This window comes from Quercus lobata, chromosome 11 (genome assembly GCF_001633185.2).
Source record: "Quercus lobata isolate SW786 chromosome 11, ValleyOak3.0 Primary Assembly, whole genome shotgun sequence".
Lineage (NCBI taxonomy): Eukaryota > Viridiplantae > Streptophyta > Magnoliopsida > Fagales > Fagaceae > Quercus > Quercus lobata.
In genome coordinates, this window is record NC_044914.1 from 10,364,591 (window position 1) to 10,436,679 (window position 72,089).

At 35.2% G+C, this 72,089-nt stretch overlaps 1 protein-coding gene across 10 annotated transcripts; it reads right to left on the reverse strand.

Annotated features, from left to right (window-relative positions):
• Positions 1–20,049: 20,049 nt before the first annotated feature.
• LOC115968172 lies at positions 20,050–30,101 on the reverse strand. Of its 10 annotated transcripts, none has more exons than XM_031087483.1 (9): positions 29,917–30,101; positions 29,587–29,684; positions 29,411–29,472; positions 26,553–26,651; positions 26,405–26,459; positions 24,078–24,140; positions 23,102–23,178; positions 21,868–22,656; positions 20,050–21,608 (listed from the first exon to the last, which is right to left on the reverse strand). In XM_031087483.1, the coding sequence occupies exons 8-9, from the start codon at positions 22,650–22,652 to the stop codon at positions 20,282–20,284; spliced, it is 2,112 nt and encodes a 703-aa protein (XP_030943343.1). In that variant the 5' UTR covers positions 22,653–22,656; positions 23,102–23,178; positions 24,078–24,140; positions 26,405–26,459; positions 26,553–26,651; positions 29,411–29,472; positions 29,587–29,684; positions 29,917–30,101; the 3' UTR covers positions 20,050–20,281. The 10 variants fall into 10 exon arrangements, 9 of the variants coding, with proteins under 9 accessions (XP_030943343.1, XP_030943342.1, XP_030943344.1 ...); XM_031087482.1 differs by lacking the exon at positions 24,078–24,140 and adding an exon at positions 24,527–24,655; XM_031087484.1 differs by lacking the exons at positions 23,102–23,178; positions 24,078–24,140 and adding an exon at positions 24,527–24,655.
• Positions 30,102–72,089: the final 41,988 nt, after the last annotated feature.

Here is a 72,089-nt window from a genome sequence, read left to right on the forward strand (position 1 = left end):
ACTAAACGGCTGTCGTTTTGTATATAGGTTAATGAGTTTGTTAGCTATTATTCCACGTGTACAGATTGGATTGGTTAGGCAGTTAGTTTTCTGTTATTCAGCTTTCCTTCTGTTATTCAGCTTTCCCCGCCTCTGTTCACACTATATAAAGAACAGAGCATTGTAAACTTATCATTAATTCAATATACAAGTTAAACATCATTCTTTTCTCTCTCTCTCTGAGTTTCCATTCCGCCATCAATGTATCTTCAAAGCTTGTATGGAATTCAACATGGTATCAGAGCTTGAGCTAGGTCAGATCAACTAGAAATTTACTTGAGCTACGTTCTTCTTTGATTTCTTAATGCTTCTTTCAGATCAACTAGAAATTTACTTGTTGTATTTCTGTTGGTTCTTGCATTAAGTTCATCATCTTTGAGGTTTCAATTTCTTTAGTGTGTTGAAATCTTGTTTTGTTCTTCTGTTGATAATTGAAATTGAAATCTTCAATCTTAGGGTTTTCAATTCAATTTTTTTCCCGATCCTAGGGTTCTTTCATTTCCAATTCACTGTTTTCTTGTGATCTCATCAAGATTGTGAATTACATCTTGATTGTCACACAGAATCCACATTCTTGGTTCTTGAAGAATTCTCAAAGAAAATCAATTCCTGATTTTTCTTTCATTTCTTGGTTTTAGTTGCTTGAGACCTTGAATTTTTCGTCTTTTATCCTTGATAAGCATGACTGAGAGTACTTCTAGTGCTACTGTTCCTACTGTCCAACCTTGGGAAAACACATCTAGCCCCTATTTTCTATCCAGTGGTGATAATCCAGGAGTTTCTTTAGTGGTTCAACACCTCACTGAAGAAAACTATAACATCTGGAGTAGGGCGATCCTTATCTCTTTGGATGCCAAAACTAAATTGGGCTTCATTGATGGTTCTATCCCTAAGCCTCAATCTGTTGATCATCCAAATTACATAGCATGGAATAAATGCAATAGTACAGTCCTAGCTTGGCTGTTTAATTCCGTTTCCAAGGAGTTGCAGTCAAGTATAGTTTATTTCAAGACTGCCAGAGATGTATGGATTGATCTGCAAAACAGATTTGGGCAAGGAAATGGACCTACAATTTTTGATCTAAGAAAGGAAATTAGTTCATTGACTCAAGAGGATTTAACAATCAATGCGTATTATGCCAAATTGATGAATTCTCCAATTATAGGACATGTACATGTGGTCATCAAGTTGAGGAATGTACCATGTCATTCTTGATGGGGTTGAATGAGACATATGCAGCTGTCAGAAGCCAAATTCTGCTTATGGAGCCTGTGCCTTCATTAAGCAAAGTGTTCTCTCTTCTAATGCAAGATGAGAAGCAGAGAAAAGTAGGTGCTGGGAAGAAGATTTTGGTTGATACATCAGCAGCTTTAGCAGCTTTTGGGTCTAAACTTGGTAACACCAAGACCTTTGTTAAGTTCAAGAATGGCAGGCCACAATGCACTCATTGTGGAGCTATGGGGCATGTTGTTGACAAGTGCTACAAGTTACATGGATATCCTCCTGGGTATAAGTTCAAAAACAAAGGTGGTCAATCTTTTGCAAACAATGTTGTTGCTGCTGAAGATCATACCAGTGAACCCGTTGCTCTAACCAAGGCTCAATATCAGCAATTGATTGGTCTGTTGAACTCTCAGTGTCACTTTGGCACTCAAGCACCACCAGAGGCATGTTTGGCAAATGCTCATCAAGTTGCCACCATCATTACTCAGCCTTCAATGGATGTTCAAGCCCAAACCTTCTCAGGTATTTGTTTTTCCCCTTCCCTTGAGCATTCAGTCTTTTCTTCAAGTGCAAATACCTCTCATATTAGTTCATATGATTGGATTCTTGATAGTGGTGCAACAGACCACATGGTACACTCCATTCATTTCTTCACTTCTGTCACTTCTTCTGTTCAGATTTCTGTTAGACTTCTTAATGGTGAAATGGTTAAGGTGACTCATGTTGGAACTGTTAAAATCTCAGCCACATTGATTCTAGAAAATGTTCTTTGCATTCCTACTTTTTCTTTCAATCTTATTTCCATAAGCAAACTAACTCAAAACCCTTCATGTTGTTGCATCTTCCTTTCTCATTACTGTTTTCTCCAGGACTTACTGCATTGGAAGATGATTGGGTTGGGTAAGAGACATGGAGGGCTGTATATCTTGCAGTGCAATGATTCCATCACCTTGCCGTCCTCTGTTTCAGAAGTCCTATCCAAATTACCTTCTTTCCTTTGTAATAAACAGGTCAATACTTGTAATCTTGATTCTTCCTCTTCTGTTGCTACTTCAAATGATGTTGTTAGAATGTGGCATTATAGATTGGGTCATCCCTCTTCACAAAGACTAGCTTTGTTGAAACCTATTGTACCTGATTTGGCTCCCTGTAATAATAACAACTCTTTTGATTGTCATATCTGCCCTTTAGCTAAACAGCACAAATTACCTTTTTCTAAATCCACAAGTGTTTCCTTAGCTTGTTTTGATTTAATCCATGCTGATATTTAGGGACCCTATTCTACTCCTTCCTTAAATGGCTCAAAATACTTTCTTACTTTGGTTGATGACCATAGTAGATGCACTTGGGTTTATTTAATGAAGTACAAATCTGATGCTTCTTCCCTACTTCAAACCTTTTTCCAAATGATTCTTAATCAATTCAAGGTGTCCATTAAGGTCATTAGGAGTGATAATGGTCCTGAATTTGCTCTTTCTTCATTTTATGCTTCCAAAGGTGTTTTACATCAACTGTCGTGTGTTGAAACTCCACAGCAAAATGCTGTTGTTGAAAGAAAACACCAGCATCTATTGAATGTTGCTAGAGCCTTGAGATTTCATGCCAACTTACCTTTAAAATTCTGGGGAGATTGTGTTCTCACAGCCACATATCTCATCAACAGGCTTCCTAGTCCTCTTTTAGGCAACCTTACACCATACCAGAAGCTTTTAGGTCATTCCCCTTCATATCAGCACCTTAAATCTTTTGGTTGTCTATGCTATGCCTCTACTTTAACTAGGAACAGATCCAAGTTTGATTCTAGAGCAAAGGCATGCATATTTCTTGGTTATCCTTTTGGGACTAAAGGGTATAAGTTGTATGATTTGTCTTCTAGAACTATGTTTCTGTCAAGAGATGTTATCTTCAAAGAGAATGTTTTTCCTTTTAAACACTGGCATTCTAAACCCATTCCTAGTTCTCCTTCAGTTTCTCCCAACATTTTTCCATCTCAATCACATTTTCCAGATTCTATTGCTTCAATTTCTGCTGAATTTTCCCTTCCTTTTAGTTCTGTTGATACAGCTGTACCTCCTGATGAATTTCCAGATCTTGTTCACCCTGATCTGGATTCTTCTCATCCTAATCCTGTTCTTCCTCGTCAACAAGAACCTCCCATTGTTCAACCTGACTTCCCTGTTGTTCAACCTGACTTACCTCTTGTTAGAAAGTCCACTAGGACTCATAAACCTCCTTCATATCTTCATGACTACCACTGTAGTTTAGCTTCCACTCTCATTCCTAATCATCACTGCAACTTGGCTTCCACTTCTCTACCTTCCCATGATTCAATCTCCAGTGGCAGTCCAGGTATTCTTTATCCACTTTCTTCAACTCTTTCTTATTCTAAACTGTCTACTGCACATAGAGTCTTCTCTGTTGCCTTGTCTATTGCCAAGGAACCCACTTCCTATGCTGAAGCTTTGCCTAATCCATTGTGGCAAGCTGCCATGAAGGCTGAGATTGATGCACTTCAGGCTAACAAGACTTGGGACATGGTCAAACTGCCTCCTGGTAAAGTGCCAATTGGGTGCAAGTGGGTTTACAAAGTCAAGCTTAAAGCTGAGGGTGTTGATTACTTTGAGACCTTCTCTCCTGTGGTGAAATTTGTGACTGTTAGGACCCTTTTGGTTATGGCTGCTGTGTATGGTTGGCATCTGTCCCAATTGGATGTAAACAATGCTTTCTTACATGGGGAATTGACTGAGGAAGTGTATATGGTCCCCCCTCCTGGATTTGGCAGCAAGGGGGAGGTGTGCAAACTCACTAAATCACTTTATGGATTGAAACAGGCCAGTAGACAATGGTTTGCTAAGCTCTCATCTGCTCTCCTTGATCATGGTTTTATCCAATCTAAATCAGATTACTCTGTCTTCACTAAAGTCAGCAAGGGTTCAATTCTCATCTTGCTAGTCTATGTGGATGACATTTTGATAGCTAGCAACAATGTGGAGGCAGTCAATACCTTCAAGGTTTTTCCTAGATGCCAAGTTCAAACTCAAGGATCTTGGTACTTTGAAGTATTTCTTAGGCCTTGAGGTTGCTAGGACTGAGAAAGGTATCAGTTTATGTCAAAGGAAGTTTGTTTTGGAGCTGCTATCTGATACAGGTCTGCTAGCAAGCAAGCCTGCTAATGTGCCTATGGATCAATCAACCAAATTTAGGAGTTCAATGGGAGAGGCTGCACCTGATCCATCTTTGTATAGAAGACTTATAGGCAAACTGCTCTATCTGACTCTTACCAGACCTGATATTTGCTACTCAGTGCACAAATTGAGTCAGTTCATGAGTTCACCTCAGATTCCTCATTTACAAGCAGTTTATAAGATACTTAAATATCTTAAGAAAACACCAGGGCAGGGTTTATTTCTATCTGCAAGCTCTGAGTTGAAGCTCAAAGCCTACTGTGATGCTGATTAGGCAGCTTGCCCAGACACTAGACGATCTGTTTCAGGATTTTGTGTCTTCCTTGGTGACTCCCTTATATCCTGGAAATGTAAAAAGCAACAGGTAGTGTCCAGATCATCAGCAGAATCTGAGTATCGTGCAATAGCTACTGTCACAAGTGAGCTTGTCTGGTTGTTGGCTCTACTTAGAACCTTTGGTTTAGATCACAATCATCCAACATCTTTGTACTGTGATAGCAAGGCAGCTCTCTACATTGCTGCAAATCCAGTATTTCACGAACGTACAAAGTACATAGAGGTTGACTGTCACTACATTCGAAGTAAGATTCAGGATGGGGTGATTAAAACTTTTCATGTGCCTACCAGACACCAGATTGCTGACTTCTTCACCAAAGCTCTTGGATACAAACAATTCTACTTCCTTCTATCCAAGATGAACCTGATCAATATCTATGGTTCATCTTGAGGGGGAGTATTAAATTTGTTATAGGATATAGATATCGGTGTTTGGTGTTTGTGTTACAAAGCATTTGTAAATATAGAGCTAAGCTACAGTAGTTTAGTTTAGTTTAGATATTCATAACTAAACAGCTGTCGTTTTGTATATAGGTTAATGAGTTTGTTAGCTATTATTCCACGTGTACAGATTGGATTGGTTAGGCAGTTAGTTTTCTGTTATTCAGCTTTCCTTCTGTTATTCAGCTTTCCCCGCCTCTGTTCACACTATATAAAGAACAGAGCATTGTAAACTTATCATTAATTCAATATACAAGTTAAACATCATTCTTTTCTCTCTCTCTCTGAGTTTCCATTCTGCCATCGATGTATCTTCAAAGCTTGTATGGAATTCAACAATCTTCAAAACCATTAGCCTTCCTAGACTCCTTAGGTCTTGCCACAACCTTATGAAATAGCTTGCATTTATCACATATGGGCGGAGTTGCCAGGATACTCAATGGTAGCTTCCATGTATTTTCCATTCCCCAAATCCACATCAAATAGTGGAGCATAAGTGCATAACCAATTCTTTGTTGGTTCTTAGTGATGGATCATAATAAATGGACCTACCAACTCCGATATGTTAGATTCCAATATTCAATTGAAAGAAGAGCAGTCTTAATCCAAAATGAAATTTTAGAAAGAGAAAGTTTCAAGCTTATTTAAAAGGGATGGGTGGAGTACGATGGATTCCAATATTCAATCGAAAGAAGAGTAATCATTTCTATACACTACTTTGTACAGATCAATATGCACAATTGATGTGAAAATGACTGCATTTTAAACCATGAAAATGGATGTGAAATAACATATGTGAGAGTATAAAATGCCCTAACTCTACCTTATTGTAAGTGGGATCTAATTTTAAGCCCATTCAAGCAACTAATATCTACAATAACTACATAACTGTTGTTTATATATATATATATATATATATATATAAAATACACAATTGCTTTTAGCATAAATTCATCTATACTCGAAGGCCAGGAGGTGTTCTTTGTTTGCATTAAGGATCGGAAGCTTTACCCTTGGTGCCATATTGGTACCATAAGACCTCTGGGCGTAGAACATAATGTACACTATTTAATTAAGGTCACTTTGAAGACTATATAGATGATGTCCAACGCCGTAGCCCCCGAGAAGTTGGTATGATCTCTCTGATCGATCCATTGTAAGACAAATATCATCAGTGCCTGTCAAAATCCAGGAAATATAATCAGTCATTTCCTTCATACCAATAAGATCGAAGTGTTTGATTTATTACTACAATATAACACAGATTGATTAGTTACATGTTGGGAGCGTACCAATTGTAATATGTCAACATGCAATTCCAACAATGTGTCCTAGTTAGCCCAACCACAACAATCCACATCATTGGTGTTCTTCTTTTGTTGTAGGGGTCAATCACTGAATAGCCATTTTATTTGGTCTATATACGATAATAGATACTTTTCTTATAGTACTTAAGCACTGATATATATATATATATATATATCCACTATTTCACAAACATATTCATAATTGATACGGGAATGTTTATATTTTAACACATAAAAGTGGATGTAAAAAAAATTATGTATATCCACTATTTCACAAACATATCCATAATTGATGTGGGAATGTCCATATTTTAACACATAAAAGTAAATATATATATAAAAAAATGTAAAATAGTGGATGTAAGATAATCAAAACCCTAATAAAAAAGAGCCGTCCAATTCATTATTGAGACTGTGAGGATGTGGAAAGGAGTTGAGGTTTGTATTGTTAGGCTATATAGAAGAAACCGAAAGACCAAAAATTAGACACAGATTGACAAAGAAAAAACCCAAATTGACTCATTACAATTAGAATTACCCATAATAACCCTAGCCCATCTTACCATATACACCCAACTTACTAAAGACTAAGATTTCTACTCGTTCTCATCCCTAACCCCCCCCCCCCCAAAAAAATGATGAAAGACTTAGGGCCTGTTTGGTGAGTGAGTTTGAGAATTATTGTTTGGAGTTTTTTGGAATTTTTTGAAATACGTGTGGATGAAAAAGTGTGTTGAAATGTGTATAAGTGTGTTTGAAATATGAAAATTGTTGTTTGAACTTGGTGATCAAACAGGCCCTTATTCTTCATTTATTTATTTATTTGAATCACCTTAATCTTTTTTTTTTTTTTTTGGTCCACCTTAACCTTTTTAATTGTTTGATAAATTCAATCTTCTGAAATTTTATTGTTAAAAATATTGGCAATCACTTTTTCACTCTAAGCGAAACTTTCTCATTATTGCTCTTTCTGTTCAATGGTTATCAAATTGATTTATTAACAAGGGCCTAGGTGAAATGCAAAATTTAATAAATGGGTTTTCCACTTTTATATGCTCTGTTACTGCTTAGATTAATAGAAATAGATAGAGGTCTTAAATTGAAATGATTTAATTCAAGTCTTTAATTGACAAATATAAATACTTAATACCTACTATGAAACATTGTATAAAGTTCAGGTCTTTTATGTGGTTTCTGATAAATTAAGACAAACACACAATAATGAATTCAAGGCCAAGGTTTTCAAGAAAGACAACTAATTTGTGTATATTTATGTCCACTGCATTCCTTATGATAAAGAAGGCACCTTAAAGCTACAATTCCAACTGTATAATGGACTTGGATTCAAAACTTCAAATCTCATCTACACTAAGAATTAATTGGTGTTTTAGTTTTATGACAAACAAAATTGATTATAAAGTCGACATCATTGGTTAAAATCCTATTGTTTCTGAAAAAGATAAATAAATAAAAGAGCTAGAATTCCAATTGAATTCTAATTTCTAACCAACTAGTCAGTAGTCACAAGACTCACAACCATAGGATTATTATTTATGTTGTTTAGCTAATGGGATGCCTACTACAATAATAACTTAAACTTAAAAGCAATGGAAATGGAATATATACTTATTAGCAAAAAAAAAAAAAATGGATATAGACTCACTCATAGTCAGCTAACTCAATCTAGGTTTGGTAAATAAAATCTAGAACTGCAGAAATCTCTTGCTTAAATTAATGAAATGGTCCACTCACAAAATTCATCTTTCTTAGCTTTCAGAGTCCTTCTCCTAGCTCCATCATGGCTCCTTTATGGTTCTAATTGTTAGAGATTTATATTAAACATGTTAGCCCAATGTAATAGGTCCAAACCCAGTCCTGCTTGTACTAGTAATCTAGGGTTTAGTTGCCTATATATACTCATGTTATGACTCATTGTAACACAGGTTATTGTACTACACTCTTATATATTAAAGATGTAGCCCTTAAGGGATTCCTCCGTGGATGTAAGCCGTCAAGGCTGAATCACGTAACCCTCGTGTTCTCGGTGTTCCTATTATATGCTTCCTCTTTCGCATCTATTCTAGCATATACAACATGGTATAACGCATTGCGTTGCTAATAATAATAATATTTAACATGGTATCAGAGCCAAACTTCATTCTTGGTATCAAACAAAACATCTCTAGCAAGCAAAGAAGAATATCACGTGCACACCACCATCAGAAGTCACACATGCTTCTCTGTTGGATCTAGACTCCACGGCATCTCACAGCCACCGTGGCTCAGTGTTGTGTCCAAGATCCACAAACTCAAGCAAAGTCGTGACTTAACTCTTCAGATCTGTGCAAATCCTTGCTTCGCCTAATGAAACCAACACTATAGACGTGCTCCACGACCTCCCACGGCAAAAACCCAGAAACTTGGCCCTCAACAGCAAGATCTCGTGTCGTTAACAGCTCTGGAACGTCCCCACGCGCCTTTAAAAAAAATCTCAAAACCCAGTTAGATCATAGCCACACACGTCGCCATGTCGGCCTCATTACTCGGCGATCTGCAAAACTCGAGAAGTCCAGCCGTCTATCGAGTTCACACGCGCCACCTGCGTTTCCGGATCCTTCCCACGTGCCGCCACGATTTCCTATTGTGTAACTCATCCATTGGCCACACGCGCCGTCCTACCGACCATGTCGACCATCGATCTGCCTACGGAAGAAACATGGCTTTTAACCACTATTACACGCGCCTCCATGCGCTACTTGGGTTTCTGGCTTCTCCTTCACGCGTCGGTGGAACACCCACGTGCCTGCCACGCGTCGAAATTTGTGATGCTGTAATTGATGACATCAGCAAAGAGCCACGTCAGCTAGCCACGTCAGTAGTGTCGTCTCGTCAGCACCATCTCACCTAGCTGACCGTTGACCCGGACCGACCCGACTCGGATCTGACCCGTTAGCACTGACCGTTGACTTTGACTTTTGACCAAAAGTTAAATTTTTTGAAAAGGCCTATCTTGCTCAGTTTTTCACATAGATTTTGATTTTGGACTCCTTTTCTTCATTTGAAACTCCGAAATGGGTCAATTGGCACATTCTTCATTGTGTTTTCTTCAAAGGCATTCTTCAAGGCATCTCCAAGTGATCTTCTCATGCTTATCCAACCTCAAGCATTCATCGAGCTTCCGCCTTGAGTTTGAGGGAAGGTGTTAGAGATTTATATTAAACATATTAGCCCAATGTAATAGGCCCAAGTCCAGTCCTGCTTGTACTAGTAGTCTAGGGTTCTCAGCATTGGGAATCCAGTTTATAGAGGAATCACAACCTTGGCCCCATAAGTCATTGAAAAGGGGGTCTCCCCCATCGACCTATGAAGGGTAGTCCAATATGTCTAGAGAACATGTGGAAGCTCATCCACCCATTTGCCCTTTGCATTATCCAACCTCTTCTTGAGTCCATTCACTAAGACCTTATTGACAGCCTTGGCTTGTCCATTCCCTTGGGGATAAGTGGGAGTGGAATACCTATTTATGATACCCAATTCACAACAGTACCTTCTAAAAACTTTACTATCGAACTGAAACCCATTATCTAAGATGAGGGTATGAGGAATCCCAAACTGGATGACAATGTTCTTCCACACAGACCTTTTAGCATCTACGTCCCTAATGTTCGCCAGTGGCTCAGCTTTAACCCACTTGGTAAAGTAATCAATGCTAACCAAAAGCCATCTCCTGTTTCCTGCTGCTTTAGGGAAGGGCCCCACTGAGTAAAAGGCTAGGGACTAGACAGAGGATTAAGAACGCCCCCTAAATGATGAATGTTGGGAGTAAATCTCTGACATTGGTCATACTTTTTCACATATTCTTGTGCTTCCCTTTGCATATTAGGCCACTAATATCCCTGAGTAAGGGCCCTATGAGACAAGGATCTACCTCCTGTATGCCTTCCACAAATCCCTTCGTGTAACTCTTCTAGGAGTGGCTCCACTGCTTCAAGATGGACACATAGCAAATACGGCCCAGAAAAAGAGCACTTATATAGCTTTTGGTCCTCAAACAGCCAAAATCGAGGAGTCTTTCTTCGCATTTTGTCATCTTTAAGGAATAGGACAATAGGATCCATCCAACTAAGTCCAACCCTATGTTGATAAATCTGGGCCTTCTCCCTTTTCATCTCGGTAGGCTTACATAGATCCTTAACCAGGTAAACCCAAGGTAGACTCTGCGCCGAAGAGGTTGCAAGAGTGGCAAGGGAATCAACATGTGTATTTCTACTTCTAGGGATTTGATGTAAGGAAAAATAGTCAAATCCTGATTGCCAGTGCCTAGCCTGGTTCAGGTACTCTTGCATTCTCACATTCCTAGCTTCCAGTTCTCCCTTTACTTGGCTGACAACCAACCTCGAATCAGAAAATATCTCCACTATTCTTTCTCCCATCTTCTGAACCATAGCCATTCCCACCAATAAAGCCTTGTACTCAGCCTCATTGTTTGTGGCTGAGATGCCCAATCTTAAGGTTTTCTCAATGATGATCCTTCAATAATGATCCTTTCAAGAGATACTATAACTAGCCCCACTCCTGATCCCCTTTGGTTTGCTACACCATCAACATACACCTTCCAAGATAGAGGTTCCTACAAGGAGATCATCCCCACTGATTTTCCATCCATGCTCGGCTTTTCACCATGTTCTTCAAATAAAGTCTCAGCAAACTCAGCCACCAAATGGGCAAGGACCTGGCCCTTTATAGAGGTGTGAGGCATGTACTTAATATCAAAAGCTCCTAGGACCATTGCTCATTTTGCAACCCTCCCTGTGTAATCAACCTTCCGAAGCAGTGATCAGAGAGGAAGTTAGGTCAGAACCACAACAATGTGAGCCTAGAAGTAATGTGGGAGCTTCTGTGTAGCATGCACTATTGCCAAGATGGTCCTCTCTAATGGTAAATAGTGAATCTCTACCTCTTGTAATGATTTGCTCACATAATAAACTGATCTTTACACCCTATCATCAACCCGTACTAGTACCATACTCACTGCATGTGAAGCTACAATAATGTAAGCGAATAAAACCTCTTCTTCCTCGGGCTCGGACATAATAGGTGGCCGAGAGAGATATTCCTTAAATTGTTGGAAGGCCGAGGTGTTGGGGAAATAAACACTTTAGGGAGCTTCCTTGAGTAAATAATATAATATATAAAGACACACTTTAACCCAAAAGGCCTAAGCCCAATGGGTATGTGCTCAATTATGTTATATTAACCATTCATTCTTCTCATCTTTATTTAATGTGAGACTTCACTCACATGTGTAACCCAACAATCTCCCCTTCACGTGTGAGTCTGCCTCTCTATGGGTTTCAAAACCTCTCTGTGGGCCATGAACAAGTCCTACTCACTCCCCCTTGCCTAATGGGCTTTTTCCTTCACTAGTGCATCATCCATGGGCCTTCATGTGTCAACCCCACACATCTTTTATCCTCTATGGGAACCTCGCACCTTATTGTTGTCTGGCACCATTGGCAATAATACTCCTTTGCTGGGCCTTTTCCAAGATCATTTGTGTGGACTTTATGGGCTTGCTTGGTGTAATATACCATCTCTGCTCTAATTGTGAAAGGGACTTGGCTTACTCCATTTACGAAAGGGCTTCAAGTACACACACCTTGTTCCCGCTCCAACTGCGAAAGGAATCTCGATAACCTTGCCACATTTGCCCCGGGCTTCAAGTACACACACCCCGTTCTTGCTCCAACTGCGAAAGGAATCTTGATAACCTTGCCACATTTGCCTTACACCACCATGGGCTCTGATACCACTTATCGGGGAAATAAACACCTTGGGGAGTTTCCTTGAGTAATTAATATAACATATAGAGATACGCTTTAACCCAAAAGGCCTAAGCCCAATGGGTATGTGCTCAATTATGTTATATTAACCACTCATTCTTCTCATCTTTATTCAATGTGGGACTTCACTCACATGTGTAACCTAACACGAAGAACACTCTTCTGTCCATTTAAATCCCTTCCACTTATGCAATAACTGGAAGAAGGGCCTACACCTATCCGCTAACTGAGAAATGAACCGATTCAAAGTAGTAGTTATTCCTGTCAACTTCTGGACCTCTTTGGGATTCCGAGGAGGCCACAGGTTGTTAATTGCTCTAATCTGATCAGGGTCAAGTTCAATTCTGCGGTGGGTAACCATATAACCCAGAAATTTGCCAGAGCCCACGCCAAAAGGCAATTAGCGGCATTAAGGCTCAATTTGTGTTTCCTTAGTATCTCAAAAATATTCCCAAGGTCATCTATATGCTCAGACTCTACTTTACTCTTTACCACCATATCATCTATATACACCTCAATATTTTTGTCCAACTAAGGTTCAAACATCCTGATCATTATTCTCTGGTAGGTAGACCCTGCATTTTTCAATCTGAATGGCATTACTTTGTAATGGTGATTCCTAGTGGGTGTAAGAAAAACAGTCTTTTCCTGATTGTCCAAAGCTAACGGTATCTAATGATAACCCTGAAAAGCATCAAAAAGCTCATCCAAGGATGGCCTACAGTTGCATCCACTAATTGATCTATCCGAGGCAAGGGGAAAATGTCTTTTAGGCAAGCTTTATTTAAATTTGTAAAGTCCACACATACTCGCCACTTCCCAGTTTTCTTTTTCACCACTACTGTGTTGGCCAGCCACTCGGAGTAGAATACATCCTTTATGGCCCCAACCCTCTTAAACTTGCATACTTCCCCCTTGATAGCATCAGAATGTTCCCTAGATAAGCACCGAGGTGGTTGCTTCTTGGGGATGGCAAAGGGACTGATGTTTAAACGATGGCAAATGAAATTTGGATTCACCCCAAAGGAGTCATAGGCACTCCACGCAAATACATCAATATTTTTTCTAAGAAAATCCACCAGCTCTTCCCTTTCCCGAGAAGACAATTGAACTCCAACCTGAAAGAACTTCTCCTCATCATCACCAATAACAACTTTCTCTAGTTACTCGCACTTACCCCCTTCTACCACTGCCCTTGTAGACAATACTAGCACCTTTGATTGCTATAAATCTTACTCGGTGGAAACCGAGGATTCACCTTCAGCCTGATGTCTAATTGCAGCCACCAAGCACTGCCTAGCCACAGATTGGCTTCGAACTAGCTTCTTGACCTGGTCCCCCGATAGATATTTCACTTTTAAGTGAAGGGTGGAAGACATGGCTCCCATGGCATGAAGCCAAGGTCTTGCCATAATAGCAATATAGGCGGAGTAGGCATCTACTACAATGAAGTTCACTTCCACAACTTTTGACCCTGCTTGAACAGGCAGTCTAATTTGGCCCCTCGAAAAGACAATCTTCCCATCAAACCCTATTAGAGGAGAGTCATAGCAAGTTAGGTCCTCAGGCTTTAGCTTTAGTCCCCTAAATAGGTCAGGATACATGATCTCTCCACCGCTGCCCTGATCTACCAGCCTCCTCTTCACATCATACCCTCCTATCCTGAGAGTAACTATTAAGGCATCATCGTGTGGCTGCAAGGTTCCAACTTTGTCCTCATCGGAAAAGCTCTAAACTGGTCGGACCTCCACTCTGCTCCTCTTCAAATCAAGGGGCAAGTCTTCGATAAATGGTTCAGATATAGACATCACCCTAGATGGTGGAGAACCAGTCCTCTCTAGAGCAACAAGAATGACATTAATTGTACCTAAATGTGGTCTTATAGAAGCGTCTCTCTGGGCCCCCAACCCTGCTTGACTACCCTGTCCATTGGGTTGATACAGGAATTGCTTTAACTTCCCAATTTTAACCAATTGCTCCAAGTGACTCCATAACGTCCTGCAATCTTCAATGGTATGCCCTCGTTCCTAGTGGTATTGGTAGTGAAGATTTTGGTTGCGCCTTGTGGGGTCTCCTCCCATCTTGTTTGGCCATTGAAAGTATGGCTTATTTTTAATTTTCTCCAGGATTTGGTACATTGGCTCTCGTAACACAGTACTGACTACTTAAGTAGTGGTAGATCCAGAATGCCCTGTAAAGTCTCTCTGAAGTCAGTTGTTATTGTACCTATCTGACCTGAAATCCCTTCTATCTTAAGGGACCACTTTAGTTTTCCCATTTCCCTATTGCTGGTCTTCCTCGACCCGCTTATACTTGTCAATACGGTCCATGAGCTGATGCACACTCCTAACCAGTATCCTGGTCAAAGACTTTCTCAGATCATGCTCGGCAGGCAAGCTGACCTTGAAAGTCCTTATAGCCACGTCATCAAAGTTCTCATCTATCTCGTTGAACATCTCCCAATACCTGTCAGAATATGTCTTCAGGGTTTCCCCCTTTCGCATGGTCATAGACTGTAGGGAATCCAAAGGCTGAGGAACCCTATTGCAAGTGACAAAACGAGCCCCAAAGGCTCTAGTAAGCTTCTTGAAGGAGCTAATAGAGCCTTCTTTCAGACCGTCAAACCATCTCATCGTCACGAGCCCCAAACTGGATGGGAACAGTTTGCACATCAAGACTTCATTTCGAATTCTCTAGTTGAAGTGGCTAACGTGCTCCATAAGGTCCGTTCTGCCATTATACATAGTGAATGTCGGTTGAGTAAACTGCCAAGGAAGCTTTCCCCCTTCAATTCTATGCGTAAATGGTGATTTAGAAATCTTGTTAAGAGCCCTGCTCATAGCATCATTGCTCAAACCTTTGCAAGATGGACTCTTACTCATTTACTTGTAACGACGGTCCTTATCATATGTAAAAGACTCATTGGGAGGAGTCCTGAGCCTGTAGCTACCATCTCCATCATCATCAGAAGAAGGGTCAGAACCTGAGGAGGTTCTTCTCCATCGCTCGCGACGTAGCCTCCTGTGAAGACAGTCAATCTCCAACTACATGCTTCTAGCATTCTCCTCACGAGAGATGTAACTCCCACCTCGAGACTGGCTCTCGCTAGTATGCGTGGTGTGCACACTAATCTCGCGGTCCCTTCTTCGCTCAAGGTTGAGAAACTGATCTTGACGTTGGAAACCAATAGACTCTTCCCGGTCTGGTCTTGATCCTAGCATGGTTGGACGTTGAAATCATTAAAGCTCGAGCTTCCCCACAGACAACACCAATTGTAACGGCAGGTTTTGGTTCCTGAGCCCTAAAGAGGGAAAGATTCAGGCTCAAAAAACCCAATACAATGAATTTGTAGAGAGTGGGCTTAAAAGCTAGGTTTCAATGGATCAAACAACACGTACAGTGAATCAAAGATAGTAAGAGAGTAAGGGGAGGTAAACTCTATGCAAAGAAAACCTTCCTCGATGAAATCCGAGGAGAGTGGTCCCTAGGTATATTTTCTTTGAACTTGGATACAATTACAGTTCTTGTTGCTACAACATTTTCTCTATAGATTTTTCGATCCTTTCTCCCTAGAGGGTCTCTTACATTATATAGCTCCCTTTAGATGATCTTGACCTTCCATTTGTTGATCTTCCAGGACACTACTTGAGTGCTCATCCCATCAAACACCTTCTCAAACCCCTTGTGAGTTGCGGCAACCAAGACAACACTATTCAAGGGTCTTTTCCACTTAAATGTAGCCAGGAGGTTTAGTGGGATCCATTAAATATGGTGGCAGCCACCATCCCTTCAGTCACGTCAGGACTAACCCATTCTCCGAAGTTATTTCTCTATAGTATGAACTCCTCGGGTAACGTGCCACTGACATGGCCTTACTGTCTGAGGGTTTGACCTCCTCAGCACGGTAATGGCCCCCTCGGCCATGAGTATAACACGTGACGCAATTACCTTATTTAAATTTCTGGTACCCCACAAGACTAATTTTGGATCTGTGTATATGAAGAGTTAACTGACAACATAGTAAGGTTTTAAAATGGTCTAACCAAGAGATGAATTTAACAACTTTTTATCATGGAATGAAATTTAACTTCTTCTCATGGATTGAATAATTTCATTGGATTAATATTGTAAAGACAATGCTTTAAACAATATTAGTTTAAAAAGTAAAATTTTTGAAATAAGCTTAACAATACTGGATAATGGGTATTATTATTATTATTTTTTTTTTAATTTTGTGGATGAATCAGTTATAAATTATAATTGTATTAAACCAACAGAAGATACAAAATAATAGATACCAGGCAAGAAGCCTATATCCAACAAACATCATATAACCTATGCAACAGTAGGCACACAACCAACAACTAAGACCATTCACATTAGTCCGACTAAATTTTTTCGTCTATTTTACACTAAGAACCAACTTTTTCTATTTTACACTACCACATTTCCAGAACACCCACATCAATTTATCTATTTTACAAATCTGTTCTACTTAAATATTATTATTATTTATTAATACCTATCTATTTCATTTATACATTTTTCTCTCTCATCTGAAGCCTGAACCATCTCTCTCTCTCTCAAATATCAACTCCAAGTCTCTCAGTCCTCCCTTAACTATCTCCTCTCTCATATCTCAAACTCAAACATTCACACACGACGGTAGATTTGGGAAGATCCGGTAACAATAATAGTGGAAAACCCGATGGCAGTAGATCGGGCAACAGCAATGGCAGCAGATCCTACTCCATTGGGCTTTTCACGTGAGTTTTCCGTTGAGTATGGTTTGTGATGGGTTTTCTAGTGGGTTTAGACTGTTTTTGGGTTGGATTTCCCAGTGAGTTTTGATTGATTTTAAGTAAGGTTTTCTAGTGGGTTTGTCTTGATTTTGAGTTGGGTTTTCTAATTGCTATTCTGTTGATTATAGTTAATTTTCTGTTGATTTTGGATAAATTTGTGGTGGATTATCAACTGTTCACATAATTTGTGTTGGTGTTGGTTGGGTGGTGCTAGGTTGCAGTGTTTGGTGGTGGAATTGGGTTTGGTGGTTAGGTGGTTTTTTCTTCTTCCTTCTTTTTATTCTACTGCTAGGTTGTTGTAGATGTCGGGGATGCTGCTGGGTTGTTGTAGACGTAGAAGAAGAGAAGTAGATTGATAGGGGAGAGAGAGAAAAATAACAAAGTATTATTATACGAAGCTACAATAATCATGTATATTTACGTTATTATTGTAGCAAATGTGGATATTTGCAAAAGTTTGCAAGCACTGATGTGGATGTTTTTTGGAGTAAAATGTGTAAATTAGCCTCTTTTTCTATTTCCCAAGGACTGATGCAGTTGCTCTAAAGCTATAAAACACAATAAAAACAAAGGAAAACACAGCAATCAACAACCTTATGCAGCAGAAGGCACATAGCCAAGAACTAAAGCTGCTACAACTCATCCTAGACATTTGACACACTGCAAGATTACCCCAAAGCCAGGTAATCCTTTAATACAACAAAGCAAATATAGAAAGGTCTCCCTTAAAGCCTGGCAGTAGATCTTTTCATTAGAAATGCCCAATACAGTGAATGTCATATCTATGATCTTCAAATTGACAAGCACATTTCAGACTTACAAACCTCAGAAGACTAGGCACTTGGGATGCACGGACGCGGCGCCAGAGGAGCCGCACCCGCATCCAACGCACCAAAATCAGCGAAACCGCCAAAATGGCTGAAACGGCCGATTTAGGCCGAAATTCAATTAAAAAAAAAAGTACGAAACACACCATTTGAACTTAATAACAAACCCTAAAACTTTCTCACGCATTCTTAGTTTCTCACTTCATCCAAACACCAAAATTTAAGCTCTCTCTCACTCGTCACTCGTCTCTCTATGCTCTCTGCGGTGTGCTCACTTTGCCTTCACTCTCTGCCTCTCCATCTCTGCTCTCCGTCTTCCCTGTGAGACACTCTCTCACACGCATTCTCAACTCAGGTATTGATATAAAGCATTCACAACTCACGCATTCTCCGTCTCTGCCTTTTTGTGATTTGTGATTTGTGAATCTGTGAATCTGTGATTTGTAAATCTTAGTTTCTTTTTAATCTTAGTTTTATTTAGTTAATAGTTATTACTCATTGTGATTTGTGAATTTGTGAACTTGGGTTTGATTTATTATTAATTTATTTACTTAATAGTTATTATTTGTAGGTTAAATTGAATCTATTGAATTGCAATAGACGAAGTTACTAGCACAGAAACTTCACCTTCATCTAATCAAGAAGTGCCAAATGATGAATCTCCTCTTTGACAGTATGTGACTAAAGTAGAAAAACCATGGCTATTAGTGACCAATAGGCTTCTTATAGAGAGGATGATGTTGGAAAAGCTCAAAAGGTGAAAAATATGATTCTAAATGATCTTTGGTAGGATAAAATTGATTATATCCTTGAATGCACAACACCTATTTATGATATGCTACAAGTAGCCGACATAGTTAAGTCTTGTCTTCATCTTGCATATGAGATGTGGGATTCAATGATAGAGAAGGTGAAGGCAGCAATATATCGGCACAAAGGCTTGGAAGATGATCAGTATAGCTCATTTTGGAGTGTGGTGTATGATATACTCATTGATCGATGGACTAAAAATTGTACACCACTACATTGCTTGGCTCATTCCTTAAATCCTAAGTAAGTACATTTATTTTCTATTTTCCTTAGTTCGCCTTTCTAGTAAAACACACATTTCATCTATATTTGTTTTTTAATCTTTAACTAGGTATTACTCCATTGAATGGCTTTCGGAGAATCCAAAATGCATCTCTCCACATCGGGATCATGAAATTTCTAGGGAAAGGAGCAAGTGTTTGGATCGATACTTTGAAGATGAGAATGAATTAAAGGTGGTGAAGTTTGAGTTTGCTGCATTTCCAGGAGGAAGGTTTCCTTCACCAGATGCCTTGACAAATAGGTGGGCCTTACAACCTTTGATTTGGTGGCAATACCATGGCTCTACATTTCCAACTCTTCAAACCCTTGCCCTTAAACTTCTTAGACAATCTTGTTTATCCTCATGCGCTGAGAGGAAATTGAGCACATACAAATTCATTCATTCCTTAAAAAGAAACAAAATGGCTCCAGCACGCGCTGAGGATTTGGTATATGTGCATTCTAATCTTCGACTCTTGTCAAGGCGTAATGAGGAGTACGTAAATACAACAAAAAAGATGTGGGATATTGCAGGATACTCTTGGAATGAGAGCGACATACATGGAGGAGCTGGAATTCTTGAGAATGCAGCCCTTACACTTGATGAGCCAGAGTTGGAGGCCATGGTTATTGGGAATGCTAGCACTAGTGTTACAACTAGTGAAAGTGAAGTTCGAAGTGAAACTATTGATCTTGATGATGATGATGGTGTTGGTGTTTGATTGTCTTGTTGATTATCTTTTATTTGTTTTAGTTTCAAATTTGTGAGTTGTATTTAATTTATGAACATCATGTTTTATTTATCTACTATTGCTCCTTAAATTTGGTATATGTTTATATAATGTGTAAAAGTATGCTTAGCAAATTTATTAAAAATATATATAAAAATATTTTTAATCCCGTGCAAGCTTTTACCCAAAAAAACAGAGCTCTTGTACAACATACCCCTTAAACCAACCGTGATCCAATATCACTAAGAGACCAACAAATTTCATAGTGTATCAACCTTCCAGATGCTGTGCCACTGCCAAATGATCAATCTCCTAGGATTAAGAAGTAAATTATTTGGTGTATCCAGGGTACTATATATACACATTCTCACATAATACTATATATGAGTTCGGCACATAGAGCCCACATTAATGTTTATGTATAGTTCTCTAATTAAAGCCCAAATGCAATTAAGCTACAAATATAAATTTTAATCTATCTCAGAATCACTTCAGCTATTGCATGGCTGTGTGAAATTTGAAAGTGATCAGTTAAGCCAAAATGTGCCATTAGAAGCCATACATGAGTGAGAAGCTCTCCTCCTCGTCTCAGCTGCTGAGCGTGAAGCCTTCCTTTACATTGGCTAGCAGCATGACCCAACATTTCCAGCCAAACATTTTTAATTATATCCCACTTCTCCTCGCCTGGACCTAATGATGAAGCAAGCTTACATGCATAAAATATTAAATTATTGCTTCTACCCTTCCCTCCAACTGTTAGCATGATGTCAGTTTTCACTTTACTCAGTGTCTTCGAAGCTTCCTCCTCATCTCCAACTGATTTGCCAGTATGTTCTTCAATAAATTCCCCAACCTCAGTATAAATGTCCCGGAACTTGATATGCCCCATACCAATTGGTAACATACTAGGACACCTTACTAGAAGGTAGAGCATATATCGCGATAGGTAATTGCATCTTTGGCGCAGTAAACCTATTGCACTTCTTTCATCTTTTGGGTTTCGTTTACCTTCACCGTCAATCCATGTTTTAATCTCATCCGGCTTTATGTAATCTTGGAAGTAGCAAATTTCTGTAGCAAGGTGCCAGATAAGGATGCTCTGGTCAAACCCTTTTTCAACACTCCAAGCAAGATCCCCACGTTTATACCTTTCAAGTGTGCGGCCTCCCCTATGACCATACAAAGCTATAAGATCTGTGTCATAATTACTCACTTCTGCCCAATCCCTAATATCCTTGATCTCACAGAAGATCAAATATTTTATATCAGGAATGTCTTGTTGAGGAATATCATACGGTTGGATCTCAAGCATTTCATCAATGCCTGACATCTTCAGGATGCCATAATAGGGTAAGGGTGCTTTTCCTAGGGAAAAGCTTAGCAGACTGAACTGACTAATGGAATTTGACCACCTGCGTCTTTTATGCCATTTACATCGTAAAGTACTATTGATGACTGGTAAGAAAGTCGGTTTCTCATGCTTAATTAACCAATGAGCGGTCTGGTCGGAGAGAAGTAGTTCCCTAAATGCATATAACTCCAAAAGAAGAGCGACTACCAACAATACCAAAGTTATGATAATGTCAATCTTGGAGTGATGATGTCTCTCCTTGAGGGTGACAAATAGCACCAATACAGTGAAAATGATAAGGATTCCAACAATTCGTCGTGCAATGCCCCAAGGAGAATAGATTGCCTTTGCCTTGGTGTACAATAAATCATATATAAACCCGAGTTCAATCTCAATAACATTGAAAGCCCGTTGAACAGACAGCCTTTTAAAGATTTCTCTACTTGCATCTCTGTTAAAATAAAAATGAAAAAAAAAAATATATTTAGAGATTGAAGCAGAGAGCGAAAGCAATTAATGGCTTATGAAATTCTGCCTGATGACATATGCCCACAACAGAAAGCTAAAGCTCTTAATAGCTCCATTTTTACTATTTTGAATTATGTACCATGAGAACTTTATATATGGCCTATTGGGCCTATTAGTTATGCTTGAATCAACCATAATTGATATGCCTTACAAAGTTATATAAAATATGTGCATATACTTACCGATCCTGGAAGCCGAGTATGAGATCTGCGAAGAGACGTTTGACCATCTCATGCAAGCTATAGGCCATAAGTAACTCATATGCATGAGGATTAGACTCATTTGATGTTGTTCCAGCTGAATGGTCTGGCACCTGAACCTCAAAAACCTGATGTGTTGTGAGATGGTACCCCTCAAACAGCTTCAGTTTACATTTCTCCATTATTTTAGAATCATTGGTAGGGGTATCTGGAATTGAGTCTCTAAATCTTTTTTCACTTGCCAAGAAAAGAACCCACACTCTTTCACAGTATTTCACAAGCCCAACAAAGAACATCAAAGCAAAAAGTAGGGAAAGACGAGAGCTTGTCCAGGCCGTGAGCCAAATGTACACCGTTGCAATTGCTTGGATAACCACTCCCAATGAGTGCCTTTTCCACAACTCATTGTCCTCCAAGGAGTAAGCAGTAATGGTGTCTGTGCCACCTAAGTGCAATAGCGAAAAGGCTGCCCAAAATGTTATTAGCTCATACTTTGTATCAACTAAACCATTGTCATTGTAGACTTCTCCTATGTCATTTGAGATAATACCAACAGCCATTATAGCTATTGAGTCAGCTAGTAAGTAGGTTGACCAAACAATCAATCTGATCCAAGGTCCAGATATATACTTTCTACGATTGCCCAGAATGACCAGAATTATTTGGCTAGTGAGACTAAGTAGAATCAACACTCGTAGCTGCCATTCAGTCCACAGATTCCTCCATCTTGGAGGAAACAGCTCCATTAACCTCTTCTTGATAAACATTATACTGAAAATTTATATGCATATAATTAAATGTAGGTAAAAAAAAAAAAAAAAATCATTCAACATTCTAGTACTACTCCAAACTCCGAAGGGATTAGCAATCGACAAATTATAGGCTCTCTTACAGACACAACAAATGTAACTGTTTAGGTGATAAATCATAATAATGGCTATAAATTGAAAGTTAATCCACAGGATAATATATAATTCTTTACTATAATTCTATAAACACAATTTTCTACACACACACTAGTACTACTCCAAACTCCGAAGGGATTAGCAATCGACAAATTATAGGTTCTCTTACAGACACAACAAATGTAACTGTTTAGGTGATAAATCATAATAATGGCTATAAATTGAAAGGTAATCCACGGGATAATATATAATTCTTTACTACACACACACACACAACGTTAACTGCTACTCCTCAAAGTTCGCTAAATTACCAAAGTACTTTGTAGGGATCAGCATCATTGGCAATTTTGCTTCCAAGTGGGTACTTTCAGTTTGTTTGTGATTGTATCTGCTTCCAGAGAGAGAGAGAGAGAGAAGAAGTCAAGTGACTAGGCTCCAAATATTTTTTTGAAGACTATGGGTCTATTTGGGATCCGCTTATTTTGTTGAAACTGAAAACTTTTTGCTGAAAGTACTGTAAATAAAGGTAAAAGTTAACTGAAATAATACAATAAGACTCATGAATAATATCAAATAGTACAGTGGGGCCTATGAATAATAGCAAAAATAAGTTAAATAGTAAAATAAGTTGACTTTTTAATTTTTGCCAAACACACGCTAAGTTGGGCTACACATGCAAGGCACATGCTGGCCATGGTTAAGAGATGAGTAATTAAGGTTAAATTTATAATTTATTTTTAACACATACCAAAATTATAAAATCAGTTAATTTTTGAAGTAATTAGAAATCTTACCGTTAAAAGAAACAATAATTTGACTACATAGTCTACATACGAAAAATATATATAGCAAATATAATACATTACAAGTTAATATCTTTTTTTTTAATAGGTTGCATCACAAAGTTAATATCTTAACATATTCCAAATATATACATTTCCTTTGAAAAACACCACATCATAATGTTAAGTAGATGTGATGTCCAGAAAAAACCCCAAAATGTTGATCATAATGGTAGGCATATAGTGGATTAAAAACAGAGAGCATATGCTTTTTCCACTTCATTTGTATATGTTGAAAGACAAAGTGATACACTATACAGCAATAATGTATCAATTTGTCTTCCGTTATGTGCCTATTTTTAATATAGTTCCAAGAGTAGATGTCTTGCATTACACAAAACTTAAAACTTCATTTTCATTGATTTTCTTGAGGCGAATCATAAGCATCAACAATGTTGAACTTATGGCATGATTCTCCAAAGATTCCACATTTTATTGCTCTTACATGGTAGAGAAACTTTTTATCAAAGGAGAGCTTGGCAAAGCTTTCAATATTTTTGATTTCATCCTACAATTTAAAAAGAATGAGTGTAAGTTTCTTATATTTTGTTATAAAAAATGAAAATTTTAGATTTTAAATTTATTGTTGTGTTTGGATATGAAAGTAAGGAACTGATTAATTTAAAGATTAGTCATGAATGTTTAATAACTCCGTAGTCTCTATTATTAGCTTCATTGTTGAGCATGATAAAAAACAATTAGCAACATCTCCAAATAAAGCTGCCATCAAATGTCCAGTTGTATCATCTAACTTAGCTTCACCTCAGCAGCTAGAAGTTGAACAATGAAATAAATAATCAATTAAATAGGAAGATGAATTTAAAATCAATTAATTCTTTGTTAACCATAGCATTGGCTTTACAAGGGAAATCATGTTTTTCATAGCATACATACCGTGATTTTGCAAGAATTTATTCCTTCCAATATAAGCATGAAAATTCATCATTGTACTCTATAACAGTGCTTTTGTGACACTGCAAGCCATATACCAAAACTTTTGATCCAATCTTGTAATGGATATTGCTGCATTTATCCAAAAGTTGGTTAGCTGCATCAAATGTTGTTACACATTTTTTTTGTTTATTTTTTTTGTTTAGTTGATAAATTTTTATTATCTAAACGAAGGAAAATAAAATAAGTGGGAAAAAAAGACCTCACAATTTTAACCAAAGTTGCTATTAAAGAAATCTCAGCAATGTTTTCTATTATTTGGCATTTTCACAAACATTAAAATGTGAATTCACTCAGCAAAGACTCCAATTTCAAATGAAAATATTTCCACTAACAGAATAAAAAAAATTAAAAGAGAGGATAAGAAACCTAAGGACGTTCGCTTTCATGTTCTCAGACCTCAAAGATCGGACCCCATAACAATTTTTTTTTCTATGAATAAGCAGGACAAAGCAATTAGAATAAGCAGTTCAAGATAACACAATTGAATTAGAGGAATGAATCAAAATGAAAATGGCCAATAAAAGATTACAAGATTTACTTGTCGACTATGTGATTGTTGGTCTCTGGAAAGATAGAGAGCTTCAGTTTCACAGCTCAAGGAATCTCAACAAACATGTATATATTATTATCGTTTGGTTTTTTCTATTCTGTTAAGCTCAGAGACTAAGAACAGTGATGGAAAAAGAAAGTGAATAGTTCTTCAAAGGAACCAAGCTCCAGAATATAGAGAAGAAGATAGGAAAAGATGAGAGAGAGAGTGAGACTAGTTTGGCTAATTTTCTGGATGAACTTCATTGAACATCTCAGATATCTTTTATACAATTCAGTCCCATTTCCTGCCTAAACTAACCAACTAATACAACTAACTGACAACAGAATTCAACTAACTAACTGAATACAACTCAACACAGCAACTACTCAATTAACAATGCTAACAAACAATGCTCATATGATAATACCAGTACAAACATCAAAGTAGCTAGTTTCCTAACATATTCAGCTAGAATATATATATATATATATATATATATTCAAAGATTCGGCAACCACGTGCCAGTACTCCAAGCAAAGCAGATGAAACATTGGGAATTTATTCAGCTCTTCATATGCAAGCAAGGCTATCAAGCCCTACAGAAATAACAAACTGATCTTCATTCTAATGAAAAAACAGATAAATGTTGTAGAAATGCCTTTAAAAAATTGCTTAGGAAGAAACATACCTAAAGTTTTTCAAAGTATTTTTTGCACATTCCCAAAACGAGTCAACTTGGTCTGAGCAAACTACAAAGCTTTTATGACTGCAAGGAAACAATAATTTATAAATTCACTCTCTTGGAAATATTGTTGCTACTCTGCATACCATTTTCTATGTTACTCTTAATAGGGTGTTACACTTCCTGGGTTCATGAAATTTGTCAAAGTCCCATAGATCAGTGATAATGTAGTCTCACAATTATCCAAAATTAAAAATAAAACTTCCTTGTTCCTTCCTATGTTACTCCTGACAGTGTGTTACTCTCTCCGGGTTCATGGAATTTGTCAAAGACCCACAGATCAGTGATATTGTGACCCAGAAAACATCAAAAAAAGAATAAAATTTCTTGTTTAAAACTCACAGCAAGAAAAATTTGAGGGCCAATCTAAATCAAACAAACCCGCATGTAAAGCACAAGCACAGTCTCAGTTACAATCATTCAGAACAAACACCAATAACATGAGATGATATCAAATAATGCTTTCCCCCTTTTATATTTTAATTTTCGAACTCCATTAGCAACCCAACAGAGCATAAAATTGAAGAAGAATTTGGGTTAATACCTAACCATGGCAGATGGAATGATGGGGAATTCGCTCTCTCAGACCACTGAAGCCACTACAGAAAGAAAAGAAGAAGAAATTTTGGTAAGAGGTCAATCAAAACATAAATGGAACTGAAAATTTAGAGAGAGTGAGAGAGAAAGATTACCTAGTATGTGGGTGAGCCAGAAAATCAAACCAAAAATACTCTAATATGCTTCTCACATTTTCTTTCTCTCTCCTTTTACGACAAACCCACACACAACCCCTATAAAAATAAAAATAAATACTGAGCAGATGAAATGAAAAACTTTCTTGTTCCTTCCTATGTTACCATCTTTTCCATCTCTCTCTCTCTCTCTCTCTCTCTCTCTCTCTCTCTCTCTCTCTCTCTCTCTCTCTCTCTCTCAGTGTCTCTGGAAAAGGTATTCGCGCTTGTTATATAGTGACTCTTGCTATTCTCTCCAAACGAACTGTTTTGCTCAACACAAACCAAAACTTGAGTAAACCAAATAAACTGTAGATAAAGGTATTCGCACTTTTTATATATACTAGGTTGGGTGGCACGTGCAAGGCACATGCTGCCCTGCCCCTACACTTGAGGAGTAAGAGCCCTGCCCCTACACTTGAGGAGTAAGAAAATCAATATAGAGTTTTTATTTAAAGAAATATGAAACTATGTAAGAAAAAAAAAATGTATGTCATATAATGCTAATCTCATTCATATAAGAATTTTAATTACACAAATTTAGATTAAATATTCAAATATGAATATCTATTATACTACGATAGTCTTTTAGAACATATTTGTTAAAAGAAATATCCATTCAATAAAAACTTCTAAGAATGCCTACAAGTTACAAATATCATCCTTCAACAATAACCAACCGAGTTTTGCTACAACATTGTAACAATATTTAATTTTTTGCAATTAATGTTGTCATGTTGTCATATTCTGTAATAGAAGCTCTTCATCAAATACCTGCAACCATCCATAACAAAATTTTTGTTATTCATACTATCATCTATATCATCTTACATTTTAGCTTACTTAGTTTTAGTGAACACCCTTTTAAGCAAGAAAAAAAATCAATGTTAGGTAACAAATAAAACACCTATATCACCATTCCAACCTTCCAAGCATGACTATCAAATAAAATTCTAAATAGAAATTAAAATTGAAACAAAAAGCAAACACCCAGTTTAGATATGTTGAAATAACACAATGAAGCTAAATTAATTGACACAATCACATAGTGAACCTGAAATATCACTTGCAAAAATATGACATACTTAAATTGAAAAAACATATAAAATTAAATCCAATCAAGCAAAAGAAGTAGAATCCATAACTTGGAGTGCAGCCTGCATGAAGATTTAGAGGAAAAAGTTTGAAGTTGTGCATATTTGCATTTTTGAACATCAAAACTGAGAGATTTTATATATACCATCATTGAAGCAACCAAAGTCCAAAATAGCTTCCATATATATAAAAGACCATATTAGAATAATTTCTTTATATTTGAGAAAGATTAGATATCCAAGAACTTCAAAATTCATATCCCTAATCCTTTTTTCTAACCTTTTTCTCAATTCCTTTGAGAAGAGAGGATAAGGAGTGTGGACATTTTAATAAGCTAGATTTTGAAATCACTACGGTTGCTTTTATGATGTCTACCAATGGCTTAGAGTATCTGTTGTACGCATCAGTCCATATTCTCAAAACTAATACCAACTTTGAATTTTCCTTAAAATTACATCAAAATATCAATAAGGTGATAAAGAAAATATAAAAAGGGAACATTCTGTCATAGTAGTGACCATGAATACTGATTACATGAGATAGTGAGAAAACACTCACCTTTGTCATTTAACACTCCACCAAATGCCAATTCATATGACAATTCTTTCTAGAAGATAAGCAAGAAAACAAACTTGAACTAATGATTCTTCATAACAACTGGGAGGCACGACAACTCTACAAGCTGTATTATTATGTATTATATTATTTGCCAAAGTGTAAATTAGTTGTATCTTATTCTAACCATTGTGCATGAGTAACTCTCAATTTCACTCATGGACAACTCTAGATGTTCTGACCACGCATAATCTTGCAAGCTTAAGGAAAATAAATAAGGGTTTGTTGCTCTTTTCCACTACATTTCATTGCATTTATTTTTTTACTATTAATGCTTGGACCCTTTTGTTCTGTCAGGTTTGTCATAGAAACTCTGAAAGTTTCTTTTGATTGATACTTGATAAGCATTATGTTTCTGGTCTGGTAAAGCGGCATAGAGTTAGTTTGTTCTTTATTGTAAATGAAATGTGTTCTAAAGTGTAATAATTCTATTTTCAAATTGATAAAATTTATGTATCTATCATTTATGAAAAAAAGAAAAAAAAAATTGATAAGACTTAGCAATTCAATATGTTCCAAAATTTTATGACTTTTAGTGGCCAAGATGTTGTTCATCATGGATGAAGACATGATCTAACAAAGGGAGCTTAAGCAAGAAGGCTAAAGTACTTAAAGAATTGTTGGACAAACAACCCATCAACACATTGTGGACAAGCTGTCATGAACTCAACGACACAGCCTAAGCTTCACAAACATGACAAACATGCATATAGACCAATATCAACAATTTATCTTCTTCTTTTTTCCTTTCTTTTCTTGAAGAATTAAGACATTATCCTCAAAATGCAAAGCTCGGCCAAGCATGGCAAAGCATAGCTATTGCCATGACAAGAAGCTAACCAAATCCAAACACATCAAAAACATTACCATGACCTATTACATAACTAAGGTAAGGAAAGGAAAAATTATGCACAGAGAACAAAAAATATAAAATAGCCCTTTTTGGCATTTTCACAAACATGCATATGCATAAGCACTCTTACAAAAAATTGAAACTTTGAATGCAAAAAATTCGCCCATCCCAAATCCTATTTACTAACTCAGTCACATGCAATTCAATATTATCTTCTCAAATCATAAAATCAAAAGAAGAAAGAGAGGAAAAGAACCTTATGGACATTTGCTTTCATGTCCTCGAACCTTGAAAATCTGACCCCATCAGGATGTTGTTCTATTAAGAAAAAACAGAACAGGAAATTGGAAAAAGTTTATCAAGAAAACACAATCAAATAGAAGGAATGAATGAATCAAAGTGGGAAAAAAAAAAGGATACAAAGATATTTACCAGCTGTATGTGTGATCGGTAGTCTTTGGAAAGAGAGAGCTTCAATTTCACAACTCAAAGAAGCACAACAAATCATAGCCACAGTCCATAATCGCTAGCTGAATAGCAAAAGTTGAAAGGTAATAACATGTACATGTCAAATATCACTTACATGGCATAATTTTTCTATTACTAATTGAATTGACAAAACCCAAGAATTTTTTTTTTCCCAAACAGATACTTGACCTAGGAAGTATTAAAGAACCATATTTTGCCCCCAAAAACTCAGACCCATGGAAAAGAAAAGAGGTTTTGAGGAGAGGTGTGGATCTAAGACGAAGAAATACCGACCTGAGCATTATTTTGCCATGAAAATCAGTGCTTGGTCTCAGGTTGTGTGATTACAACCGCAACAAACACGTACCCAGCTAAGCTTATCTCTCTGTCAGAGTCTGTCAGAAGAAGAACATGATTCTTGCCCGCCAGACTTGCTTTGCTTTCCCACGCAAAAACGTTTGGTGAAACTTTTTTTTTTTTTTTTTTTTTAAGAGGTGGCTGTGGGTTATGTGCTTTTAAAAAAAAAAAAAATTTAAACTATATAAGCCCAAATAAAACAATAACATAATAAAATACAGAGAAAACAAATAGTGAGATGAGAGCTTTTCTTTTAAGCCCAAATAAAACAATGACAAGATAAAGATAAAGCAAATGATAAGATGAGATGAAACGTGAGTTTTGGGCTGTGATTGACTAAACCAAAAATTCACTTTTTTTTTTTTTTTCTTTTTTTTAAATGAAACGGTGAGTTTTGGTTAGTAATGGATCAAACCAAAAAATCACTGTAGAGGCATTCCTTCCTTTTTTATATAGTTAGTAGATTAGTAAATTTAGTATCACAATGGTAGAGTCATAATTTTAGTAATTTAACTTTATCAAAAGCTACTTTATTTTTCTATAAAAAAACTACTTTATTTATTTTAATTTCTCACCCCGCAAAGCACGTGAATTTATTTTAACTTTCAATGCAATAAAAAAAATATATTTACTATAATATAATAAAATAATATATTCACTACAATAAAATAATATATATATATATATATTCCTTGTAAATAACAATCGCAATAACCGCCACCGCCACAGCCACAGCCACATAATAGCAAATTATAAAATTTGATTTAAATGATCAATTAATCAAAATTATAATACTTTTGTAAAAATATTCCAAAGAACATACATACATACCAATTTATATCCACTGCTAACAAAATTCACGTTCACTATGTTCTAGTAGGATTTAAAATCTCTATACACACATCAATCAGACATTTCACAACACTCAAAGCAAAGCATCACAAAACAACTGAAAAATTCATTATAATTTTGATTTAAATGATCAATTAATCAAAAATACATGTAAAAAATCTCACCCAATGCAAAGATCACTCACACACTAGTACTCACACTACACTACCAAAAATCATGATTTTACCAATCTTATCATTCTCCAATCACGGACGAAACTTCAACAAATTTAGGATCTTTTCAATAAAAACCCAAATGCAAACACACACACATCGGTAAACAAAGCAAATTGAGACCCATATGCAAACACACACACACCCAAATGCAAAATCAACAGGTCGACGAAGGATGATGGATGACGGAACTGGGCTTCGAAGATGGGTGAGGAGGATGATGAATCGGGTCGGCGATGATGTGTGAGCTTTGGTGCGATGGTGCGTGAGCTTCGGTGGTGGCGGTGAGGAGGATGATGAATCGGTGAGGATGATGGATGAGGAGGATGATGGGTGAGGATGATGGATGAATCGGTGAGAGTTTGAGGAGGATGAGAGAGAGATGAGAGTCTGAGAGCTTATTTGAGAAAGAGAAAATGAGTGTGAAAAGGCGAAGTAAAAGAAATAGAGAAAGAAAGGAATAAATATTATTTTAATGAGTGGGAATATAAAAAATATTTGATTTTAGCTTTGAGCTACAGTGCACAACTATTTAAAGCATCCACATCAGTGAAGCTAAAAATTTAGCTATTTGGTGCTACAAAAAGTTATTTTATCTATTTTATCTACACAGATGTTGCAGCAGTGGATCTATTTTAGTTTTCAACACAATAAAATAATATAAATATCACAATAAAATAATATATCCATTATACACAGCCACAACCACAACCACCACCACCACCACCATCACCACCACCACCACCACAGCCCACAATAAAGAAAAAAAAAATCAACCAAGCCCACACCCACCTGACCCACCAAGCAACACCCACACCCACCACCACGAAACCCACCTAAGCCACCACCACAAACACACTAATCTACCCACAAACCTGCCCACACAGACACTGTATTGAACCCAGCGACCCACTCACAAACCACACTAACCCACCACAACACACCAACGCTGATGAACCCAACTGACGCCGACTATTCAACCACACCACAATCCACCGATGCTGACGAACCCAGCCACCTACCGACGTTGATTGGTGGCTTGGGATGGCTGGTGGGTCGATGACGTTGAGGATGAGTCGGCCCACTACCACTGGTGAAACAAAGAGGTGAGAAAACACTATAAACAAAATACCCCCGAAAAATTTCATCAATAGAGAAAGAAAATACGAGATAGCAGAGAAAGGGTGGAGCTTAGAGGTTAGGCCTTTGAGGTGGAGATCTAGAGAGAGAAAATGCGAGATAGAGTGGTCAGCACTAGGAAGGGGCTTGGTCAGTAGCAACAGGCAGAAACGAAGAGGGTGAGGATTGAGTGAAGAGGAGCAACGAGTAGAAATGGAAAAGAGGAGAGAAGAAAAGAAAAGAAAAAAATAATATTAAAATATTCTAATCAGTGTGAAGGCAACATAAAATAGTTTTTTTTTAATTTTTTTTTTTTTTTTTTACCTTTGAGCTACAGTGCACAGCCATAGATAGCTGTGCACTATAGCAATGAAGTTAAAAAATAGCTTTAAGTCTACTGTTGTATGGTTATTTTTGTGTTTGGTGGACTTAAAATAGCTATATAGCTTTTTAGCTCCACTGCTACAAGTGCTCTTATGGTTGTGCACTGTAGTAAGAAGCTAAAATTTTTTAACTATGGCACCACCATTGCAGCATGTTTTTTAGTATTGGTGGTGCTAAATAATGAGAAGATAAAAAGTTTGCGGAGGATACGATGAAATTTACTTTTATGGGTGAATTTGGTTCAGCTTTTTGAAACTATGTTTTTTGAAAAAGTTGTGGTTTTAAAAAAATGTTATATGAAATTGGATTTTTTATTTAAAAAAAAAAAAGCATTTGGGGTATATTTGGGGTCCGCTTATTTTGCTGAAACTTAAAACTTTTTGCTGAAAATACTGTAAATAAAGGTAAAAGTTAACTAAAATAGTACAATGAAACCCATTATTGGATGAAGTTAATAATGAGAAGATAAAAAGTTTGCGAAGGATATGATGAAATTTACTTTTATGGGTAAATTTGATTCAACTTTTTGAAATTGTGTTTTTTGAAAAAGTTGTGGTTTAAAAAAAATGTTATATGAAATTGGATTTAAAAAAAAAAAAAAAAGTATTTATAGTCTGTTTAAGATCCGCTTATTTTGCTGAAACTGAAATTTTTTTGCTGAAAGTACTGTAGATAAAAGTAAAAGTTAACTAAAATAGTACAATGAAACCCATTAATAGTACCAAAAAATGCAATAGAATCCATGAATAGTAGCAAAAATAAGCTGAATAGTGAAATAAGTTGGTAAAAATAATTTTTGTCAAACACACACTTGATAAAAATGGTTAAAAATTGCTTTTAAAAAAAAAATTGTTGTATGAGGTGTAAATTACTAAAAATGATAAAATATATTAAGTCAACATCAGGAAAAAATTCTATAGTAACCAAGGCATCATAACCTTTAAAATAATAGCAATAAAAAAGGATTAAAAGTTTCATAATTACAGTAAAATGAGAAAATTTAGAATGGAATAAAGGGAGAGAAAAAGTATCCAACTAGTGTAGCAAATTCTTAAACGAGATCTCTATGTGCGATGTCATGCTTGAAATGATGAATGTATGTATATAATTGTGAACAACCCCCTTTTTGAAAAGAAAGGGTTTTGGTTGCACATTGGATCTTTAGTGATATGACTCTTTGTGTGCATGTGTTTCTAAGGTGAGGTATGTGTGTGAGTCACTTTTTCTTAATTTTATTTTAGGAGTTGCCACTAACTATTAGTTTTGTATTAGATGTGATTGGTCAGCTATGTGTTATCTAATTAACTAAACCAATTTTAAGGGTTTATTAATTGAGGTAAACCAAAAGTCTCAAATCAAAGATCTTGGACTTAGAAGTTCGGTTACGTGCGGGGAAGGTTTTAGGCACCCCACACCGTCTATTCAAAAGATAGTACCTTATTTTAATTTAATTCAAACGTTATCCTTTTAGTGAAGAAATAGGATACTTAGCATTTTGATTTTTGGAGAAAGGTTTTGCGCAAACAATATATATATGTGTGTGTGTGTGTGTGTGTGTTTGTGTGTGTAAATATTTTTTATTTACTTATGACATATCATGTGAATATTTATGTCAAAGAATATTTACAATCAAAGCATGTGAGATAAATACATAAATAGCATGTGAAGGATATTTACCACGTAGCTAGAAATATTATATACAATATCATGTGAGTATTTATTTACTACATAGTTAGCATGTGAATACTAAATACTATACACAAATAAATTACAAGTTAAAAATAAAAAGAGAAGGTTGGAAGGGTAGCACCTTGTTGTCATCTACCATATTTTCTCATCTTTACCATGCAAAAATGATGACAATGGAAATATATTAGTGCCAAAGAAAAGAGAGGGACTATGTAATTGAACCACGGGCATAAATCCCTAAAGATGCAATTCTAAGAAAAAGTTTTAAACAACAATACATGGATTATTTTGGAAAGAATTTTTCTTTGAAAACGTTAATTTCATTATTTTTGGAAAGGGAAGTTTTTGGAAAAACATTTTTTTCTTATGAGGGAAAGATTTGTCATTTTGGAAAAGGAAAAGTTTTAGAAAACTACTTTTATCATTTTTTTTAAGAAAAGAATTCTTTTGAACAATCAAAGTTTGCAATGGGAAACAAATATTTTTTTGGATTTTGGAAAGAGTCTATTTTTTTTTTTTTTTGAAAAAAGAAAGGTGCCATTTTTCGAGGAACTTGAAAATATTGGGGTGTTCTAAGCTTTCCCTATTTTTGAAATCATTTTTTTGTAAAAACACTTTCTAAGAAAACGAAAGAAAAGTGGGTTTCAAAAGACTCATGGGTTTCTTTAGGAAAAATGGGTTTGATTTTTGAGAATCCCATGGTTTTATTTTGAGAATATGGTTTGAAAGAAAGGAGTTTTATTTGGAAAATATTTTTCTTACAAAAAGAGGGTATTCTTGACAAAGAAAGAATTGGGAAAGACTTTTTAAAAAAAATTCATGGGTTTTCCTTTTTGAAAAGATTTGAATAAAAAATCCCACAATTTTTATGGTAGAAGTGGAATTTGTAAGACATTTTTTGCAGGAAAATTGGTTTTGGACAAAAGGAAACTTTTTGTTTAAAGAAAGCATTCATGGGTTTTGTTTTCAAAAGAGAAAGTTTGGGTTCCAAAAATCCCATGATTTTTAAGAAAAGAAATTCTTCTTTCAGAAATGTGGGGACGCGGGCCCAAATATATATTGGGCCTTGTTCGAGGAGGCACAATGGTCCGAGAATAGATCAATAGCAAGAGAGACGTAATACTTCAAACTTCATGAGCAAACTATGTCCGTAATGGATGGGAGAGGTTGTCTAAGGAGGAATATCCCCTCAGCTAAACGCAATGAAGATCAAGATGTGCCTCCTATCATCTAGGGTGACGTTCCAAGAGGTTTTATTGATAAAGACATGCACTACAAACGTGCTGGAGGAATGGGAGCTATGAAATATATGAGGAAAAACTGCTTTTACCACATTGAATGCTCTGCAACTAACTTTCTGGCTGCATTTATGTGGAGAAGACCCCTGAACAGTGCTGCCTTGGCTACCCCAACTCACAAAGGGCTAGAGGGGGTGTCCGATAAGACAAGCACTTAAGCAGTGCCATGGATGATCAACAATTGGAGGGCTAAGATCATTGAGAGGGAGATATATAATGTAACAGACCCTGAGGAATAGGGGGAAAAGAAATCAGGAGAAAAACACTGTAGTGATCTGAAACCAAATTTGTAATCAAACTTGTGAGAAATATATAAGAACTAATCTCCTTAAACTACACCAAGGAAGATTTTCTTTAGTTTAAATCAATCTATCTTCCTATTCTTATGGTTGAAACCCACTTTATTTGTTGTCCAACTCACTTTACCCTAGTTTTCCAACCCACTCTCTACAAATTCATTGTTTTGGGCTTTTTGGGCCTAAGTCCATCCGTCTCTTGGGTTAGGAATTCAAATCTAGCCCTTACAAGAAATTTTGCTCATTCAAAAGATTTCTTTTTGTCATCTTTTTGAAAAGAAATTCCAATGTGGTAAAAGAAAACTTTTTTTTTTTTAAGGAAGAAATTTTTTTAGAAAAAGGGATTATCATTTTCGGATTAAAAGAAAAAGAAGGAAAGGATATATATATATATATATATATATATATTTATTTATTTATTTATATATTAGAGAAAGAACATTTAAAAGAAAAGAATAGATTTTGAGAAAGGATTTCTTTTTGAAAGAACATTTTAAAAGAAAAGAGAAGGTTTTAAAAGGGGAATTTTTAAGAAAGAGGTTTTGTTTTTGAAAACAACTTTTGAAAAGGGGGCAAAGCTTTTTGAAAAATCATTTTCTTTTGGAAAAGCATGCTAAAGAGATTTGTTTACCTAAGCTTATTAATTTATGGCAACATTATTAATGAGAAAAAGTAAAGAGCAACAATAGTAAATAAGTGCTATAAATTTCAAGGCAAGAAAATAAGTGCAATAAAATAAAGGCAAGTAAATAAAATTGCTAGAAATTTAAATGACAAGGAAATGTAAAGTACTTGAATTTAAATGACAACAAAAGTAAAGGTTGATTAAAAATATTTTTTTTAGGGATTCTTCTTAAATAAGCTTTAATCTCTTTCAAGCCTTATGGGTTCTTTGTTAAAAAGAGATAGGAGTTCTAAGCCATCAACCATCCTTGAGATAACATACCCATATTGTGCTTTACTTAAGGTTTAAAACTCATTTAAAAGAAACAAATAGAAAATCTTTTTTTCTTATTAGGTGATGATGATGATGATATATATATATATATATATAGAGAGAGAGAGAGAGAGAGAGAGAGAGAGAGAGAGAGAACAATAGGAATTGAAAGGTGAAATAAATAAAAGGGGAGTGGAAATAAGCAAAAATTATATGGGATGACAATAATGTAAAGGGGATTGGGGAAGAACATTAAATAAATGGTTAACAATAAATTAAAGGAGGACAACATTAAATTAATGGGTATCAACATAACGAGATAAATATATGAACGAGAATGTAAAAGGTTCCTAGATGCCTAGAAGAGATGAGATTTCTTCCCTCTAAGGGTACTTCTCATATTAGGTTTAGGTTATGGATCAATACCCATCTAGGGACTTAACAACAATATCACAATCAACAACAAATAATGTAAGCACAAAGGAATAGAGAGATAGATATACACAATCACAACAACACAATGCTAAGAATTTAAAGCAATAAAGTAAAGAGCCAACAAGCAAATAAATGGAATTTCATATATAAGATGAATGATGTTTACATGGGAAGAAATAGAGAGGGGTGGGATGGATGCAGCTATAAGGAAGCTACCCCATCCCTACATCTTACCCATAAAGATTACAATAAAGATAAGAGAGACTGAATTTTTGTTATGGGTTTCCTAAAGAGAGGAGAGAGAAATTTTTTCAGAATTTTCTATGGTTTTTTCTGATTTTTCTAGTATTTTTCTCTCTGATTTTCTATTTTCCTCCTCCAATTTGGCATTGAATGCTAGGACTTAGGAATTTATCCTCAGCTATTTGAAGGTTGAGATTCAACCAATCTTGGCATTAAATGCTAGGATTTAGGAGATTATCCTCAGCCAATGGGATTAGAGCATGCATTAGGGCTAGAGATCTTGTTAACTGCAACTACTTGTTGACACTCCATTTTGTAACCCACATTTAATCTCACATAGAGGGTAAAAGAATAATTTTACCTTGGAGATAAGCATCTTAATTTTGGCCATTAAATACTTAATTTTTTTTCATCAAAATGATCTTGATATTGTAACGATCAAATTGATAGGTCATAAGCCTTAATCAGACTACTGGATTGAAAGTTATCATCAAATCAAGTTTTAATAATCGAGATGTACTATCATAAATTAAGTCCGACTATATACGATTATGAACAATTAATTCCAATTGGTTATAATTATAATCAATTTGAAATTAATGATGTGTCAAATTTGATTGGCTAGGACAACAACTTATGGTAAGATTACGCACACTTGATTAATTAGATAATCAAATATTAATTATTCAATGAGTAATTTATATAATTATCTTTTTAATTGGGGTAAAATTGGGACTGATTAATTTTGAAATGGAAGTAATTGGGTCCTATTAATGTTAATTGGAAACTAATTTGGGGTCTATTAATGTTAATTATGCTAAAATTATTTTCTAACAAATGACCTCTGCTCACCATTTTGTTGATATCTCTCAAAATATTTTGAATTTTTGAGTGAGGTTAATTTTGATAGAAACTAGACATCTGGGGTTTCAATTTGAACACACGAATGAGGCAATTCCAACCAAAATTGAGAAAGATATGATTTTTTGAAGTTAGATCTAAGAACTGTTACAGGAGTTATAGGAAAAACCGAAGTTTTAGTCATTTTGCTTGCTCATCACTCCCACTAACCTCCAAATTTAATGCATCAGCTTTCTCTAAATACTGAAATAAGGTTTAGGTTCTTGATTCTCTTTGATCATTTTCAACCCTCATTAAATGTCATTCCATTCATATTTTCTCCACCACCACTATATAAACCCCCCTCCCCCTCCATTCCAAAGGACACAGAAAAACATCCTCTCTCCTCCTTCTCGAGAGTGCTAGTGAAATAGAATTAGTCTTGTCATATTTTGGTCATCCTAAAACTCAAGATATTGAGTGAGGCTCACTCTCCCTCTCTTAGTTCTTCTTCTCTACTTCATCCTTAGGACCTCCACCAAGAGCTTATTTCTCCACCATGTGGATCTTGCATGCAGGTATAATCCATTTCCCTAACTTGTTTTTTATATATTGCTATAATGAGAATTTAAGATTAAAGCATGCTAGTGATTATTTATATTCCTTAAATATGTTTGAATGTTCTTGATATTGTTAAATGTTCATGTGTTATTTACTTGTTCTTGATTGTTCATCATATGTTCATGTATGATGTAGACACCACATTTTGTACTCCTTACAACTTGGGCCCCTGTTTCCCAATGATGTAAGAATTCTAAAGCTCAAGGTGGGTTTAGAGTCCGATTAGATAAAAATTGACTTGAGGAAAGCATTTCTAGAAAATATAACTTATTTTTGGAAGAATAAATCTATTTTTGGAAAAAAAATTCCACGAAAACCCTGGAGCATGCATACGCATACATGCGTATGTGCACGCATGCTCAAGCTCTACGAGAGCATGCTTCATGCATGCATATGCATACACGGGCATGCGTGCGCATGCTAGGGTTCTAGAAACCAGAAAGGAAAGGTTTTCTGTATTAAAACTTGATTTAGAGTGAATCTCACATTGTCTAGAAGCTGCCCCAAACCCTTGTTTTCAACTATATAAAGCCTAAAATGGTAAGTTTTCAAAGGAGGACAAATTTTGGTGATAAAAACACATAAGATTCATTAGAAAATAGTGAATCAAAGAGGGAGTTTGAAAGCTTGATTAGTGTAAAACACTATAACTTGTTTAGACCCCTAATTTTAAATTACGACTTAATTGCTTTTACTCTAACTTATCTAAGTGTAGAACAAGAGTAAGTGAAGCGCAATAAACTGGAACTACTTTAATGCATAAATATAAGCAATAAACAATGAATATAAAGCACAAAGAGTAATGAAAGAGAGATGCAAACATAAGATAGCACGGCGACGTATTATTGAAGCAGAAACCGAAGAACTTAGAGAAAAACCTTTCCACAACCCTCCAAGTCAAAATCAATCCACTAGTGAATAAATTGGAGTGCACGAATATTAAAAAATCCTTCCAAGCCTAATCTACCTAATGTACTTGAGCCCTCCAAACTCCAGCTACCAACAGACTTCTTGGAGTCTTGTCTTCACAAGTTATCCGGATCCTGAAATACCACTTGATTGCATCTGCCAAGCCCCACCAGCTTCTTTTGGCAAATCTCAAATGCTTTTCAAGCTCTAAAACACTCTCTATACTCTAAATAGGTGTGAGTTGTGTTTAGGTATAAATCTCCTCTCAAGGTATAACAATGAGAGAGGGAAGAAGGAGAGACTACAATGATTTCTCACTAAAGGATGAATAGCTCTCTCTAAAATTGTGGGTGTGTTGTAGGAACCTCTCTAGGGTTTTCTATTGAATAACCTCCTTTAATTTTGTGGGTAATAAGGGTATATATAGTATGGTGAAAGGTAGTAAATTCACACTTAAAATCCTCCAGGCAGAGAGTTTCGCGGGTCATTTGTGACTTGGCCTGAGTCGTGAAGTCACTCGCGAAAGACAATCTGACACTTAACTCTTCAGCTTCTAGCACGTGCTTCTCATGTTACTTCTCACAGATTGCACCATTCATGAGACAACTTCTTGAGTAATCTTCATCAACTTAATACTAAATCTGATACAATAAAATCCCACAAAATACAAGAAAATAAATTGATACAAGTACAACACTTTTTGTAATGAAATAAAACTAACACAAATGTTATGTGAAAAACCATAACTTAACAAAGTTTTTCACAAAACATCTTTAAGTCAAATTTTGTTTGATTGGAACATTTTCTGGTCTTGATATTTGAGTTCTAAGTTTACTAACTTTTTTTTGAATTGGTTGTGACTAAATTGATTGAGGGGAACGGTCAAAATCAAGATCTAGAGAGTTCTTGTGTTGAGGTAAAGTTCTAACTTTGGCTCTTCACCTTTTTCTTGTTTTTCTCTTTATTCTTATGTTTATAGGTATGTTTTGAATGCTTTAACATGCCTGTTTACTTTAGGTTTACATAGTCTCTCCATTTAAAGCATGCTAGGTTGTTAGTTTTTCTGTTTTCTGAGTTCCTTTGTTCCATTTCTGTTTGTTTCCCTTTTGTTTCATTCATATGTTTTAGCTTTTGTTTAGTTTGCTTTGCCTTTTTTTGATCTTTGTTTCTCTATCCTTGCTTTATTTTTTTTGTTCTATCTCTTTGATGTCAGTTAGGGTTTTAATTTGTTTTTTTACTATGAACATACATATGAATATGAAATTATGAATATGCATTGATGCATAGGTGCTGTGACACAATGAGGTAAGTAAGGTAAGTCATGCATTCACATAAACATGCATTGATTTGAATATGGCCTTGTTTCGGTTGATGAACATGAACATGTTTGGTTGAATGCCATGTCTTTGAGGTTTAGATGTAGTAACATGCTTGTTTGATTTTGCCTTATGGTGTTTCTACCCTCAAATATGTTTGTTCAATGCCATGATAGATGAATGTTAGGTTTGAGGATGATTATGCCATGTTTGTATGCTTTAGATGCATGTTAGAGTGTGTGTGAGTTAGAATAACGTATTAAACCTACTTTTAATGAGATTAAGACTTTGAACACAATGAGTGGAAGTCGACCCACAGGTTGGGTGTCTAACACCTTCACACCCTTATAGCTAAACTCTAGACACGTATTTTGGTAAAAGATTAGTCCTTCCACGAAGGTCATTATATTTATGGTTCCTAGACTTAATCTAGGTGGCTAATAATAGCTTAATTTTGCATATTTATATCATTATTAGAAAATATTATCATACTTATTTAGAGTTAATTCATGTATTTTATAATTGGTTTTGGAATAATGCTAAATAATCAATTTTGTGCTTAATTGAATTTTAATGCGTGAATTTATCTTTTATAAGATAATGAAATTAAATAAGTGGATTTGTGCAAACATGAAAATTTATGGACTTTACTTTTCCAAGGGCCATGATGATGTCAAAGAAGGCCAACCCAATTAAATTTGAGTCTAATTGGAGTAAGGAATCAAAAGAAATTTGCACCAAATCCAAGTCTAATTCGGATTAAGATTCCAACCTGCATACCAGTTAGTACTTGGAGCATAACTTTCAGCTCAGATGTCCAATCAAGATGATTCAAGTTGGGCTGGAAAGTTAACTTATAGGCTTCAACTTTGTAGTTTACCTATAGTCCTAATTCTGAAGTTAAGTGGGTCGAAAATGTCAGTTAATTGAAGCCTAAAAACTTGGGATTTTCTCCAAAGGGGAATTCAACTTGTAATAGGATTCCTTGACCTATTTAAAGGCTCCTTAAGGCAAAATTCAAAAGAGAGCTGCTGTAAAACATAATTTAGATTTTCTTAAAGTTTCTTTATAGTTTTTAGAGTTTTATTGTTTATTGGTATGTTCTTAACAATTATTTATTAGTATTAATGCTTATGTTATTATGTTTTTTATTTTATTGATTTACTCATCTAGAAAGTGTTTAGTTTTGTATAATCTTTTGATTTATCGTAGATTTCGGGCATGTTAAATGTTTAGTATTCGCTGTGAACTAATTCACTAGTATTGTTTTCTCTAAAATCAATCAATTTCATAAAACTACCTTAGACAATCAATTCTTGAGTTTTATTGTTAAATCAACCGACTAAGATAATCTTTTGTATGAATTTTAGTTGTGTTGTGTGTGGATCCCTAAACCTTAGCGCCTTTAGTATATTGTTATTTTCTCTCAATTTAAATTACCTTTACTAAACCATAAAAAATCTCTTCAATTAAACTTTAGTATTTTAATTTTATTCTCTTGTGATTTACTAATTAATTCCCTTTTTCCTGTGGATTCGACCTCAGACTTACTGAGTTATTACTTTGCGATAATCCTGCACTTGGGAGCATTATTTAAGTCGCGGTAGTGGTGACTCCATTTTTCTCCATCATGGTCCATCTCAGGCTAAGGCATACTCACCTAAGCTGCAAGGATGGTACAAGCGCTTGTGCCCACACATGACACTAGCTTTGATCTTAAATTCACATCCAAAATATGAAAAACATGTTAGTTTCATAATTCTCTCAAATCCTTGAATCTAGGATATCACCATTCACATTCACTAGAATTTATTTTGCAATTGAAATGCAATGATTAGTGAATAGAATTAGAGTTTATCACATGCATACACATTAAATTCAAGCAAAGCAATGAGCATGCAATTGATTGATAATATGTTAAATGATGTGACATAAATGTTGGTCACCATAGTCTAGAAAACTGGTTTCATCGGGTAAGGTGGGTGTTTAATATCTTCCCATCTTGTAAAGTAACCCCCAAGTTTAGATCAAGGATTAGTAGATCAAGTACTTATCCATATAATTTTCAATCTCTAGATTGTAACTAAGAAACAAAATCATGTACTTTATTTTAGATTGTATCTAAGATCAAAACCCTATAATTTCCTAGGATCAATGTACATTCATTCTCAAATCAATAAAATGATGAAATTTTCAATTTTGGTTATTTATTTATTTATTTATTTCAACAATTAAATAAGTAGCGACTCCATTGTAAAACCTTTAATCTAAAGAAGAAATATAATCAGTCAAACCTTTATTTTGAGAGATAATAACACAACTCCACCCATTCATGTGAGTTTGGCCCAATTCCAAAACGGGCCGAGGGCGTAGTCTCTTACACTAGTATCAAAACTCAAAAGGATGATTATGTCACCCCAACTAGGTGTCAACCAAAGAATCCCTTATTGAGAACTTTGCTGGAAATCTCCTTGGACCCTCCAAACTACGTTTCCTTAAATTTCCCTTTTAAGATTCATGTGCTTGGTTCACGAACAAAATAAAATACATATTTAGCAAGAAAATAAGCTTTAGTTGAGAGTTTCAGGAACTTGGAGGTCTTGGTTATGGCTTCCCTTGCTCTTTGACCGAAATTTGGAGAAGAAATAGAGAGTTGCTAGTCTATGGCTATTATATGTGAGTCCCATTTGTTGGGTTTTGTCATTGGGAACCAACTGGTAAAAGGACTTAAACCAAAAAAAAAAAAAATGGTAAAAGGAGATTTAACCATAACTTGACACGTGTCCTTCTTGGAACTGATTTAATGAACGAAATTGTAACTGTTGTAGGTTCCAGCCATCATCTGGTTAAGCTGGAACCAAGAGGTAATCCGTCTAGCTGTCTTAGTTACACATGTAGACTTTACAAGTGGTTGCATTTCTGGAGATTGATGAATGGGTTGGAGCATTTTGGGTGGGCCTTGTCTTGATGACTTTCTCACTTGGGCTTGCACCTTTGTTGCCACTCTTTAGGTCCTATAAAATAAATAACATTTTAATGGGTTTATTTTACATGGACTTTTATCACTAACAAAAATAGTATATATGTTAGGCTTTTTTTTTTTTGAAATATATATATGTTAGGCTTTTAAATATTTGCAGGTATCTAAATAATGATTTACATGGTCTTCCATAATTTACATGGGCTTTCATTATTAATGAAATAATTTAATTTTCCAAGGGCTTTTATAAAATGATTGCTATGGGTTTTTAAGATAAATAATTGTCATGGGTTTTGAAGATAAATATGAATTCCATTGACTTTTGAATATTAGAGAGATAAATAATTTGACATAAGATGAATAATTACCATGGATTTTTGAGATAAATTTCATGGGTTTGTAACATGGCATGAAATAAATAATTGCCATGGGTTTATAATCTTCATGGGCTTATGATATAATTGTTAGATATTTTATTTGTCAAGAATTATAATTGTAGACACCCCATTTTGCCCCCATAATATAATCTTGGAAGAGGATATGGTGGTTGTTTTATGTACCAAAAAATCATGGTCACATTTTAGTCACCGACTCATTCATCACATGTCATGAAGATGATTTTAAGATTTCAATGATCACAACAATTAGTTCAATATCTTAATCAGACTATCAAATCAAAAGATATCACAAAATCAAGTTTCAATGGTCTATATGCCTTCAATTGGGTGAAACCTATCACACATGATTAATTGAAATTAATTTTTATTGATTATTAATTAAAATTAGTTAAATGAATTTTTGTGATTGGTTAAGTGTATTTTTCTTAAATGTGATTTGTTGCATAAGATTAAAATAAGTAAGCTGATAAGTATTAATTTCGGACAGATAATTTGATTTTTTAAAGTAATTATCATGAAAATGCTTATTTTAAAAGCCTAATTATCACTTGGAAATAAATTTTATCATGAAAATAGGTTCAAAATAGATCCATATATATTTTCAAACTCACGAAAATGTTGAAAAGTGTCAAAAACAGTCAATAAAAATTTTTTTAAAAAAAAATTGGAAAATTGCTGATGCGCCAATTCACTATTTTTTGTTTTGAAAGTGCTGATTGGCACAATTCCAGAATATTCCATTTTGACCCCTTTTTTCAGATTTTAAACTCATCCAAACTTATCTTTTAAAGATAAAATTTACCCAATTCGTGTTTACTGATTTGTTAGGCAGAAATGGTCTGTTTTTTAAGTCCCAAACTCTATAAATAGAGGAGAACTCTCATTATTTCAGCACTCTTTTTCCCTTTAATCTTGGAGAAGTTATTAAAGCTCTCTAAGAGCATCTACAATAGTGATGCTAAATAGTTATATTACTATTTTAGCTTTACCAAAATACAAAAGGTTCTTTACAATAATGAAGGTATATCTTTTATCTAAATATTTTACCTTCAAAGTTACTGTACGCAATTACTTTTGGCTGCATACGGTAGCTTGAAACTAAGGCTGTGTTTGTTTCGATGGTAAAGGAAATCAGGAAAACATTTTACACCCTTGAGGGTGTTTGGGTGCACATGAAAATTCGGTCAAACTGAAAATGAATTTCAGTTGACCGTAAAATAGACAGCCTCATGTATGAAAACCAATTACACTTGTATTTTACCTTCAAATGATTTCCAGACTCAGACACCCGGAGAGAAAGAGAGAGAGAGAGAGAGAGAGAGAGAGAAGACATGGGTCCCGACCAAGTAAGCAGAACTATCCTCGCCAGACTTACACTCAGAGAAAGAGGACCCATCCCTTAAGTCGAGCAAGGAGAGGGTACTCCGCTGACCCATCCCACTCCGTCGACCCATTCCTCATTGTCACCGACCCAGTGAAAGACCCACCCTTGAGCCAATCGGACCGCCATGAGCAACCTACCCCTGAGCCGATTTGTCCACTGTGTGAGCAACTCACTCCTAGATCGGACCACCCAATGAGTGACCCACTCCTAGATCGAGCCGTCACCTTTAGATCGACCCATCGTGTCCATGTCGCCACTGCCGTCGCCACCACCAAGTCACCCACGAACTGATCTCTCTCTCTCTCTCTCTCTGTCACTTAAGTCCCTCTCTCACGATTGGTCTTGGGATTTTGATTTTGATTTTTTTTGTTTTGATTTTTGTTTCTTTTGATTGTTTATATATTTTGATTCTCTGTAATAATATTTGTTTGGATCCTAAGAAAATGTGAGAAATATGATAAAAATGGGTTTTCTAAAACATTTTCAGGAACATAACCAAACACTAGAAAATATTTTCCAAAACATTTTTTGGAACACAACCAAACACTAGAAAATATTTTTCAAAGCATTTTTTTGGAATGCAACCAAACACTTGAAAATATTTTCTCATGCATTCATTTTACACTCGGAATTCAATTTACATTGAACCAAATGTAGCCTAAACAGAAAAAATGTTTTTTTTATTCCCACTAACATTAAAATAATATTTCTTCTCTTTTTTTATTTAGGGTGTGTTTGTTTCGCACCCTTGTATATGTTTGGCTGCTACGGAAAATATGGTCAACGGAAAATCATTTACTCTTTGACTAGAAAATAAGCCACTTTGAGCATAAAATCATTTACGCTTTGATTTTACCTTCAAACAATTTTCGGAAATCACACCTGAAGAGAGAGAGCTCGAGCACACTCTTCACACAGTCCAAAACCCATATCCAAGCTCACCTAAGCCAAGCTCCAGCCAGCCTAGATCGTGTCGCCCCACAGTCCAAAACCCATCTCCAAGCTTACCTTTAAACCATTTTCAAAAAAAAAAAAAAGAATCGAACCAAGAGCAAGAAGAGAGAGTAAAGCCGGTGAGATTGCGCACACATAACCCTAGATCACACCACTGCATCCAACCTCAGATCGCACCACCGCATCCAACCCCAAATTGCACCACAACCCCAGATCGCACCACCGCACCTAACCCTAGATCACACCAGTCTCGTCGCGCCCCAGCATCGGCGAGATCGCACCCAGGACCAACCCATGCCTGATCTCTCTCTTTCTCGATCTACCTCTCCCTTTCCCTTTCCCTCAATTGTCGACCATTCTCTCTTCCTCCCTCTCTCTCCGTTTCACTGAATTTTTTAGTTCAATGAATGTTTTGTTTTGATTTTTGTTTCTTTTAAGTTTATTATTGAAATTTTCTATTATGAAATTTGTTTGGAAGCTGAGAAAATGTGAGAAACTAGTAGGAAAATAACATTTTCAGAATACAACCAAACACTTGAAAATATTTTCTAAAATAATTTTCATAATGCAGCTAAACACTTGAAAATATTTTCTTTTTCCGAAAATATTTTCACCTAAAAAATTTTACACCCAGAAAACATTTTACACCGAAACAAACGCACCCTTAATTCTTTTTCTATTTCTTTTCTTTCTTCCGTTTATCACACAAAGACAAAGGCACAACTCCTTCTCAAGCTCTCAGCTTTCACAGCGCTCAAACTCTCATACTCCACAAAGGCTTTAGCTTCACCGATCCCCATCATCCTCATCCGCAAACTTTCACTGATTCATCAACCTCCTCACCGCTGCCACCGAAGCTTGTGCACCGTTGCCGAAGCTCACGCATCATCGCTGAAGCTCATGCATCATCGCTGAAGCTCATGCATCATCGCTGACCCACACACCATCGCTAACCCGATTCATCCTCCTCCTCACCCACTTCAAAGCCTAGCTCATCTCTACCGTTGCTGCCTTCCTCAACCTATTGCTTTGGTTTTCCGTCGATCTCAGGTATCACTCTATTCTTTCTCTCTTCTTTTATTTTTTATTTTTTATAATGATTTTTGCAATATGATTTGTGGTTAAGAAGGCGGTGGTGGTGGTGGCGGCGGCGGTGGAAGAGTCGGTGGCGACGGCGGTGGCAGCAATAGTGGCAGCGGTTGCGGATGCGGTGGTTGTGATTGTTGTTTATTGTAGTGGATATATTATTTTATTGTAGTAGATATATTATTTTATTGTGATGTTTAAATTATTTTATTGTGTTGAAATTTAAAATAGATCCACTGCTGTTGGATGTTTTGTAAAGTGAGTAGGTAAAATAGATAAAAGAATTTTTTGTGGTGCCAAATAGCTAAAAAAAAATAGCACCGCTGTGGATGCTCTAAGAACTCTGATTTTCACTAGACCAGAATCTTTTGAAAAACTTCCCTTTCAGTAGTTTCTCCTTTGTTACTGAATTTTTTTTAGAGGTTGGAGAGATCTCTTCTCTCTTATTTCTAAGAAAATCTCACTTTGCTTTGATTAATACATTCAGGGTGCTTTCATTAATACATTCAGGTATAGAGTGTGCTTTATCCTTTATGCATGCTTGTTCTTAATTTTGGATTCTTTGCAGGTAAAGAATGTAGATATTAATGCTATGCATGCTTGTTCTTAAATTTTAATTCTTTGCATGTTAGTATGAAGATCTTAATTCTTTACATGCTTCTCTTTTCTAGATCTTGATGATTCACATGTTTAGAACTATAGATCTTGTTAGTTCACATGCTGATAAGTATAGATCTAAGATTCTTCGCATGTTTTAGCTTTTAGATCTTGATTGTTTTTAGGTTTTGAATTTTAAATCTAGGATCATTTTCTATGTAGAGAGTCATAGACCTGCCATTATTTCATGCATAATTTTTCTTTTCCATGTGATATATCGAAGTTTAGTACTTATTGTGTTTAAAAAAGCCTTTTTGCAAAGATATCATGGGCATTATGGAATGCTAGAATAAATTCTATTTCGAGAAGGTCCAACAACATCCTAAAGCTATACTGGAAGGGGCAATTGGCTGCTTGGAAGAGTTTCAGAGATTATGTGTAGCAATGGGGAGTCATTAATACTGTTTTTTGAACCTTGTTATAATTTGTTGTGTGTTGTTCTGGTATTTGATGTATTTCTCCAACAGTTTTGAAATTCTGCACCTGTGCTGTGATATTGGAAGAGGCAATTGGCTACTTAGAAGAGTATTGAAGGTTATGTGCAGCAATGGGGTTTTTTGAACCTTGTTATAATTTGTTGAAGACTTTTCTGGTATTTGATGTATTTCTCCAGCAGTTCTGAAATTCTGCACATGTGCTGTGATATTAGAAGGGGCAATTGGCTACTTGGAAGAGTATCAAAGATTATGTGCACTAATGGAGTTTTTTTTGGTATGCTGTTTTGGTTTTCAGCAATTCTGAAATTCTTACCTGTGCTGTGATATTGGAAGGGGCAATTGGCTACTTGGAAGAGAATCAAAGATTATGTGTAGCAATGGAGAACCATTAATTCTGTTTTTGAGTATTGTTATGATTTGTTGTATGTTGTTTTGGTATTTGAAGTATTTGTTATTCTGATGTATTTCTCTCCAGCAGGCTTGGAGTTTATGCGCCTGTGCTGTGATGGCCATGGTGCTGTACCTGTTATATTTGCCTTATATTAATAAAAGTTCAATCTTTATCTCAAAAAAAAAAAAAAAAAAAAAAAAATTGCACTTCATATTGCTAGATCTAGTTTGTCACATGTTTAAAAACGTTTTTCCATTTTTTTAATCTTAAAAAAGAGATCTGAATTTTATCTTAAAGACCCATTCATGTTTTAATCACAAAAACCAGATCTGAATTTTATTTTCAAAACTCATTCATGTTTTCTTTACAAAAACTAGATTTGAATTTTCTTTTTAAAATTCATTTAAAAATCAGATTTGAAATTTTCCTTCTATTAAAGCATTACTTTTCACTGCAAAAATTATATCTCAATCTTTTTCATAAAAAAGCATTGTTTTTCTTATTATAAAATCAGACCTAAATCTTTTTCCATAAAAATGGCATTCTTCTTCATAATAAAAATCAGATTTGCATTTATTTTTCATAAAAAAAAAAAATATTTTTTCCATAATAAAATAGATCTGACTATTTTCTTAATAAAGTTGAGATCTTTTGCATGGGTGAAAGCAAATCTGTGAGTTCTAACTAAGATTTGATTTTAGATTTAGAAACTAACAATTGCATGTTGCATTTTAAAGTTAATGTCTTGTTTGGTTTGAATCAATGTTTGTGGGTACATAAATGGTCATCTGAGATTAGAAGACCATATTTTTTCTAGGTAGAGTGGATGCCTAGCAACTGCCCACTTTATAACCTTGCCCCAAAATCTAGAATTTTAGATTCGTAGATTAATACTTATTGTTTTGTTTTAGGTAGAATGTATTAAGATCAAAGCGATGTAATTTTTACCAATTGTACACATGTTAATTAATGAATATTTGAGGCAATTCAATCATTCAATTTTGCATTTTTTAGTTTTTCTTATGTTTTGTATAAATAAAAAATAAGTGACGACTCCACAATTAATTAACCCAAAAAGATTCCATAAATCCTCTTGAGTTCCAATTCCAATCTCTCACAACTATCACTGGGCTTTAAGTAAAATATTTACATTTGATAATTGTGTTTGTTTTTGTTTTTGTTTTTTTTTAGAAGCCAGACTGAAACTAGCCTAGAGCTTTATTAAACAAAAATTAAGCGACATCAAACAAAACTAGTAGAGCTATATCACCAGGTAAGTCTTCCAACCAAACCTGTGGGCTCGTTACCGACCTTACCTCTCTTTGTCAGGGCATCAGCTACAAAATTTAAATTGCATTTACATGACAAAAATCAAACATAAGTAAACCATGGATATCCTCGATCAAATGGCCATATGTAGATAGATCAGAACTCCCTTTTGACAGGGCTTGGATAATCACCGCTGAGTCACCTTCAAAAATCACTTCCCTTAGACCAATCTCCATGGCAAACTGCACAGCTCTTCGACAGGCGAGAGCCTCAACTATTGCAACTGAGTGGGAAAGCGGAATACGCACGGAAAGGGCCCCAATGATGTCCCCGTTACAATCACGGATCACAACGCCAAGGCCAGCCGAGTTGTTGTCTCTGAAGATGGTTCCATCAAAGTCGGCCTCGTACTGAAAGCGGGCCAGAGGGAACCAATGGGATGGTTGAGGTGGAGGTGGGATGACAGGATCCAGGTCTTGGGCATTAAGAAAGTCTTGAGGCAAGCTTCCAGCAGAAGAACAAATCGTTGATAAGGGCTGAGTAGGTAAGTCCCCAAGCAGTTAGAACAAAAATTTCCTTTCTGTGGTCGTCAGTGACGTGCAAGAACCTGGATAGTAGGTCCGAAAAGTCCAAGGGAGGGGAAGTGACATACATACTGTTAAATCCAAGATAAATTATTGGATTTGGGCCTCCTTTTTTTTTTTTTTTTTTTTTTTTTTCGGGACCTGATTTGCCAAATGATTTTGAGCTTCAAAATAATTGTGTACCAAAAAGGTAATAGTGTTGGGCTTTAAAATGTTTATTTGTCAAGCAATAATTGTCTCGGGATTTAACAATGTTGTTTGTCAAGCAGTATTGCTAAATAGTTAGCTTGGGGTTTCGATGTTAATATTGCCAAGCATGGGTTGTCTTGGGTTCTGATATAAATATTGACAAGCATGAGTCGTCTTGGGCTTCTGATATGAATATTGACATGGGTTTTCTTGGGTTTGATATAAATAGTGTCAAGCATGGTCTTGGGCTTTGACATGAATACTGCAGCAGAGTTAGAAAATTTTTTCAAGGAGAACCAAGCCAAATGTATCATTGTATGACTTTATTTTTGGAAAACAATAAAAAATCTTTTGCTAAAGAGATTTACTTATATATTTTTATTAACTTATACTTTAAAAGCTCCCAAAACTAATGACTTATATATGACAAAAAATTCAATATTAAAAGGAAAACAAATGAGACAACAATAAATTAAAGAGCATTTATATATATTTTTTTTAATGAAAGGGAGCCATCACCTAAAATTTACTCAGTATTTAAAATTTTTAATATTAAAAAGAGGGGGAGGGGGCATTTTGGGAAAATCTAGGGGCCAATCATGGATCATCTTGGTTTTTTTTATATGAATATTGCTAAGTATGGATTGTCTTAGGCTTGAATATAAATATTGTCATGATTCTTTGGGCATGGGTTTGAATAAAATGGAATGTATGTATTGGGCTCTTAGGTTTGGTTTTGGGCGTTGCAGTTTTGCCCAATAATGAAATATAATGAGGTGGAATATGAGACTTTTGGGTTTTGTAATGATGATTTCTTTTGTGGCCCAATTTTGGTAATGAGATGGGAAATTGTAGAGGCCCAAAATCATTTGTGGAGGATACTTGGGTATTTTTTACCGAGTGAGTGAATAAGATCGAATAGAATTGAATTGGGGCATTTTATATGTGTGAAAAATTGTAACTCAACAAAGAGCCCCTAGCATAAAATTACAATGCAATTAGAATCTATTTTGCATTTATGATTGAGCTTCCATTATAATATACTAACTTGTGAGTTGTGACCCGTGCATATGTATGAGGAAAATTAAAAACAATCATAATTGCATACGATACATATTTCATATTATTTTTTTTTCTTTAAAATTTTTAAAGGATCATAGTAGATCCAAAACACAATACGCCCGTGTGCAAATGCGCGCACACATATTCATCAATCTACCAATCTATTTAGAGTTATTGTATTTTTTTTTTTCTTATTCTTCTTGTTTCCATTACAAATTTGCAACTACAAGGCAAGTATTTGTTCGTCATGAATATTGTCAAAATTAGATTTTACAACCATAAAGAAAATTATTTTTTAAAGAATTATTTGATTTTTTTACATTAAAAAAGAAATTATTGTGAATGAGTATTGAGACAATCCCACGTTATTTTTATAATTTAAAATAACACCAAAATCTTATAAATACATGATTGATTTAAAATGTTTGTGAAACAAATGATTTGTGTCTTTTATTTTATTTTTATTATAATTTTTTAATTTTTTAATAGATTTAATCTTTAAAATTAATTGTATATTTTTCATTAGTTCTCTGATCTTCCAAGACTTTTTTGTTTATATTTTGCCAGAATAAACCTTTAGTTAATGCGAGCAAAGATCTTCCCAGACTGTGTTGTAGCTTGTGTTGTTTAATAAAGTCTATTATTCAGCAAAAAAATAAAAAAATAAAAAAAAAATTAATGCAAAGATTTTCCCAGACTAAAAATTGTTCATTTCTCTACTCTGAATATAATTTTTTAGTGTTTTCATTTTTTTGAAAATAAGTACAGTGACATTTTTGTAAAAAAACCAAATTTGTGGATCTCATTAACATTGACTTGTCCTATCAAAAAATACTCTATCTCTCAATTGTGTTGACTTTCAATTGAAAAATATATAGTGAAAAAAAGCAAAAATTAGACCAAAAAATAATGTCAAACATAAAATGAGTTAGGAAGAGAAAATGAATGTAAGATTTTTTTTTTTTTTAAAAGATTCAGAAAATGAAAAAAAGAAAAAGAAAAAAAAGAATCTACCTTATGATAACCGGGCCTAACTCTCTGACTCCACGGTTTGAAAACAAGTGAGCCATTTTCTCTCGCTATGTCTTGTACAAACAATTACAAGCATGTGATTAAAGCTGATCATTTAGGGCTTGTTTGGTTGAAAAAAAATGATCACTCAGTTTTCATTACCTATTACTCATCACTCAATTTTCATCACCCATCACTCAAACTCTATTTTTTCACTCACTCAAAATAAAACATGTTTGGTTTCATTTCTTGTTCAATGTAACTCAAAATTTTGCAATAATGATGGGACCCATTTATTGTACTGGGTCAGACGGATATCCTTGCCTACCCGCGTAAGTTCTCTCTCCTCTTCTTTTTCTTTTTTCCTCTCTTCACTTCTCTACCTTTACTCTCCCCTAAGACCTAAAAATTTTGCCCTTCTCCTCTCTTTCACTCACTGAATCCACCATTTCTCTCTCCCACATTCCTCAAATCAGAAGGAACAAAGAAATGAGAAGCTCCCTCGCCTTATCAAGACTGTCCAGTTCCGGCCATCTCTTCCTCCACTCGCTGTCGATCTCCCCTGTACTCTTCTCCCTTTAATTTTCTTTCTTTCTTTTCTTTTTAGATCAGCGTGTTGGTGTGTGGGTATAGATCGGTTTGCTGGGTTTTAGGGGTCAAATCAGTTTGCTGGGTTTCATGGGTCATATCGGCGTGTGGTTTGTGGCTAGTTGTGGCTTGTGGGTTGTGGCTTGTGATGTGTTGGTTATGGCCTGTGATGGGTGTTGTGGATGATCGTTGTTGAGGTGGGTTTGTGGTGATGATAATTATTTTATTTTATTTTAATTTGAGTCGTGGTGGGTTGGTTATGGTTGAGGCAGTGGGTGGTGGGTGGTTGTGATTGGGTTGGTTGTGCTGATGGAGTTGGTTAGGTTTAGGGTTGCTGGGTCTGTGTTTGGCTGATTTGGGGTTGTTAGGTTCGGTGGTGGAGCTAGCTCGTTGGAGATGAAGAGGGAAGTGAAAATGAAATAGAGGAGCTCCAACGGTAATAACTCAGCCTGTTTCGGATGTGACAATGCACTGGCGAAGGGGCCCACAACTTCATCTAATTTATCGACTTCCCACTGAAACTCAGTTTTTGAGTTTTGAAAATAGGTGAAACTTGTTTTCAGTTTTGGTCACTCACATCCATTTTCCTGAGAAACTGAGTAATGAAAACAGTGATTCAAAACCAATCCAAACAAGTGCTAAGTTTTGAAAACGGGTGGGACCCACACGATTTGGATGATGAAAACAGAAAATTGAGTGATATCACTTAAAACTCTCTTTATCCAAACAAGCTCTTACAGGTTCATTGTCACTATGTGCTTTTCGCTAGGAAAAATGAAAATGATTTAACATTGTTGACAGCTAATATATGTGTGAGGCCAACTCTAGTCGGGTTTTTTTTTTTTTTTTTTTTTTTTTCATAGGAGGCTATCTCTAGTCTTGACTCTGACTAACCTTAACTATTTCTAACCAAAAAAAATAAAAAAAATAAAAAAATAAAATCAATAATAATGTTACACATATTTTGCTTAAATATTTACAGCTAATTTGGGTTTTGATTAAAAAAAATTACTTCTTATTTTTTGTCTTAACTTTTTGCAACAATGTCTTATTTGGTACACCCATTTGAACATATGTTTTCAGTTTTTAAACAATGTTATATGTATTTTTATATACTTTTTTAGCTACACGTATTTCTACACATGTTTTCAAACAACAAAACACATGTTTTTAAGTGCATGTACCAATCCCCCCATAATTTTTAGTTTTTGAAAGTAAACTAATTTTTAATTTTTTGTCACACATTTAATAAAAAATTACCAAAAATTATATCTTTTCATAATCATTATGTTATTCTCACCAAATATTTCACAAGGATTGTTTTATTATTTTCAACAAAAGAAATGTTGCACAAGTATTGAGATGGTAAAGTTTGACAATTGTGAATTTGGGAAATGATAAAATGATAAAAAGAAATGAATCGGGCTAAAAATCAATAAAACCCCCCAAAAAATAAAATATTATTGTAAAAAGAAAAATTCTAAAAGTACTACAAGATTTGTTACATAAAATTTAAAAATAAATGTGATTGATAGATTTTAATTACCTCATAAAAAGAAAAATACTAAAGGTATTATAAATTTTACTACCAATGATTCCATTTAGAGACTCAATTCCAAGTATCCCTACCAATGATTCTACTATAATTGAGAAATGTAAACCGAACGTGTAAACTAACTCTCTCCATAAGTTAGATACATTTAAAAAAAAAACTTTTATTTTCTCCCCATTTTGAAAAACAATTTCATCTCCCCCTAAATAAAAATAGTTAAATTTAAACAGGAGGATTCCCAAATTTCATCTATTTCCCCCCCTTTTTGTCACGTATTGACAAAGATAACTCAAACAAAGAGTAAATACATACACAACAAAAGGCAAGAGAATGTAGAGAATTAAGGGAACACAAAAAAATTCAGCTCTATAGAAAATAGAGGCAACTCCTCCTATGAAGAGCAACAACTCCCCCTATGAACAGTATAGTTTTAAAAACAATTTTCTCCCCTATAAAAATAGGAAAAACACAACAATTTTTAGGAAAAACAATTTTGGGGAAAATTTAGGAGGTGGGGAAAACTAAAAAGACACAAACCTAACAAAAAAAGTTGAGGATACACATGAAGAAAAATATTATCTCTTTCAATATATGCAAACTTGACACTATGTGACTCATAAACAAACTCTTAATAGAAGAGAAAATATTTGCACATTTTTTATCTACCATATCTCAAAAAAAAAAATATTTCCAATTTTTAGCAGTTCACACATCAAGAAAAATAGCATATACTAAATTGTATAGAACTCAAAAATTAATCAATCAATTTTTAAATCAAGTTGAGTACCCAATTTTGCAAAGTGTATGTGTGTTGTGTGTGAAAACAATGAGAGATATGACAGCAAAAATGTAAGATGGATAAATAAAATAATGCAATGCATATGAATCCTATTACAATTGATGCATGAAAATACTAATCGGTCAAAAAACTAAAAATTTTCTAGTTTCAATCGGTCAAAAGGAATCGTGCCAGAAATCAAAAAACACTTAAAAACATATTTGACTGATCGAGAGGAATCGAGGTAACCCGAGAGTTTCAAATTAAAAGTGGGATTTTCTTTTTCCTTTTCAATCAGTCGAAAGACAGACTCGATTGATCGAATCCTGAAGAATTAGAAATTTTTAAAAAACCTAGAAATTTTCTGCAAAAACATTTGGAAAACAGATTTTTATGATATGGGATGCATGTTAATGATTCCAAAAGTTTTCAAAAATTCTTTCCTATCAAAAAAATTTCTTTGTTAAGCCAAAACAAATTTAATCACACAATTCTTACCTCACAACCCCAAAAAGTATTAAACACATCAAGAAGTTTAATTTTGGAAGGCCACAAAACTTAACACACAATTACATGTACCAAATTTAACAAAGTTTTGCTTGTGGTGTTTGCAACTAGTAAGTGTATGAGATACTCACAAGCTGATATGTAGAAAGAAAATAAGCACAATTTCTACATTATTCATCACATAAGTTTGAAAGTGACTATCACCTAAAGAGTTATATCATATAACTCCCACATCTCCTAGAAAACACATTTGCAACATGCAATTTTTTTTTTGAAGCATATATTTTTTCTTTTGAAGCATATTTTTCTTTGTTATTTATTTATTTATTTTTAAATTTATTTATTTTGCTTTTTTGCTTCTTTTAACTAATGTACAATAACACCTTAAATATTTTGATGTGCAAGTGCCACACCTTACCGAGCATGGCTTTTATGATTTGCACACAGGTATTCATGATTGGCGAGTAACAGTGGTGAGATGGTTATTTAAGCCTTTCTCCTAGGATTTTTTATTCCTTACAATCAAAAGAATGTGACTTTAAAATCAAGAGCATGTGTTTAAAAACCATAAACAACTCACACAATATAAGCACTACATAGCACTAACTAACAAAGTGCAGAAAAATAAAGTTTATCAAAGTTAAACAAGGGACACAGTCATGAAATGTAAATTTCATACGCCAACCTCAATTACACATCTTGAAGATGTATAATACCAAAAAAAAAAAAAAAATTGAATTTTCAAAAATTTTGGCCAAAAATAAAAAGCACACATTCTGCTAAATGAAAAAAAAAAAAAAATGCAAACAATAATGCATGAACAATGCTCAACTAAGCTATAGAGGGTACACCAACAAGAAATATCAATTTCTTAATTAACCCATGAGTACATGTACAATCTAGTACATACTTATACAAAATAGTATTTATCTCAAAATAGTCATGCACTTAGTTATGCAACACACACTATTTAAGTTTCTCCACAACATCAAACATGTTCTAAATCAAGAGAGAGATATCATAATTCATTTAATCCTCAAGAAAACAAGACACAAAAAAATAAAATATTTTTGTCTTTTTGAAAATTTTCAATGTTTTGGGATTTTTTTAAACAAAACAACCTAAAACAGAAATAAAAACATGTCCATAAATAATTGAAAGAATTATATCAAGGACAAATAAACAACACTCACCTTAGCAAATCTTTTCTCACCCATATAGCACGTGTCTTAAGCTTTGTAGGTGAAAAACCATGAGAAGTAGAGTGTATTTGAGGGATTACATACTTCTTTTGAGAGAGACTGAAATCCTGCAATTTCCTTTCACAAGCCAACAAGCTTAAATGTTTCAAAAGCATATGAAATAATTTATGAGGACTTATGGCAAGAGAAATATCATCACATATCCTAGACTGAAACACAGAATGCTTAAATTTCAATTTATGATAGTTAGGACGAATGTGACCAGACACACCACAAAAGTGACAAACAGGAACAAATTTAGGAAAATCGGTATTCCTAACAGCAGATCTAGTCTCAGATTTTGGTTTTTGGCTCAACAAAGAACAATTTGGTCTAATATGACCAACAACACCACAAAGATGGTGGGTAGGCACAAAAATAGATTTCTTTTGCACTCTAACAGTAGGTTTAGACAAAGGTTTAGAAACTTTAATGTCTACATCAGAACTTTTACCTTTGTCTAACCTAGCAAAATAAGCCTTTTCTTTATGATTCCTCTTGAAGGGAGGGATATAAAATTTTCCAGCTTTAGGCTTAAGAGAAACAGAAACACATCTATCAACAATACTAGACTTGGTAATAGTCAAATTTTCAAGTTTAGCTTTAGACTCAACTAACTCTTGCTCCAAGCTTTTCATCTTCTCATCTTTAGAGGAAAGTTGATTTCTCAAAAATTCATTCTTTTTATTTGATTCATTCAATCTCACAATCAATCTCTCTTTTTCAAGAGTAGCCAATTTTAACTCTTCCTTGAATTTTTTAGCAATTTTCATAGATTTAGTTAATTCCCCATGGAGAGTTTCACAGGCATCAACAAGATCAACAGAAACAATAGTGTCCTTTTTATTCAAATCATCACAAATATGAGTAGACAGACACTTAAAATTATCCATGACAAGAGGGATCAATGATCAACTCTAGGTTAAGAAACCTATGAACAAGAGCTAACCCGCTTTGATACCACCTGTTTGTGCATTTACACCCCTTAAACCAGATTTTTTAACCTAATATATTAACCAAATTGATTATTAGGTTTATTATTCAGATTTAGGTTTAACAAGCATATATCATATCATGCACAAAAGTGGAAAAGTAAATAACACCACGATATGATGTCTTAGGAAAATCGATGAAACGAACCGTTTCAAGGCAAAAACCTAGAGAGGATTTAAGCTAATTATCCTCAAGGTAAAGCAAATCCATTATAAGAGAATTGAAGTTTTTACAATCAGATTTAACTTTAAATCTATTGCTACCTCCAGTGGTAACTTACTGACATGACCATGTGTAAGTTTCGAATCCACGGACTCCTCTTCTTGGATTTGCAAAACAAAAACTCCCATGTTTGTGACTTTGAGATCCCACTCAAAGGTAGCAACACAAACTCTCTAGTTCGTGACTCTAAGACCACTCTTGAAGGATTAGATCATCAGCAGTTGTTGATCTTGTTGTAGTAACTTCAGATTTACCGAATCTAATGATATGAGAATGATTTCCAATAGTGACTTTGATAGAGGAAGGCATAATACCTTTTAGATCTCACAAGAGTACCTCTAAAGTCTTTAAAAGTCTGAAAACGTAGTTAGGGTTTTCCTTTATATACTAGAAGTGTTTCACTTGAAATCTAAAACGTTTAAGCAAAGTTTGGGCTGAAATAGAATTCTGTAGAAATTTCATGTCTGCGATTTTTGGTTGGTTGGATATTATTTTCGATTGGTCGGATTTCACTGAATTTGAACTCTCCTTTCTACAACTTGAATGTTCTTTTATTTTGACTTGTAGCACCTTGAGTATTGTCTAATAAAACCTAGAGACTTAGGAATCTATATCTAGACAAGTTTATGCTCACGGTTTGCCAATTGTTCTAAACTTTTAGAACCTAACAAATTATATAATTAAAATATCTTTTTCCAAAATTAATATCTTCATAAATATTTTTTTAAAAATATACATATAAAATAAAGTAGTATAAAAATTAGCCTTAGATACTTAGATACAATTTATCATTTAAAAAAAATCAAAACAAAAGTGTATAAAAGAAACATTATGCCAAGTTGCCAACCGTTCTAAAAAAGAAAAAAAACCACCTATCACATCTTTTCCTTCGTGGTTCATCTTTCAATAAAGAGAATAGTGGCGGAATAAATTAAAGAAACTAAGCCCTTTCTATCCCAAAAAAAAAAAAAAAAAAACTATGACCGTTTTTTCCGCCTTTGTGCTTGTGTTTTATCCAAAGTTTACAATGGAAAGTTGAAATGACGGGCATGGGAAAAAATGAAGCTGATTTAATTCTTAGTAGAGCTATCCACGGATTAGGTTGCCGGCAGGTGGTTGTTGGTTTCAGTTGAAACCGAAAATCATAAAAATCCGCCGAAACACAGTGAGATCTCGCTAGATCCACCGAGATCTTGATAGATCCGGAGCAATCTCATCGGATCCGGCGAGATTTCCGCCAAATCATGCGGAGAAATCACCGGTTCGGCCAAATCCGATGTATATCATGCTGAAAATCGCTGGATTTAGCTGAAAATGTGGCCAAAAATCTGGAAAAAAAAGGTTGGAATTGATGGTCTTTAGGTGGGTCGGGTTTCACGGGTTTTGGAGAAGGAGATCCAAAACCGACCCGCCAACATCGGGGACCCAAGTTTGACCACCAGAGCCGTTAGATTAGGTGGTTTCGGGTCGGATTTGGGTGAGTGGGGCAAGTTGGGCAGGTGGGTGGGTGGGTTGGACAAGGCTGATTCTAAGGATGTGTTTGTTTCGATGTAAAATGTTTTCTAATAGAAAATTTAGAGAAAGGTTTTTTTTTTTTTTTTTTTTAAAAAAAATTGTTTGGTTGCGTTCTTATAACTGTTGTGGAAAACATTTTTTAATGTTTGGCACTTAAAAAAAAAAAAACTCATTTTCTAATGTAAATATAAACAATAATATTTTCACAACTTCAAAATAATGATACATAATTATTAATACTTAGGGTCTGTTTGGTTGGTGTGATAGAAAAGTTGGAGGATAGAAAATGGGAAATGGATAAAAAAGTGGGAAGGTAGAAAAAAATTTAGTTTTCTCTCATTTGTGTTTGGTTGGGAGGATGGAAAAGCGGAGAGATGGAAAACTCATTTCTTTGGTTGAGAAGAAAAATGAGATGATGGATAATGAAGTTGGTATAAATTTACAACTATGTTCCTATTAAAAAAACAAAAAATAGCACATTTTTTTAGTTAAACAATTGTGTATGGACACTCAAAAAAAAAAATTTAAGATAAAAGAGCACAAGCCAAAGGAAGATGAGCACACCCAAAAAAGGGGAAAAAAAAAAATCGAATGAGAAGTACAAGGAAAAGACAAAAACCAAAGAAGAACACCAAAGAAAAAGATTAAAAAAAAAAAAAAAAAACTGAAACAAATAGTATACCAGAGAAAGACAAAAATCAAAGAAAAAACAACAAACTCATGTGCAACTTACACATGGGCATTTTTGTCTGCTCATTTTCATGAGCCTTTTCCTCTCAATTTTGGGGAGAAAACATTCTGGTGGGCTTGGGTCTCACCAATTTTCTCTCATCTCCCTTCTCCAACCAAACACCTATAAAAAATATTTTCTCTAAACTTTTTTCTCTCCCATTTTCCATCCTACCTAAAATCTCCCCAACCAAACGGATCCTGGGAAGAGTGATTATAGGTAACATTTTAGTTGCATATGAAATTTTGCATAGTATGAAAAATAAGAGGGTGGGTAAAGTAGTTCAAATAGCCCTTAAATTTGGCATAAGCAATGTTTATGACCAAGTTGAATGGAGTTTGATAGTTTTTAGACCCCTTAAAACAATTGATTTAATCTAGGTAATTAGCCAAGTTGTTACTTAGTCCAATTAAACAAGTCTAGGTTATTACAATATCAAAGATCAAATCATGCAAAGCAGCGGAAAATAAATAACACAAGATATGATTACCCAGGAAACTAAATCGGTAAAAACTTGGGGAGGATTTGACCTAGCTATCCTCAAGGTAAACTTGAATTCACTATCTTGAAAGAATCGAAGTTCATACAATAAGACTTACAAGCCCCCACACTCGACTTCTTATTGTTACCAACTAGTAGAACTTACTGACATGACCACGTGCAAGCTCCGAATCCACGGACTCCTTCTTTCTTGGATTCACCACCAGATACAAGCACACCCGCTTGTGTTTTCTTTAAGCTTCAATGGCAGCAACTGAATTGATCATCAAGGCGTAGATAAATCTTCTCCTTGAAAACCCTAAGTTTGTGTAAAGGAAAACTTCTCTAGATCTCACAAGAGATTTACACAAATCGCAATTATGAGCAACACTAAAACGTGGCTAGGGTTTGCCTTTTATACTTAGGAGAAATAAGAAACCCTAAAAATTCTTTAAAACACTTAGGGCTGAGTTGGAAAAATCTGCAGAAAATCATTCTGCCTGAGCTTCGATCGATTGAGCCTGTCTTTCGATCGATCGAGCCAGGCCGAAAGGCACAATGCTTTCTTACTTTAACTCGATTCCAAATTTATATAAATGCATAACTTTGAGCTAGACTAAAACACTTCTAAACACATTGTTTTGATCATGGTTTGCCAACAATATAAATTAGAGTTCTAAATACATAAAATCCTAAGACTTTAGAACCTAACAAACTCCCCCTTTGGCAATCCGTGACAAAACACAACTAGAAGCTCAAAGTTTACAAAATAAAAAGCCCTTTACAAAATAATGCTCATAAAAAAAATTCAATCCTAACTACTATTCATCAATTGCAAGTGTAGACAGCAGCTCAATTGAATCAACCTGTATATTTCCTGAAACACTAAACAAAATGCATAACCGCATGTGTGGAAACAATACAAGTAAACAAATTAAATTAACTTCTTGATTTCAAACAACACACAAATAAAGACATATTTCAATGAATAACTTATAAATATAAATCAATAAGCAGTTTGAAACAAGAAACACATAAAGTACCAACAAAACATAAAACTCCCCCTAACATGAATATCCCATAAAAAACATGACAAGAGCTAAAAATGTAAAGTACAAAGTGAAGCACCTAGATACAATCTAAACTCCACAAGCTCCAACCAAAAACATATACTCCCCCTGAAAGCAAAAACTCTACAAAGTACTCCCCCTTTTTGTGACGGAATGCCAAAGGGCAAACAGAATCCATCATCAAAAGGGAGGTGGTCTAAACTGCGCCAACTCCGCACACAAGGCACGGATCTCATCGAGCATGTCCACCAAAATCTGTCCATGAGCTGCCTGAACGGTCAAGACATGATCCAACGTGCGACGTATGTCTGAATCATCCAAAGCAGTCAGTGAAGGAACATCATCATCAGCAGCAGCACCTGATGTCTCAGCATCAACACCTGTAGAAGAGGGAGGAGGGGGAACACCACTAGATGACGCACCTCTAGGACGGGAAGGAGCAACTCGCAAGTGAGCAGTCCTCTGTCGAAGAAAGGTGGCACCTATGGGAGCAACAACATGAACAGGCTCACCAGACGAAAAACCATCTAGACCTAAAAAGAGCAAAATCCTATGAATGAAAATAGGATGAATAAGCGCATGCCCTACAGCAGAACTCCTATGAACCTCGTTCAAAGAACGAAGGAACAAGTGAGGAAAACTGATAGACGCTTCAGAAGTAAAGGCATATAAAAACACACATCGCTCTAGAGGAATGGTGTGGAAGTGAGAAATAGGCCACAACGAATGACACGCTATCCTAAAAAAAAATGGGCAGTCTCGGTAAGCTCAACGGACGTGATCCGAGGATCAGAACCCCACTGGATAGATGACCCAGTAATGTATGACATGACTACATCTAATGAGGGTGACTCATCATAGGGATAGTTAGGCTCCCGAATAACCGGAACCCCAAGAGCCTCAACCACTACCCGAGGGGTAATGGTGAACTCAACACCTCGTATCCAACTCCTAACAAGGGTGTTGGAATCATAGACGTGGCAAGAGAGGTTCGAGAAGAACTCTCTAATCAGGGCGGTCGGGGGTGGATGATCTATCTCTAAGAGAGGCAACCAACCTCTAGACTCAAAATTGGCCCTAATGGCCGGATCAAGCTCATCTAAGATTACAGCTTGCTCAACCCAAATCTTACACTTACGGTTCAAATTCTTAAAGGCCTTTCTGCACTTATCATTCCTAAACTCCTCAACCCTAGAGGGAGACACAGAGGAAGTGGAAGGGGTTCTATTGGCTCTAGTTTTCCTAGGCATAGTGCTAGGATAAGGACCAAAACACAGAGCAAAAGAACAAAACACAAAACCAAGGGCAGACTGCAAGTTAGCACAAAAAAAATAATTAAAATCTATATGATGCACGACAAATTTAAATGATATGATGCATGTTCTAATGCAATGAATTAAGTCCAAAAAGTTCAAATTCACAAAATTGGCTTGAACATTGAGGTATTAACACAAAAACCCCAAAATTTGGAAAACCACTTGATCAATTTGAAAAATATTGACGAATTGATCATTACACATGATAGAATTCAAAAAATAATGACTAAATACATCAATTTGACAAGCCAATTTCATCAATTTAACCCAATTAGACAAAATCTCCAATTCGGAACAATTTCAAACCCTAGAATTTCCAATTTTTCAAAAACTACAAAATTGATCAAATTAAACTACAAGAATCATCATTATAGCATCCTAGAACAAAAACCCATTGATCAATTTCACCAAAATAGGTTTGAATCATCAAAAACCCCAATATATAGAAAGTGCCAAAAATACCCACAACAATGCATGAAAAATGCATGAAATCAAGAAATAAAATGCAAAAGGAAGGGCAAAAGAGACTTACTGGCCTTCAAGGACAAAAACCTTGCAAAAATATTGGAGGAAAACGACAAAAAAATCGTTGGTGGAGCGTTAGCCAAGTCGGAGAGAGAGGAAAGTTTGAAAAACTTTTTGAAAAAGTGCCTTTGAAAAGTCCAATCTAACTTTTTTAAAAAACATGTTTCACGAGTTTTGATCGATCGAAAAACAGTTTCGATCGATCGAAACATACAAAGGCTCTCTCTTAACAAAATTAAAAATTTTTGATCGATCGAAAAACAGAATGGATCGATCGAAATGGGTAGAGGCTCACCAAATTTGAGGAAAAACACAGTTTTTTGAAAAAGACATTTAGAATCAACTCAAAGCATTGAAATTTAAGAACAATAATGCATGAGAATGAGATGATATAATTTTCCAAAACAAGAATTTTAAGCCCAAATTCCCCAAAACAAAATTTCTTGCATTCTCCATAAATTTTCAAGCAACAAATTAATTTTGCACAAAATTTAAAGTATTTGCAAAATTTGGTTGGTCAGACCATAAACATACACAATAACATGTACAAAGTTTAGTAAAGAGTAACTTGTGTAGTGTGTGCAACTAGCAAAAACTTGATATACATGTGAGGTGATATGTGAATAGCAATCAATCACAAAGTCTACAAAATTCATCACAAAAAATTTAAAAGAGACTATCACCTAAAGAGTTACATCATATAACTCCCACATCTCCTAGATCATAAGCTTGCAATCATGTAAGTTTCTTGTATTTATACCTCATAATATATATACCAATTTTAAGTCATGTGAGTTTGGCATCAAGCCTAATAGTACACACCAATTTTAAGTATTAAGCAATTTAAACCGAGGCTTCACGTTATGTTCTTTTTGTGTATGTGCTACACTTTCTCGAGCACAAAATCTTATGATATGCACTAAGGTGTTCATGATTGGCTAGTGAACAGTGGTAAGATGGTTATTTATGCCTTTCTCTAAAAGTTCAAGTCAAACATTCAAAAACATGTGACTTCAAGATTAAGACAGAATAATCAAGAACCATAAATATCTTTCCCACACAACATGCACTACAAAACTTCAACTAGTAAAGTGCAATAAGTAAGCTCATCAAAGCTAAACAAGGTACAAAAGACATGTTATGTGAAAATAAATTGACCAACCTTGTTCTCAAAAATCAAGAAGAATAATACAAAACAAAATTTGCTTCATTTTTCTTCTTCTTCTTTTTTATTTTTTTATTTTTTTTATTATAAAAAAAAAAACACCTAGAATGAAATACATGAATGTTATGCAATGCAAATCCTAGAAAAACAAGAAAAAAAAAAACAAAACCAAAGAACAATGGTCACAAAGGATAGAGCAATGAAGCACAAGGACCATGTCAGAAAGACTCAGTTAGTTCGAGTCTTTTGCATCCAAAACCTTTTAAATGCACTATGAGCATTGGAGTTCTTATTCACATGAGAATGATTACCAACTCCATGATTGGAATAAAGGTTTAAAGTCTTTACCAATTCACCAATAAGTACCATAGGATCTTGTGCTTGAGGCACAGGTACTTTTGGTTTGTTTGCTCTCTTAGCAACTTGCAGCTTGTAACAGTTTGGACGAATGTGTCCAGACTTTCCACAAAAGTGACAAACTCATGCAAGCTTATCACGTGTCTTGTCCTTAGATAGGGTAGACTTCTTAGACTTAGACTCTTTCAGATCAACCCTAATCTTCCTAGATGATGAACCTTCTAAGGGTTTAACAACCTCACTCACAGGGGGTTTGACAGTTTCACTCACTATCTCACTCACGGAAGGTTCAGAAGAAGAAGATGAAGGAACAAATTTTGTGGAATGAGGAGCAGACACAGAGATGCTTTCAACATAACCTAATCTAGTTTTGTCAGAAGAAGACTTTTGAACACTTAACATTTGATCAAGTTTAGAACTAGCAGATCTAGCAATAGATAAATTAAGTTCCAAAGATTTAACTTTATCAAGCAAAAGCATATTTTCAGTTTTCACATTGTTCAAAAGTTCATTAGCATCAAACAGTTTAACAAGCAAATTCTTCTTTCCAAGCTCAAGAGATTCAATTTTCTTCAGGCCAAGTTCAACATTCATAGCATCCTTTGCAGCAACTTTGCAAAGTTTATTATAGGCCTCTCGAAGATCTGCATCTTCAGAGAGTTCTCCATCAGAAGGGTTCTCTTCAATAAATATGCTCTCATCGACTACAGATATAGCGGTGAAAGCAATGAAGTTTCCATCCTCATCACAATCAGACTCATTATCAGAAACTTCACCATCACTAAGGGTTACAGCCATAGCCTTACCCTTAGACTTCAAATAGGTAGGACATTCAGATTTCATGTGTCCATACCCTTGACATCCAAAACACTGAGAGCCCAATGAATTATTAGAAGATTGACCTACTTTTTCTCTAGGTTTATCATTATTGTTAACCTCAGTGGGATCATGCTTCCTAAAGTTTCTAGGTTCGGTAGTGTTTGTGCCTCTTGCCTCTCTATTACTATTCCTGAGAAAGTTTCTAAAGTTCTTGGCAAGGTAGGCAATCTCTGTAGTAGAGAGCTCATCATCAAATCCACCACCTTCAATATCATCAACTGACTTAAGAGCCATTGATTTGAATTTGGTAGTTTTGGGTAGATCCAACTCATAAGATTGAAGAGATCCTACAAGTTCATCAACAGGGATGGAATCCACATCCTTGCTTTCAGTAATGACAGTCACCTTGGGTCTAAAGTTTTCAGTTAAAGATCTAAGAATCTTCCTAACAATTTTAGGTTGATCATAGATTTCACCCAAGTTAAAAGCAAAATTAACAATATCATTCAATTTAGCATAGAATTCATCAAAAGATTCATCATCAGACATCCTAATGCTTTCAAATTTAGAAGTCAGTTGCTGCAATTTATTGATTTTGACAGCCTTTGTGCCTTCATGCACAGTCTGGAGGATATTCCAAGCAGTATGAGCAACCTCAACATTAGAGATTCTCTTAAATTCCTCCATAGAAACAGCGTTAAAGATCGCATTCATAGCCTTGCTATTAAACGCAACTGCTTCTTTTTGAGAAGTTTCCCACTCACTAACAGGAGTAGTGGGCTTCTCCCATCCGTATTCAACAGAGTTTCACACTCTCTCATCAATGGATTTCAAGAATGCTTTCATCCTTACTTTCCAATAAGCATAATTATTCCCATCAAAGTGAGGAGGAATAACTAGAGAGTGTCCGTATTCCATGACAACAGAGGTCAAGGATCAGCTCAGTGATCAAAGGATCAACAATAAAAGAGCTACCCGCTCTGATACTACTTGATAGTTTTTAGACCCCTTAAAACAATTAATTTAACCTAGGTAATTAGCCAAGTTATTACTTAGTCCAATTAAACAAGTCTAGGTTATCACAATATCAAAGATCAAATCATGCAAAGCAGGAGAAAATAAATAACACAACATATGATCACTCAAGAAACCAAACCGGTAAAAACCTGGGGAGGATTTGACCTAGCTATCCTCAAGGTAAACTTAAATCCACTATCTTGAAAGAATTGAAGTTCATACAATAAGACTTACAAACCCCCACGCTCGACTTCTTATTGCTACCAACCAGTAGAACTTACTGACACAACCACGTGCAAGCTCCGAATCCACGACTCCTTCTTTCTTGGATTCACCACCAGATACAAGCACACCTGCTTGTATTTTCTTTAAGCTTCAATGGCAGCAACTGAATTGATCATTAAGGCGTAGATAAATCTTCTCCTTGAAAACCCTAAGTTTGTGTAAAGGAAAGCTCCTCTAGATCTCACAAGAGATTTACACAAACAGCAATTATGAGCAACACTAAAACGTGGTTAGGGTTTGCCTTTTATACTTAGGACAAATAAGAAACCCTAAAAACGTTTTAAAACACTTAGGACTGAGTTGGAAAAATCTGCAGAAAATTATTCTGCCCGAGCTTCGATCGATCGAGTTTGTCTTTCAATCGATCGAGCCAAGCTAAAAGGCACAATGCTTTCCTGCTTTAACTCGATTCCAACTTTACATAAATGCACAACTTTGAGCTAGACTAAAATACTTCTAAACACATTGTTTTGATCATGGTTTGCCAACAATACAAATTAGAGTTCTAAATATATAAAATCCTAAGACTTTAGAACCTAACAGAGTTTACTTATATTAGGTTATGGAGAAGATGGGGTTTCACTCTAAATAGATACAATTAATATTGAAATTCCTAACCACAGTTCATTACTTTGTATTCTTGAGGATTAAGACAAGATGACCCTATATCATCTTATCTCTTTTTTCTCTATGCTGAGGGTTTTACTGCACTAATTTGAAAAGCAGAAGTAAAGGGAATGATAAGACGAACTACAATAGGTAGGGGTGGCCTTGTGTCTCTCACCTCTTATTTGCTGACGACAGTTCGATATTTTGTCGTGCTTCAATGGAAAAGTGTCAACAAGTCATAACCTTGCTTAATTTGTATGAGGGGTGTGGGCTTTAGCACCTGCAACAAGTGGTTTCTTCGTGGGAAGTATGCCTTGGCTTGGATTGGACTAGATAGAGGGTGAAAATGGAGTCGCCACCTAGTTTAAGTCCAAGAACCAAATTGGACCTTTTGGGCCACTTACTTAAATGCATAAATCTGCATACGAGATTATGAGTCCGAAGTTTGGGGATGACTTGGGAAGGTGTCAGGCACCTAAAACTGACCGACTTCTGGGTTGGCCTCCATTATGTGTTGTTAGGCCATATTTAATTAAAGAGTTTATTAAGAGAGCCCCAATCTTTAACCTAAACATACATCATGAACTTAAGAAAGAAACACAAACAACAAGTTAAAGATCACACAATAACAGAAAAGGAAACACATTAAAACTAACTGTTAGGTTCTAAGAAATTAGGAACTAATGTATTAGAACTTCAATTTATATTATGTTGGCATACCATGATCAAAACATAGAGTCTAGGTTTAGACTTGCTCAAAGTATGTTTATTTGTAATTGGAATCGAGTGATTGCAAAATTTATTGGAATTAATCTGCAAGGCTCGATCGATCGAAAATTAGACTCGATCGATTGAACCACGTGTAGATTTATTTTTCTGTAGAATTCCAGTTCAGCCTAAACTCTATTTAAACGTATTAGGGTTCAAGTAAAACTCTCCTATATATAAGGGAAACCCTAGAACGTTTTTTAGAAGTTGTTTTAGAGAGATTAGAGTGCCTTTTGTGCCTCTTTTTGTATTTAGGATTTTGTACCCAAAGGCTCTCTAAAGGTTGCTCATATTACTGTTTGTGTAAATCTCTTGTGGGATCTAGAGGAGTTTTCCTTTACACAAACTTGGGTTTTCAAGGAGGAGATTTTATCTACACCTTGATGATCAACTCGGTTGCTGCCATTGAAGCTTAAAGAAAACACAAGCGGGTGTACTTCAATTCTTTCAAGATAGTGGATTCAAGTTTATCTTGAGGATAGCTAGGTTAAATCCTCCCCAGGTTTTTACCGGTTTGGTTTCCTGGGTGATCATATCTTTATGTTATTTATCTTTCCGCTGTTTTGCATGATATGATTGTTTTGATTATGATAACCTAGTTTTGTTAAATTGGACTAAGTAACAACTTGGCTAATTACCTAGGTTAATCCAATTGTGTTTTAAGGGGTTTAAAAACCAACACTAACTTAAACAAATATTATTAAAAAAGGAAAAGATAACAATTAAATAAACACAAAAAGGAAAAATATCACAAATAAACCAAACATGACAAAAATACTAAATCAAGCATAGAAAAAAAATAAACATGATTAATTAACTTAAATAAAGTTAAATAGAATCAAATAACATGTGAAAATAAATAAATTAATAAAAACAAGATTTTTGGCCAAACTTGAGTTTAGGGTGTGTACGTATACTTAATGATGCGTACGCATGGTCAAAACCATGCACATGCATGCTCAATGATGCGTATGCATTCTTTAGCAAAGATTTGAAAAATTACATTTTTATTAAATCAACCAAACACAAACCCAAAGAAACACAAGAAAAGCCCTAAAAATAAATATGATCAACTACTCAAAATTAGATTAACATGACAAGAAAAGGAGAATGGCAATTAAACAAATTAAACACAAATATATAACTAACTACATTAAGAAAAAAACATGGATTTATCACAAGAATGAAATAAATGCACAAACACAATAAAAACGGATTATAATAAGCCCAAAATCCTATTAACACATATCAAAAGAGAAAAATTCAACAAACAAATTAAATATAACAAGTTAAAGAAACTAAATCAAGAGACCCAATTTAATCCTATTAAACAAAGTAGGAGTTCATGGAAAAAATACTAACCTTGCTTAGGATCATGACTTTTAGGTTGTTTAACTGACCCCTTAGTGCCTACAATACAAGATTAGATTAAAGAATAAGGCAATTAAAGAATCACAACAATACTTTGATAATCACAACTCAAGAATAAGATTATAATTGAAAATGTTATAGAAAACAAATTTGAAAACTAGTTTCTGCCTTAGAACTAACTAAAGAGAGATTTTGAATCTGTAAAAAAAATGTACCTAGGTGTTGTGTGGGAGTTTTTGAAAATATGATTAGGGTTTTAGAGAATATGGAGGCACAAAAATAACTTTCTCTAGCTCGGGTTTATATTGGAGACATAAGGTGAGTATTTATATGTTTAAATAAGGGTTTTCAGAGCTTTTTAAAGGCCTTTAAACGTTCTCAAGGGTCTAAGGGCCGGCCCCTATTAAAGAATGGTGTTTTCAGGGCCCAAAACTCAAGTTCGAAGGACCTAGAAACTAGCCTGTGTATGCAGGTTCATGCGTACGTATGCTTAAACCATGCGTACGCATGCTTCCCAAAAACCCTAAATTCAACTATAGTTTTGGTCCAACTTCAAACGGTTATAACTCAATCAATTTATATCCAAATTATGAACAATGTATGTTCAAATTGAAGCCCAGGATGTCTACTTTCCAATAAAATAAACTTC

What these genes read in the sequence shown, in the direction of transcription:
- LOC115968172 (XM_031087479.1), bottom strand. An exon ending in AATACTTTGAAAAACTTTAG is followed by an intron (nt 22,657 to 25,806) that starts GTATGTTTCTTC and finishes ATAAATTTTCAG; the next exon opens with TATAATGTTTATCAAGAAGA. An exon ending in ATACTCGGCTTCCAGGATCG is followed by an intron (nt 21,609 to 21,867) that starts GTAAGTATATGC and finishes TTATTTTAACAG; the next exon opens with AGATGCAAGTAGAGAAATCT.